Source organism: Pelophylax lessonae, assembly GCF_965119305.1.
Source record: "Pelophylax lessonae genome assembly, chromosome: 4".
Lineage (NCBI taxonomy): Eukaryota > Metazoa > Chordata > Amphibia > Anura > Ranidae > Pelophylax > Pelophylax lessonae.
The window spans coordinates 309,342,868-309,414,956 of NC_138771.1; the positions used below are offsets into that span (position 1 = coordinate 309,342,868).

At 41.5% G+C, this 72,089-nt stretch overlaps 2 protein-coding genes across 2 annotated transcripts; one reads left to right on the forward strand and one right to left on the reverse strand.

The window, feature by feature from the left end:
• Positions 1–4,448: 4,448 nt before the first annotated feature.
• LMAN2 (lectin, mannose binding 2) lies at positions 4,449–20,253 on the reverse strand. Its single transcript, XM_082254863.1, has 8 exons — positions 20,087–20,253; positions 16,176–16,294; positions 15,949–16,066; positions 15,782–15,861; positions 14,060–14,221; positions 13,496–13,610; positions 13,261–13,380; positions 4,449–5,403 (listed from the first exon to the last, which is right to left on the reverse strand). The coding sequence occupies exons 1-8, from the start codon at positions 20,223–20,225 to the stop codon at positions 5,243–5,245; spliced, it is 1,014 nt and encodes a 337-aa protein (XP_082110989.1). The 5' UTR covers positions 20,226–20,253; the 3' UTR covers positions 4,449–5,242.
• Positions 20,254–20,776: 523 nt separating this feature from the next.
• On the forward strand, positions 20,777–55,039 carry LOC309552629 (uncharacterized protein; the record flags this gene model as incomplete). The annotated part of the gene is made up of 9 exons (XM_082253569.1): positions 20,777–20,815; positions 43,970–44,071; positions 46,682–46,767; positions 47,531–47,596; positions 47,730–47,777; positions 49,646–49,696; positions 49,870–49,935; positions 51,141–51,188; positions 54,293–55,039. The coding sequence occupies exons 2-9, from the start codon at positions 44,023–44,025 to the stop codon at positions 55,037–55,039; spliced, it is 1,161 nt and encodes a 386-aa protein (XP_082109695.1). The 5' UTR covers positions 20,777–20,815; positions 43,970–44,022.
• Between the last annotated feature and the right edge of the window lie 17,050 nt (positions 55,040–72,089).

Here is a 72,089-nt window from a genome sequence, read left to right on the forward strand (position 1 = left end):
TTTCTTACCTTATTTTTATCTTGTATAGATTGTTCATTTGGCAGAGTGTGCTGGAGCTGAGGGATCGGATAACAGCCTATGTGGATCAGAGCTGTTGTATTGAAAACTGGAGAAGTATGTCATGGGTCCTGTAAAGCTCACCAGAAATCTGATTGTGCAATCTCCTTTAGGCTCCTTTCACACACTCCGTCCGTTGGACGGAGTCCGTTTTTCTCAGCGGGGGATCGAGCCGCTGATCCCCCGCTGAGCAGGAGGATGACCGCTGTCAGTCGCTAGACGATAACGAGCCACTGTGCCGCAGTAGCAGCACAGTGGCTAGTGGGAAAGTGGTTAACTGCTTCATTAACAACAGTTAATATTTTATGTACTGTTTTTCTTTTTGTGTATATATTTATGTATAGGATTTATTTTTTAGGTTATTAAATTATGATTATTCTGAATCCAATATATTATATACAAATGTTATGTGGACGAGTTGTATATTTTTACGTTTCAGTATTTATGCTCTATTCAGGGGGCATCATAATATACATTTTTGGTTTCTTATTTCCATGTATTCCATTTAGTATCAATTATCACCACTAGATGGAGCATTACGGCTGTCCATATGACCAATACTACAACATGTCATTATTAGGCCTCTGTAATGCTATACAGGTCCCTTTTAAAAAAATTAGCATATTGTGATAAAGTTCATTATTTTCTGTAATGTACTGATAAACATTAGACTTTCATATATTTTAGATTCATTACACACAACTGAAATAGTGCAAGCCTTTTATTGTTTTAATATTGATGATTTTGGCATACAGCTCATGAAAACCCAAAATTCCTATCTCAAAAAATTAGCATATTTCATCCGACCAATAAAAAAAAAAGGATTTTTAATACAAAAAAAGTCAACCTTCAAATAATGATGTTCAGTTATGCACGCAATACTTGGTCGGGAATCCTTTTGCAGAAATGACTGCTTCAATGCGGCGTGGCATGGAGGCAATCAGCCTGTGGCACTGCTGAGGTGTTATGGAGGCCCAGGATGCTTCGATAGCGGCCTTGAGCTCATCCAGAGTGTTGGGTCTTGCGTCTCTCAACTTTCTCTTCACAACATCCCACAGATTCTCTATGGGGTTCAGGTCAGGAGAGTTGGCAGGCCAATTGAGCATAGTAATACCATGGTCCGTAAACCATTTACCAGTGGTTTTGGCACTGTAAGCAGGTGCCAGGTCGTGCTGAAAAATGAAATCTTCATCTCCATAAAGCTTTTCAGCAGATGGAAGCATGAAGTGCTCCAAATTCTTCTGATAGCTAGCTGCATTAACCCTGCCCTTGATAAAACACAGTGGACCAACACCAGCAGCTGACATGGCACCCCAGACCATCACTGACTGTGGGTACTTGACACTGGACTTCAGGCATTTTGGCATTTCCCTCTCCCCAGTCTTCCTCCAGATTCTGGCACCTTGATTTCCGAATGACATGCAAAATTTGCTTTCATCCAAAAAAAGTACTTTGGACCACTGAGCAACAGTCCAGTGCTGCTTCTCTGTAGCCCAGGTCAGGTGCTTCTGCCGCTGTTTCTGGTTCAAAAGTGGCTTGACCTGGGGAATGGGGCACCTGTAGCCCATTTCCTGCACACGGTGGCTCTAGATGTTTCTACTCCAGACTCAGTCCACTGCTTCCGCAGGTCCCCCAAGGTCTGGAATCGGTCCTTCTCCACAATCTTCCTCAGGGTCCGGTCACCTCTTCTCGGTGTGCAGTGTTTTCTGCCACACTTTTTCCTTCCCACAGACTTCCCACTGAGGTGCCTTGATACAGCACTCTGGGAACAGCCTATTCGTTCAGAAATTTCTTTCTGTGTCTTACCCTCTTGGCTTGAGGGTGTCAATGATGGCCTTCTGGACAGCAGTCAGGTTGGCAGTCTTACCCATGATTGCGGTTTTGAGTAATGAACCAGGCTGGGAGTTTTTAAAAGCCTCAGGAATCTTTTGCAGGTGTTTAGAGTTAATTAGTTGATTCAAATGATTAGGTTAATAGCTCGTTTAGAGAACCTTTTCATGATATGCTAATTTTTTGAGATAGGAATTTTGGGTTTTCATGAGCTGTATGCCAAAATCATCAATATTAAAACAATAAAAGGCTTGCACTACTTCATTTGTGTGTAATGAATCTAAAATATATGAAAGTCTAATGTTTATCAGTACATTACAGAAAATAATGAACTAGCAAAGCTTCCCCTTTTGGGTGGAGCTCCGCTTTAAAGCGTAACTAAAACTTTTTTTTAATTGTTATTATTATTTTGGATAGAGTAAGGTAGGATTATAATACAACCCCCTGTCAATTTCTTTTTTTGCCATCTGTGTCCCGTGGCAAGATTTCCCTTTACTTCCTCTTTCATAGCAAAACAATTAGTGAGAGGAAATCCCTTCAAAGTGAGAGAAATACAGGGTGTCCCCATTGGAAGATTTCTCCTCTTACTGTTCTGCTGTCAACTGAAAAGTTGAGATTTTCCTCTTACTTGCTTTTTCAATGATAATGTTTTTAACAGAACAAATAGAGGTTGAATCTCCCTAACAGGGGCAAAGACAGCTGTAAAAGCTGACAGAGGTTCTAATCCCTCTCTACTCTATCCAAAACTAAAAAAAAAAGTTTTGCCTTTAGTTTTTTGGGGGTACTAAGTAGTTTTCTAGCAAAATAAAATGATTTTAACTTGTAAACAACAAGTGTCAGAAATAGGCCCGGTCCTTAGGTGGTTAAACTGAATGGGCTGTTTTACAAGATGATCATTTACAATTACTTTATTGCAAGGAATGCATTAGAGTAGTTTTAAAGGCAGAAGGTTTTTATCTTAATGCATTCTGTGCATTAGGATAAAAAGCTTTCTGTGTGAAGCAGCCACCCCAGTACCCTCTAATACTTACCTGAGCCCCATCACTGTCCAGCGATGCCCACAACTCCCTCAGCCTTCCGTGACTCTCCCTCCTGATTGGCTGAGACACAGTTTCAGCACCATTGGCTCCTGCCACTGTCAGTCAGCCAATCAGGAGAGGGCGGGCCAAACCACAGCTCCATGTCTGAATGGACACACAGAACTGCAGCTCGGCTCGGGTGCCCCTAAAGCAAACTGCTTGCTGTGGGGGCAGGAGGCAGGGGCTAGGAGCAGCGAAGAGGGACCCGAGAAGAGGACTATCTGGGCTTGCTCTGTGCAAAACCACTTCACAGGGAAGGGAAATATAAACATATGTTATTTATAAAAAAAGAAAAAAAGAAAAGAAAAAAAAAGGAAAAAAAAAAACCCACCAGACTTTACAAATCACTTTAAAGGTAAAAAATATTTAGACTTTAAAAACACTTCTGGCCTGGTACACAATGACTATTTTTTTTTTTTCATTCAACCTAATATTTGGCCCCCATGTACCAGGCTTAACTAAAATGCAAAAAAACTATAAATTTTGTATAGGGTGGAGGGGGATTAAAACACCTGCCATTTTTTTTTTTTTTTGTCGTTTGTGCCCCATTACAGGGATTAACCCTCTCTATTTTCTCCTGTTTATGGTTTATTATTTGAAGTGAAAGTAAAGGAAAATCCCAACTTTTGGGTTGACACCAGAGCAGTAATAGAGTGGAAATCCTTCAATGGAAACACCAGTCCTAGTGGCACCCCGGGATTCCCACAGTTTGGAGGGATTTCCTCTTACTTCCTGTTTTGACTATCAAACAGGAAGTGAAGAGAAATCTCCCCTTTTGGACACAAATGGAAAAAAGTGACAGGTTGTAACCCTCCATTACTTTAAATAATAATAATAATAATGATCACAGGTGCAATGCTTTACAGCAGTGGTCCTCAACTCCGGTCCTCAGGACCCACTAACAGGCCAGATTTTAAGTATTACCTTGGGGAGATGCAGACTAGAATACTGCAATCACTGAGCAGCAAATGAGATCACCTGTGATGTACTTTAGATGTCTTGCAAACCTGGCCTGTTAGTGGGTCCCGAGGACCGGAGTTGAGGACCACTGCTTTACAGGCTCCAAAAAAAAAAAAAAAAACAACATTTACAGCAAATCCTGAGCCTAATTAACAAAGGAGCGCAAGGTGCGGCTACCCCTTCTGTTTTTTGCCTAATAGAAGGCAGGCTGTTGATCATTTTGACGTTGTTAACTAAAGGGCTGCTCTGCTGTATCATCTTGGGAAGTGCAGGATGGATTGACACTGCTTAATTTTTGCAAGACTGTTCTGTGACATCTAAAGAATGTCAAAGCAGTTATAGTGAGAGGCAGAAACAAATGGTCCAGATAAAGCTCAGATACTACATGGCTTGTGATGATACATGGATTGATAAAAGGGGGTGCATTTTTAAAGAATAGGCAACCTACTCATACTAACAGCTTAACTCCCTTAAAAAAAAAAAAAACATAAAAAATAACACAAAAAGAAACTCGAGACATGACATGTTTTCTTTTCTTTAATGGGTAGCCACTTTGGACACAGCCAAATATTCTTACACTCTTACAGAAAACCCCTGAACATTCTTGTTAAAAAAAAAAAAAATGAAAAAAAAAAAAAAAAGGACTGTGGTATACAATCATACTCAAGGGATTTCTAAGATATGTAGTGCAGGCCAAGGCAAAAATTCTTCTTTCTTCTTTTTTGTAAACATCTGAGCGTCAGTAAGAAACCAACAGTAAATTGAGCAACCAAACTCAAGATCTTCGAGACCTCATGCAGTCATTGACACTGTTCTGTGCAAGCAGCCATTTCAGTCATTGACACGGTTCTGTGCAAGCAGCTATTTTAATCCACAGGATTGGGCTGCTTAAAGGCTACATCAGATTATCAGTCAGCATTGAAGAACACACTGCAGAATACATCAAAAGCAGGCTTTGCAGATGTAGCATCTACGCAAAAACTATACAGCCAGGTCTTAGCCCAAAACTCTTCCAAGCATGCTCCACTAAAGTTAGGCATTTATATTAAAAAAATAAATCAAAGGAATCTGATTTATACCCCAAAACGAAAAAAAAAAAAAAAAATAAAAAAAATAAAAAATTAGTTGCAAACCTCAAAAATGATTGTTACTCCTGTACCCACTTCCCGAGGATATTCTTGTCATTGTAAATAAAAAGTACGAAAATACCACTTTAATTATCTTCTTTTTAACCCACATAAGAAACTGCATTGTATAATCCTTTTTCTGGAAAAGAAGAGTTCACATTTCAGAATTTGTTCTCCCAGCATGCCTGGCTAGTAGAATCTCTTGTTTCTTTCTTGACGTTTTTGAAAGACTACGGCTCCGACTACAGCACAAACAATAATACCCAAGAGAGCAGCGAGAAGTAGCAAGAACACTTTCCAGCCAGTTAGAGGACTACTGCGAAAGTTGCCAGTTGGATCGTCAACATTATCTGGAAGATATGTGTACATTAAAGAACATATTTAAATGTATAACCAACTTGTATGAACATTTGTAGCAGCATGCATCAAACACTGAAATATTGAATGAAACCATTAAATCCCTTTATTTGCAATTAATTAAACCGCAGTAGCAGATTAGATAGGATAGATAGGATAGATAGGATAGATAGGATAGATAGGATAGATAAGATAGATAGAGAGAGAGAGAGAGAGAGAGAGAGAGAGAGAGAGAGATAGATATATATATATATATATATATATATATATATATATATATATATGAGATATATAGAGATACCAAATTTTTATTGTGAAAAGTTCTTTAAAGAGACTATCAGAGAGTTCTAGCACTTTGTCAGAATGGCCTGATGGTCTTTAACCCAGGGAATGATACTATATGAGGGTAAAGCTAGATAGAACATACCCATGGTGAGCCAAAACACAAGTATTATAGCCTATACATATACACACACGCATAAACACATTTTTTCCTTTCATTTCTATTTTAACCACTTTAAAGGCCAGGCTTTTTCTGCATTTTTTGCTAGAAAATTACTTATAACCCCCAAAACAGATTTTGTTGTTTTTTGTTTCTATTTAACAGAGACCCTAGGGAATAAAAATCGTGATTGTTGCAATTTTTTATGTCACATGGAATCTGCGTAGGGGTTTTGCAAATGCAATTTTTATGGAAAAATTACACTTTAATTAACTTTTTAAGAAAAAACACAATCCATACCAATTTTTTTTTTGTAAAATGTGAAAGCTGATGTCAATAGATATCTAACACGTCACGCATTAAAATTGCGCATGCTCGTGGAATGACAATCTAAGGTACTTAAAAATCTCCATAGGGTTACAGAGGTTAAAGAGCTAGAATTATTGATCTAGTTTGCGGTGATACCCCATGTGTGGTGCGAATACATATGCCCGCACGACTTGCATACGCGTTCGCTTCTGCAAACTTTTAATTTTTATAATCCCTTTAATTTTGTTTTTTGATCACTTTTATTCCTATTACAGGGAATGTAAACATCTCTTGTAATAGAAATAAGGATGACAGATCCTCTTCATGGAGGGACCAGAGATCAAAAAAGACCCTAAATTGCTCCTTTACCTTTAAAAGCAAAAGACTTAATAAAAAAAAAAAGCCTGAACGTCGCTCTGGTCCTCCAAGGCCATAGAGGCGATCAAAGAGGATCTACCCTTTGATTGCCTCCAGGACTATCTGGCTGCACTGTCAGATCGTTTCTCGGGCAAATAGGCGGAATTGGTCAGCCTAAAAAAAACACTGGTGAGCAGCAGGGGGGGCTTCTGAAAGCATTTTCATGGGCCCCTCAAAATGCTTTAATGAGAAAGCCAGCCATCACCTGTAAAAAAAAAAAAAAAAAAAAAGCACTATACCGGGGTTACGGTTGATATTTAAAGTTTCTTTAGCCATATTCCCAGTAAAAAAAAAAACTTCAAAGCCACAGCGTATATACAGGTGCATCTCAAAAAATGAGATCATCAAAAAGCTATTTTAGTAATTCAGCTCAAAAAGTAATATTCATATTATACAGATTCATTACACATAGATATAATTCAAGCATTTCTTTCTTTTAATTTAGTATCTCAGAAATAACAGTATCTCAGGTGTCGCACACTAATCAGCTAATTAATTTAAAACACCTGTAAAGATTTCCTGAGCCTTTAAATGGTCTCTTAGTCTGGTTCAGTAGGTTACATCCTCCACAAGAAGAGTAAAGGACGCACACGATACGAAAATCGAAGTAAAATTTCGTCCGAACGATCTGACGATTTTTGGATTGTTATGGTGCTTTCGACAGCCGATTACGAATTTTCGGATGACAAAATCTGGATGTGCAGGCTATAAAATTTTTATCGTACCTCAACACAACGTCCGATTTTCGTTTAACCGCTTCCATACAGAGCAGTTTGACACCCTTCCTGCCCAGACCAATTTTCAGCTTTCAGCACTCTCACACTTTGAATGACAATTGCTCAGTCATGCTACACTATAACCAAACAAAATTTTTATCATTTTTTTCACACAAATAGAGCTTTCTTTTGGTGGTATTTGATCACAACTGGGGTTTTTTTTTTTCGTGATATATGCAAAAAAAGAGCAAAAATTTTGAAAAAAAAAACACTTTTTTTTAGTTTCAATTATGAAATTTTGCAAAAAATAAATTTTTCTTCATACATTTGGGCCAAAATGTATACTGCTACATGTCTCTGGTAAAATTAACCCAAATTAGTGTATATTATTTAGTCTGTGTGAAAGTTATTGAGTCTAGAAGCTATGGTACCAATTACTGAAAATTGATCACACCAGATGTACTGACTGCCTATCTCCTTTCTTGAGGCCCTGAAATGTCAGGACAGTACAAATACCGACCAAATGACCCCTTTTTGTAAAGTAGACAGTCCAAGGTATTTAGTAAGAGGCATGGTGAGTTTTTTGAAGTTGTAATTTTTTCCCACAATTCTTGGGAAAATGAAGAAAAAATTTTTTTTTTCTTTTTTTTCCCACAAAGTTGTCAATTTATAAGCTATTTCTAACACATAGCATGTACACAGCAAAAATTACACCCAAAAATACATTCTGCTACTCCTTCCGAGTATGGCGATACCACATGTGTGAGACTTTTACACAGCCTGGCCACAAAAAGAGACTCCACGTCCAAGAAGCACATTCAGGCGTTCTAGGAGCATAAATACACATAAAACTTTCTTACTACCTATCACACTTTTCAAGGCCCTAGAGCACCAATACAATGGAAAAGTCCACAAAATGACCCCATTTTGGAAAGCAAACACTCCAACGTATATTCTATGAGGCATAATGGGTCGTTTGAACATATCATTTTTTTCCACAGGTTTTTGGAAAATGTGGGAAAAAAATGAAAACTTTTTTTTTTTACACAAAGTTGTCAATTTATAGGATATTCCTAACACATAGCATGTACACAGCAAAAATGACACCCCAAAATACATTCTGCCACTCCTCCTGAGTATGGCAATACCACATGTGTGAGACTTTTTCACAGCCTAGCCATATAGAGGGGCCGAACATCCAAGGAGCATCATCATGCATCCTAGCCACTTGCCTAGGCCTATTTTTGACATTTGGTGTTTACAAGCTAAAATCAGTTGTTTTGCTAGAAAACTGCTTAGAACCCCCAAACATTATATATTTTTTTTTAGCAGAGACCCTAGAGAATAAAATGGAGATTATTGCAATATTTTTTATCACACCGTATTTGCGTAGCGGTCTTCCAAACGCAATTTTTTTGGAAAAAATTCACTTTTTTTAATTAAAAAATAAGAAACCAGTAAAGTTAGCCCAATTTTTTTCCATAATGTGAAAGATAATGTTAAGCCGAGTAAATAGATACCCAACATGTCATGTTTCAAAATTGCGCACGCTCACGGAATGGTGACAAACTTTGGTACTTAAAAATCCCCATAGGCGACAATTTAAAAATTTCTACAGGTTGCCATCTTTGAGTTACAGAGGAGGTCTAGGGCTCAAATTATTCCCCTTGCTCTAACGATCGCGGCGATACCTCACATGTGTGGTTTGAACACCGTTTACATATGTGGGCGGGGTTTCTGTATGCGTTCGCTTCTGCGCGCGAGCTAACGGGGACAGGGCGCTTTAATTTTTTTTTTTTTTTTTTTTTACTATTTATTTTATTTATTATTTTTTATTTTTACACTGTTTAAAAAAAAAAAAAAAAATTGATCATTTTTATTTCTATTAAAAGAAATGTAAATATTCCTCGTAATAGAAATAGGCACGACAGGACCTCTTTTTTGTGAGATCTGGGGTCAAAAAGTCCTCAGATCTCACAAGTACACTAAAAGATAGAAAAAAAAAAAAAAAAAAAATAATTATAATATAAAATGAAAAAAAAAAAAAAAAGGACCTTTAAACCGGTTGCTAGGCAACAACATTTTCCGTAGCTCCGGTCCTCCAAGACCATAGAGTCAAGTGAGGGCAAGCTTGCCCTCACTCGACATCCTGTCTGTGAGGATTCGGGACCGGATCGTTTTCCCCTCTGCCGGCGGGTCCGGTAAGCGGGGAAAAGGACCGGAACGCGTCGGGAGGGGGGGGGGGCGCCTCTTCCGCCATCCCGGAAGGGTGATCCCACGGCGAATCCGCCGCTGGGACCACCCTTATCGGAAAGCCAACCGTCCACCGTTTAAAAAAATACCAGGGTTATGGCAGCTATCTGCTGCCATAACACCAGTATTTAGGTTTAAACGGAGGACGTATATAAACCTTTTTGGACTTGGACATGGTGGCTGTATGAAGGGTGACAGGTACTCGGGTACTTTGTTGGGCAGGTGACAGGTACTCTGGTACTGATGAGCAGGTGGCAGGTACTCGGGTACTCCGATAGGCAGGTGACAGGTACTCGGGTACTCTGATGGGCAGGTGACAGGCAGGTGATAGGTACTGATGAGTAGTACTCACTGACTGATAGGTGATAGGTGATACTGTACTGATGGGTACTGATGATCAGTACTGATACGTGATAGGTACTGATGAGTACTGATGAGTAGTGATGGGTACTGATGAGCAGGCGGCAAGTACTTGGGTACTTCAGGCGTCAGGTACTCTGATGAGCAGGTGGAAGGTACTCGGGTACTCTGATGGGTAGGTGACAGGTACTCAGGTACTCTGATGACGGGTACTCCGTTGACAGGTACTCAAAGTACCTGAGTACCTGTCATCAGAGTACCCGAGTACCTGTCATCAGAGTACCCGAGTACCCGTCATCAGAGTACCCGAGTACCCGTCATCAGAGTACCCGAGTACCTGTCATCAGAGTACCCGAGTACCTGTCATCAGAGTACCCGAGTACCTGTCATCAGAGTACCGGAGTACCCGTCATCAGAGTACCCGAGTACCTGTCATCAGAGTACCCGAGTACCTGTCATCAGAGTACCCGAGTACCTGTCATCAGAGTACCCGAGTACCCGTCATCAGAGTACCCGAGTACCCGTCATCAGAGTACCCGAGTACCCGTCAGAGTACCCGAGTACCTGTCATCAGAGTATCCGTCATCAGAGTACCTGAGTACCTGTCATCAGAGTACCCGAATACCTGTCACCAGCCCATCAGAGTACCCGAGTACCTGTCATCTGAGTACCTGATGACAGGTACTCGGGTACTTTGATGGGCTAGTGACAGGTACTCTTTATTGGGGGGGGGGGGGCAATCAGTGTGTTTGGGGTGCACTGTACTTGGTAACTAGCTGTTACCACAATCTCCTCCTCACACAGGATCAGTGTGTGAGGAGGAGAACACGGTGACAGCTAGTTACCGTGTTCTCTGTTGACATTTGTGACCGGCTGTGATTGGACACAGCCGGTCACGTGGTAAAGAGCCAATTTCATTGGCTCTTTACCTAGATCGGGGATCGACTCTGTCCGAGGGACGAGCCTCGTCCCCGATCGCTGCTCTGCGCGCCCCCGGGGGCGCGCATTGCAGAGAGAACGAGCGGCTCGTGCTGGAGCCGCTCATGTGATCGGCTGTGATTGACACAGCCGATCACGTGGTAAACAGCCAATTTCTATTGGCTGTTTACCTTGATCAGTGATGGGCTATGTCCGAGGGACGAGCCTCATCCCTGATCGCGCCGCTGCGCGCCGCCGGGGGCGCGCAGTAGCAGCTAGAACGGGCCGACGTCATATGACGGCGGCCCGGATCTAGACAACCACTTTGCCGACGTCATTTTACATGACTCGGTATGGAAGTGGTTAATTAGTACAGTTTTCGTCCAAAAAAAAATCGTAAGAGCAAGACTAGGCATGCTCAGAAACGAAAGAACATATACAAAACAATTCAACACATGACATCGCTTCTGGAGTTGAATTCTGTCGTATGGTCATTTTTGTATGAAAGTAACCTCTTCACTTTCGATATGAGACTAGCATGCAACAGAAAACGGACGCAAGATGGTTCAATAATCTGATCGTGTGTTACGAGGCTTAAGCCCCGTACACACACGCAGATCGTCGTCATACAAACGTCGGCGGACGAAAGATCTGCCGATTGTATGCGTGTTAGTATGGTGCCTCCGACAGATGTCTGCACACAATCTGCGGACAAGAGTCTTTCTTGCAAACATGAAAATTTTTGTCTGCAGACACCAGAACGGACGATTGTTCGCCTGTCAGTACAGAAATCAGCCGACAGACTGCAGATTTGCAAGACTGGGCATGCTCAGAAAATAAAAAACACAGGGAAAGTTAACCATTACATGACATCACTTCTGCAGTCAGCTGAAGTCTGCGGACAAAATTCTTGTGCTGTCCTTGTGCTGTCTTTGCACTTTTCAACAGACACCGACATCCCGGGGAGAAAAGACGAACATTTGTATGACGACGATCTGCGTGTGTGTACGGGGCTTTAAGTCACAAAAGATCATTGCCAAAGAAGCTGGCTGTTCACAGATTGCTGTATCCAAGCACATTAATGGAAAGTTGAGTGCAAGGAAAAAAGTGTGGTAGAAAAAGATGCACAACCAACAGGGATAACCGCAGCCTTGAGAGGATTGGAAAGCAAAAGCCATTCAAGAATTTGGGGGAAATTCAAAAGGAGTGGACTACAGCTGGTGTCAGTGCTTCAAGAGCCACCACACAAATGTGTATCCAGGCTACAACTGTCGCATTCCTTGTGGCAAGCCACTCCTGAACCAGAGACAATGTCAGAAGCGCCTTACCTGGGCTATGGAGAAAAAGTACTAGACTGTTGCTCAGTGGTCCAAAGTCCTCTTTTTGGATGAAAGTAAATTTTGCATTTTTGTTTGCAAAATCAAGGTCCCAGAGTCTGGAGAGGCACATAATCCAAATTGCATGAGGTCCAGTGTGAAGTTTCCACAGTCAGTGATGATTTAGGGAGCCATGACATCTGCTGGTGTTGGTCCACTGTGTTTTATCAAGTCCAAAGTCAGTGCAGCCCTCTACCAGGAAATTCTAGAGCACTTCATGCTTCCCTCTGCTGACCAGCTTTATGGAGATGCTGATTTCATTTTCCAGCACGACTTGACACCTGCCTACACTGCTAAAGTACCAATATCTGGTTTAAGGATCATGGTATCACTGTGCTCCATTGGCCAGCAAACTCACCTGACCTAAACCCCATAGAGAATCTGTGGGGTACTGTCAAAAGGAAGATGAGAGACACCAGACCCAACAACGCAGACAAGCTGAAGGCCGCTATCAAAGCAACCTGGGCTTCCAATAACACCTCAGCAGTGTCACAGGCTGATCGCCTCTATGCCACACTGCATTGATCCAGTAATTCATGCAAAAAGAGCCCCTACCAAGTATTGAGTGCATACTATATTGTACATGGACATTTTTCAGTAAGCCAACATTTCTGTATTTAAAATACTGTACTTTTTTTGGTCTTGTGTAATCTATTTTTCTGAGATAATACATTTTGGGTTTTCACTAGCTCTAAGCCTTTATCAAAACTAAAAGTAAAAAAATGCTTGAAATATATCACTCTGTGTGTAATAAATGTATATAATCTACAAGTTCCACTTTCTGAATGTAATAATTGAAATAAAATAACTTTTTGATAAGATTATAATTGTTTTTAGATGCACATGTAAACGTATTGCGCTCTTGAAGTGGTTAAACTGAATTGGTTTTACAAGGTAAGAGTTCCCATATACTTTACCAACCACCTGGTGTATTTTATTTTGAAGCTAGAATGGTGGGTTTTGCAACACATTAAATTACACCAAATACTAGATTTTCAGTACCGAGAAGATATATAAATACATGTCAATAAAAAAAAAAAATTCACATAGTATGCTCACCTTTTGGAGACTTTAACAGGCTAACACTGGGCTCTATTTTAGTCCAGTCAATGTTATCATCATCAGGCGAATGTTCAACCATGAGCTGGTAAACCTTCATGGAGATAATATCGTGATTATCTATAGAATATAAAATAGAAAAGAAAAAAAAAAAAAAAAAAAAAGATGCCTTCAGTACTGTATATGTTCCAAAGTAAGCAATTAACTTTCTGTGTTTAAGTACAATCTTTCTAACCTGACAAGTCTCCAGTTGCAGCAGTTGCTCCAAAATAGTATCCTGTTGGCAATCTAACGCCTGAAATGTCAACGCAATTCTTCCATTCATTTTTACCTTCGATGTCTGTCATCACCTTTATGAAATACAGAAATATTACAATTAAAAAAAACATAAGTCATTTTTTTTTATCCAGCTAAACATGATACCATTTTAGAGCTGACTTTTTTTTTTTTTTTTTTTTAATTAAACAAGAAGGAGTGCCGACATTTTTATTCATTTTTGCAGTTTTGGGGCAAAGGTTTTTAACCACTTTTCAGGTTTTTATTGCAGCCATTTGTATTGCAATCCATGTCCCCTTTGGAGAAAGTCAGAGGTTCCATACTATACTAATTGTTGGAAAAAACAAAATCGTACCAAATGACCTGTACAATTTATAGAGAACTGTCCTGTACTTGTTGAGACAGAGAAAAGCAATACGAAGATCACAAACTAGTGATAAGGTAAACTCTGACATCCAACAACCTTAATAATGCATATATCTCAACACGTACGAAAGCAAACTTTATTGAACAAATATCTCACCGTAAGACGCCCACGGGAATAGCGTATGGCTAGAAACGTGTCATGGTTGGCATTGCGAAGATCAGCTGTGCAACCCGCCAATTCAGCTGTGCGACCATCTTTGCTGTGATCATACTCTAAGGACCCGTTGTTCACCATAACCGAGATATAAGGATAGACACGCTGCAAGCAGAGAGTTTGGACAAAAATAAGGCCGACCTCATTTTTACAATACAAATGATACCAAGCTGCTTGTGAAGTAGCTTTAACTAGTTCAATTTATATAATAGCAAGTTCTAATAATACACTGCTCAAATAAAAATGACAGCAACACTTTTTAATAAGAGTACAGCATCAAATTAATTAAACTCCTGGGATATTGTTCTGTCAGTTAAGAAGCGGAAGGGGTTGTTATTCCGTTTCAGCTGCTTTGGTGTTAATGAAATTGACAGTTGCACTAGATGGGCAACAATGAGGCAACCCCCAAAGCAGGAATTGTTTTACAGGTGGAGGCCACTGAATTTTCTTTTCCTTACTCGCTTTTTTCTGACTGTTTTTCTCTAGTTTTGCATTTGGCTAGGGTCAATGTTACTACCGATAGCATAAGGTGATACCTGAACCCTATAGGAGGATTCACAGGCAGTCCAGTATCATGCCATTTCAGCACAGGATTGCACCTGGATACTTTTCCAGTGCCCTGCCTGTGCTTTGTGCCTGGAAAATTTTGAACAACCATGGCGTCCAAAAAAGCGTTTTTTTTTTTGTGCAAAATCGCTTTTAGAAGAACTGGAAAACAGCGACAGAGAAACGGAGTTACTTAAAATTCGTCATCAGGTACGGAAAGTGGCAACAGCGACGATTCTGATGTCTCTTTCTGGCACATAGCTTGTGGAATTTGGGAAGTATATCAAATGATTCTTCAGAATTTCCAACGGAGCCATGTGCCAGAAAAAGACATCAGAATCGTCGCTGTCGCCACTTTCCGTACCTGATGACGAATTTTCCCACGAATCGCTATCGCTCAGTTCTTCAAGTAACTCAGTTTCGCCGACGCTGTTTTCCAGTTCGTCTAAAAGCACTTTTGCGCAAAAAGAATGCTTTTTGGACGCCATGGTCGTTCTCAATTTTCCAGGCACAAAGAACTGGAAAAGCACAGGCAGGGCACTGGAAAAGTCACCATGTGCAATCCTGTGGTGAAATGGCATGATACAGTGTAATCTGCTAGGATCACAGCTTTGTATAATGTCATTTAGTGTTTTTACACTTGAATTCGCCGCCAGTTCCACCCCCCTGCGTCGCAACGCTCGCAGGAAAGGGAACCGGAAGACAGGTGCCGGCATCGACCGAGCACACAGCGGAAGGACGGCCGGGGATCGCAGGGGAAGGGGAGTTTTAAAATGTAAAAACAGATTTCTATGCAAAACAATGTACCGCTTTTAGCACAGAAATCTGGACATAATCAGACCGCCAGGGAGGTTAATGAGAAAGGACCTTATTTAAAAAGGTTTTTTTTCCCCCCAACAGAACCTTCAGCCCTGTACTAGTGAGGCCAAAAAAGGGAAGAAAAATGTAAGTTTACCGAGTCCTTTCTCCTTTTGGTGAAGTTTACATGCATACACTTCTCAAAAAGCATTGCCTAAAGTGAACTTGGTAATCCACTGAAAGCAGTGTGAAGCATTGTGGAAGGAAGTAAATGCATAAAAGATTAGAAAAGATTAAGCAGTATACAGTAATATTACTGACCTCTGTTGTTTCATCGTTGGGATAGGTGTCAACAAAGACTGCCAGACCATGAAATTTATCATGGTTTCCAAACACAGGACCTTAAAGAGGTTATGGAAAGTTATTAGTGACCGTCAACAAAGCAGGTAAGAGAAAAAGAAAAACAGATAAAGACAATAATGATCTACCTCGCTCCAACCTATCCTTTGCATACCAAAGTGCAAAGCCATCTCCATGAAGGTTCTTCTTTCCTGCTCCATGTATCCGGAAATGGACATGTAGCTCCCAGTCCTTCAAGAAGCAAGGCTGAAAAGAAAAGACCAAAACAATTATTGCAACATATGTTTTTTTTTTTTTTTTTTTTTTTTTTTTTTTAGATACAGCGACTCAGGCGTTCTGTAACACTTAAACTTACTATTCTATTCCAGATAGAACCCTCTTTACTCCGCTCATCAGGAGTTAAACGGACGTATTGACTTGTCAGCATTGTACTACCCATAAAATCCCATAATGGCATTGAACTAGAACCCACACCTAGAGAAAAAAAAATAAAGAAACATGTTAAAACAGAAAACAAAAATAAAGTCAGTGCACTGCCTATATGCATGTGGGTAGGGGCACAAAAGTGAAGATATTTTATAACAGTGGAAAAAACGTAATCCTTAAAGTCCACAGGTAACATTTTCACTTGCCACCTAACCTGAAACAAGTGCATGCAAGCTGCAATAACTTACCATATAGTTAAATTAGGGATGCACATTTGACCTACTAGAGCACAGAAGAGGTGTGGGGTTGGGAGAATGGGTTGCAAAAATATTCTTAACCACTTGCCAACCAAGCATTTTCTGGCACTAACATAATAGTTACCCCATTGCTGAGTAAATAGATACCTAACATGCAACGCTTAAAAAAAATTGTGCCCCCTTGTGGAATGGGGACAAACTAAGATAATTAAAAATCTTCATAGACAGTGCTTTAAACACGTTTACAGGTTACCTGTTTAGAGTTACAAAGGAGGTCCAGCGCTTGAATTATTGCTCTTGTTCAAACGTTCGTGACATTCCTTGTAGTAGAAATAACCATGACCAGTTCTCTTAATGGAAAGATCTGGGGTCAAAATTTTTTTTTTTGATCTTTCGCTTAAAAAAAAAAAATAATGTTTCTTCCAGCCTGGACCGGAAGTGACGTAATGACATTTCTCCGGTCTCGCAAGGCCATAAAGTCAAAGGGTGTTAACTCTTTGGGAGCATCGGGCCACACCATCTGATTGTTTCTCATGCGAACCAGCGGAAACGGTAAGCGGCGAGAGGGGGACATCCCCTCCCACCGCTTTAAAAATTGTTCCAGTGGCTCGTAAACCGCTCGGACCGGTTTCATGAAAAAAAAAAAAACAGTACTGGGTTTATAGCTGGTATCTTTGGTTAAAGTCCAACTCCAGGCACATAGCTTTTTGTCATTTCTGGTGTCTAAACTTACGAATAGTTCACTTGTAAAGGGGCCTGTACAATTTCACTGTACCTTGCATTTTAATGCAAGTTCCACTTTCAACCTAAAGCTTTACAATAAAAATATTACTTTAAAACTAGTTATACATTGGATGGTGTAAAAAATGATATTCTTAGGACAGACAGGACACAATATACAACCACACAGGCACCCGAATCTACTGGGAGTGGCTGTGCTATTCTTTTGTTCTACAATAGCCCAAGTGTTACAGCTCCTCAAGGCAGGGTGTCACCGAGAAAGCTCTACAAATGGAGATTTGCATGCACAATCCATAAGTGCAGACAACCTAACAAAGCCAGATAAACCAGGCTAGAATAGGAAACCCTTACAAAATTGCAATGACCTAAATCTCTGGAATTTTACAATTTTCTTTTTTTTTTTTTTTTTTTTTTTACATTTTTTCAGTTACTTTTTAGTTTCTTGCATTGGCAAAAAATGTCAAACATCCCAAGCATCTTCAGAAGGGGAGGAGGGGTTTTCTGAGCCAAGCACACTCTCTTGCATGCATTCTTGAGCTGTAAATGCTACATAAATGATTTGCCCTTACTCAAGATGGCCTTGGCCAGTAGTAGGGAGGTGTTTTTAAAGTGATTTCTAAACAAAATAAAGCCTGGAGACAGGGATCGATGGAGAAGTTTGCCTTGAATATTAAAAATGAATTAAATAATGTTCTTGGCTTGTAGTGCTCAGATGCACTGAATATCCCCTTTAACCACTTTAGGACTGCAATATATATATATATATATATATATATATATATACACACACACTGCGGCTTTGAAGTGGTTTACTGGGATTATGGCTTAAGATATCAAACATAACCCCAGGTATCATTTGTTACAGCCAGCGGCTGGCTTTTTCATAAAAGCATTCTGAGCGCCCAGGAGCCACTGAAACGCTTTCAGAAGTCCCCTCCCGCCTGTGTTTCTTGGCTTACAGTTTCTGCCAGTACACCCGATAAACGATCCGACGGTGTGGCTGGCTGATCACAGAGGCGATCAAAGAGTGAATAATTAACTCCAGAGGGGGATCGGAGGACTAAGTGAGTAGGCTCTCCAATCCCCTAGATAAAAACAAGTAGTAAACCCATGCAATGCAGGCACAGTCCCACTGCAGAGTTCAGCTTTAAATCAGTATTAAAGAAGAACTATAGGCAAAACTTTTTTTTTTTTTCCATTTTGACTAGAGTAAAGGAGGATATTAACCCTATTTTTTTTTTTTTTTTTCGTCATCTGTGTCCAATTGCAAAGATTCCCCTTCACTTCTTGTCCCATAGCCAAAAAGTGGGAGGAAATCCCTGCAAATTAAGGGAATCCCTTATTGTGACACCTCTTACTCTCCTGAACAGTGTACACCAGTGTAAGGTAGGAGACTGCTACCTACTGTGCGTGTGCGGTGTGGGGGGCGGGGGGAGGTGACAGATGACATGGGTTTGGGGGGGGGCACAGGACACTGCTATTGGGGGAAGGGGTGATGTGAAGGGAGGCAGAGGGCACTACTATTTGGGCAGTGGTGGGAGTGGGCACAGGACACTACAGTTGGGGGGTGATGTGAAGGGGGACAGATGACACTGCTTTTGCGGGCACAGGACACTACAGAAAAGAGTATGTGAAGGGGGGCAGAGAACTGTACATGAGCAGGGTTTAAAAAAAGGGGGCAGAGGACACTACAGGGGAGGGGGCTGATGTGAAGGGGGGCAGAGGACACTGCTGGGGTGGGTGGATGTGAAGGGAGCAGAAGACACTGCTATGAGAAGGGGGAGCAGAAGACACTACAGTGGGGGGGGGGGGCTGTGAAGGGGGGGCAGGACACTGGTATGTGGAGAAAGAAAGAAGGCATTACTGTACAGGAGGGGCAGGACACTATGCTGTGTTTGGGGGATGATTTTTTTTTTTTTAAGGCATTTCCCTCCCCCCCACCCAGGATCTTTGATTTCCTCCATGTTGTGAAGGCAGATCTCAACCTCTGGAAGGTTGCCTACCCCTGGGCTACAATCACACATCACATTACGCAATAAAATTGCGAGCGGTAACGCTTGTTCCCGCTATGCAAAAGTGTGAATGGAGCCTCAGTTCCCAGGATCCTCGCATTGCTACCCTGAACCTCCAGACAGGTGGTGTGCACTGCTCATATCATGTAACAGTCAGGAAATCTAAGGAATTGAAACTACATTTCCCATGATTCCCTGCACTGCGCATACCTATATGCATGCGCCCAAACATTTAGCTTGTGCCAGTTATTTATATAGCGCTGTCAATTTATGCAGTGCTTTAAATAGACATTGTACATTCACATCAGTTCCTACTCAAGGAGCTTACAATCTAAGGACCCTAACTCACATTCTTACATACACATAGGACCAATATAGACAGGATCCAATTAATCTACTAGCATGTCTTTGGAATGTGGGAGGAAACCCAAGCAGGCACAGGGAGAACAAGCAAACTCCAGGCAGGTAGTGCCGTGGCTGGGATTCAAACCAGCGATCCTTTTGCTGCTATGGAAAAGTGCTAACCACTTCAGCCATGAGCAAGTAAAAGTAAGGGTGGCTCCTGGGCAAGGGGACGGAGCCACTGTCTAGGTGGAAAGTAATTGGGCTTCATTTGGGATGAGGTAAATAAAGAAAAAGGGAACAGCAGAAACACAAGTACCAAAGGAATATAAAATAGATGAATATTTACATGGAGAGTTTCAGTGACAATGGTAAAGCCTCTTTATTGCCCCTGACTCCATACAAGTGCCCCCAGGATCCTGAATTCCACATGAATATGTCCACCCCCTTTATAAGCAGAGCCCTGAACCGTCCCATGTCTTTCTCACCTTGGTAAGGTTTGATGAGAGAATGCTCCCTCTTCACATGCTCACTGTTCCCATCGGTCAGGTCTCCGACGGCCCCAATAATGGACAGACTAAAGAGAGACTGGAGAAACAGCAAGCTACAGATGTAAAGAGCCGCCATCACTACCCACTACTAGCGAGAGTCTACTTCCGCTTACATCACATCCGCCTCTCGTTCGCCCTCACATACCGTTCACTTTGTATTCTGGAAAGAAAAATGAGAACTGCAATTCACAGCCAAAAGCAATTAGGGTGTATAAAAAATAACCACCCAGAACGAAAGTGTACGATTTTATTCACAGAATTTGACATAAACCATGCTACAGGAAAATCTTGCCAGGGTCAAACATGGCCGCGGGATACTCTACGATGCTTTAAACAACGATACTACTCTGAAATTGCAAGAGAATAAAGTTTTCCCGATCCCGCTGTTTCGCAACCGGTGCCATTTTGTCGGAGAATATGCCTTAGCTTTCAACGGGGATTGCGCTCATGGAAAATGGCGACAGCTGTAGAACTTACTCTCCGACTAGGACCCATTTTTGTTAAGGCGTTTTTGCTCTCTTGCAAATCGGACGCTCTGCAAACAAATCAGTGGTCAGGTATCGAAGCCTCATAACCAATGAGTGAGCAGCAAGTAATCACTTTGAGCCAATTAAAACGAGAGCTGCTTGACGTTTCGAGTGACCAGTACAGTACATTCCAGAAAGGGTGTGCTTTGTTTTATGAGTTGTGTCATAAGTAGAGATGTCTTCTTATTTGTCCTCTTCCTGCAGGTGCTCAGTGCTGGAGGAGCTTCTTCAACCACTTCAATACCAGCTACATTTACCCCCTCCTGCCCAAGACAATTTTTAGCTTTCAGCGCTGTCCCACATTGAATTACAATTGCGCAGTTGTTCAACACTGTACCCGATCTACATTTTTATCATTTTGTTCACACAAATGGAACTTTATTTTGGTGGTATTTAATCACCACTGGGGTTTTTTTTGTTTTTGGATAAATAAAACAAAAAAAGACTAAACATTTTGAAAAAAAAAAAACGCATTTTTGTTCGTCTCTTTTTTAATTTTGCAAATAAATAATATTTCTTTAAAAAAATGAAGGCCAGAATGTATTCTGCTACATTTCTTTGGTCAAAATAAACCTGTCAGTGTATAATATTTAGTCTGAAGAAAAGTATAGAGCCCACAAATTATGGTATATATCAGAAAATTGATCAATTCTGATGTACTGATAGCCTCATTTCTTTAGGCCCTAAAATACCAGGACAGTACAAATATCCCCCAAATGATCCCTTTTTGAAAAGTAGACAGTCCAAGGTATTTAGTAAGAGGCATGGTGTTGTTTTTTACAAAGTTGTAATTTTTTGTCATAATATTGTGAAAATGTTTTTTTAACATACTGTCACCAGTGCAATACAGCGTCATCCTATAACTGGTGTGGCAGTGATCAGGGACACTGATTGGTGACAGTTCAACAAAAAAAAAGCTATCATTTTTTTTTTAACCACTTCCCGACCGTTATATAGTAAAATGACGGCCGCAAAGTGGTTGTCCCATCCCGGCTGGGTGTCATATGACGTCCAGCAGGATAGGCTGCTCTGCGTGCCCCCAGGGAGTGGGGGCACTCTGACACACCGCATCTCCAATCCCCGTAAAAAGCCTATGATGTGGTCTCTTTGCCATGTGATCAGCTGGTCACATAGTAAATAAGAAGTGCCGTTGATTGGCTTTCCTCAGTTCACACCTGACAGGTGCGAGTAGAGGAGAGCCGATCGGCAGCTCTCCTGATGGGGGGGGGGGGGGGTTTGTGCTGGTAATCAGAGCATTGATTACCAGTGTAGACCCTTGGGGGTTGCCACTAGAGCCACCAGGGATTGCCCACCCATGGCCACCAGGGATGCTCACCCATGCCACTAGGGATGCCAATCAGTGCTCAGGGAGCCTGTTAGTGCCCTCATCATCAGTGCTGCCCATCATTGCCATCTATTAGTGCCACCCACCAGTGCCCATCATTGCCATCTGTCAGTGCCACCCACAAGTGCCCATCAGTGCCACCTATCAGTGTCACCGATCAGTGCCTCCTATTAGTGCCCATCAGTGCCACCTATCAGCTCCCATCAGTGCCGCCTATCAGTGCCCATCAGTGCTGCCTATCAGTGCCCATCAATGCTGCATTTCAGTGCTACCTATCAGTGCCACATATCAGTGCTGCATATCAGTGCCACCTATCGGTGCCCATCAGTGCTGCATATTAGTGTGTCATCATCAGTGCCACCCCATCAGCGCGTCCTCATCAGTGCCTGCCAGTACGGCCTCAACAGTGATCATCAGTGCAGGAAAAAAACTATTTATTTACAAAATTTTATTACATAAACAAAAAAACTTTTTTTTTTTTTTCAAACTTTTCAGTCTAGCGGTCCTAGCGGTGATCAAATACCACCAAAAGAAAGCTCTATTTGTGGGGAAAAAAATGACATAAATTTGGTTTATGTACAGGGTTGCATGACCGCGCAATTATCATTCAAAATGCAACAGCGCTAAAAGCTGAAAATTGGCCTGGGCAGGAAGGGGGTGAAACTGTCCTGCATGGAAGTGGTTAATTTACATTTTCTTTTGCAATTTTTGTTTAACACACCATGACCAGAGCAATATAATTTTAACATAATGTTAACATAGTAACAGTGTTTTCTTTTTTTTTTACATATTATGATTGCTTATAGCAGCTTACTGAATGAAACTGATTCATTCAGTTTGTTATGTTGTGATTAGCTGCGATTGGTCAAAGCTAATTACATGGTACAGATGGGCTGTGATTGGCCTTGTCTGTACCTTGTGATCAAATTGAACAATCACAGCTAGCCACACAATTGTACACCATAGATGGCATTAAAGGAAGGCATTGATTGTGTACAACTGATCACAGCAGTCACATGGTACCGGCAGCGAGGTGGTACAGGGATCAGTCATCTGCTGTGTCCCGTGGACACAGCCAGTGACAGATCGCTCTGCTGCGCAGCCCTCCTGACAGGACGTCATATGATGCCCAGTCAGGATGGGAAAGCCACCGTCCAGCTGTCATCCTGCTACAGGCTGGGGCGGGGGGGGGGGGGAGGTGTTAATTTAAATAATCACCTCTTATATGTATAACATAGCTTTAAAATCTATTCAGTGAGCCAACGAGGAGAGAGTGGAGGCGGGGCAAAGCCATGCTCCGTTTGTGAATGAACACACAGAGCATGGCTCAGGTGGCCCCCATAGTAAGCTGGGGGGCACTCAGCAGGAGGTAGGGCCTAGAAACGCCGTTGATGGACCCGAGAAGAGGATGATCGGGCTACTCTTTTCAAAACCACTGCACAGAGCAGGTAAGTATAACATGTTTATTATAAAAAAAATATGCCTTTAATTTACCTTTAATTGTTTCCCAAACTCAGATACCTTTTTTCCTGACATATTAGATACTAATAGAAACTGTCATAAACGGGATGTCCCACAAGGAAATTTTTTCCACAGGCACAAAGGCTTAACATCTAAAATCAGAGGTAAGTCCCACTACAGAAATATATTTCTCTTTGGAGGCCACAGTTTCAGGACTGCCTGCAGGAATTTCTTCAATAACAGTGTGTTTGTTGTTTGTTTGTTTACTTCCTCTTTGTAGCTGCCAAAGTGGCTGAAAGCTGGACTTTGAGAAAATAGAAGAGTTCCAAATCTAGCCCATCTGTAGAAAAGATGGTAATATAGGATCGCAAGGGTCATGCTCATGGTCTTCTGCAAACAGGGCCGGTGCTAGACTATTTTGCACCCTAGACGAGACCAGCTACTTGCATCCCCCCCACCATGAAAAAAAAATCAAACTTCTACATTTTTTAAAACAGTAAAACATATTAAAACATCTAAGCACGAAACTGCTAAATTTCCTTTAATGTACAAAAATAAGTGCTATAAGATGCCAAAGAGACAGCCCAATCCAGCAAATAGACATCCCCATTTAGCAAAGAGACAGCCCAATCTAGCAAAGAGACATTGTTCCCCCTTACATCAGAGTACCCAGTGTTTTTCCCTACATAAGAGCCCCTGATGTTCCCCATTACATCAGAGTCTGCAGCATTTCTCTTAACATCAGAGTCCCCAGAGTTTACCCCTTACATCAGAGTCCCAAGAGGTCCCTGGTACATCAGAGTCCACAGAGTTTCCCTTTACATCAGAGTCTGCAGGGTTCCCCTTTACATTGAAAGGGGGGACTGCACTAAATGGAAACTCTGCAGATCCTGATGTTAAAGCAAACTCTACAGACTCTGATGTAAGGGGGGAATGCTTTGGACTGTGATGTAAAGGGGAACTCTGATGTAAGGGGGACACTGGACACCAGAGTCCCCCCTTACACAAGAGTCCCCAGAGTTCCCCTTACATCAGAGTTCACCTGTACATCAGAACCTTACAATGCAAAGGGGAACCCTGTGGACCTGGATGTAAAGGGGAATTCTGCAGACCCGGATGAAAGGGGAACCCTGCAGACCATAATGTAAGGGGGAATTCCGCAGACCTTGGTGTAAAGGAGAACTTTGATGTAAGGTGGTCTCTGGTCACCAGAACCCCCACCCCCCTTACATAAGAGTCGACAGAGTCCCACCTTACATCACAGTCTGAAGCATTCCCCTTTACATCATGATCTTCAGAGTACCCCTTTACATCAGAGCTACCATTTACATTATGGTCCACAGTATTGCTCTTTACATCAGAGTTCCCCTTTACATGAGGGTCCCCAGAGTTCCCCCTAGCACTTTAAGGGGGAACCCTGCAGATACTGATGTAAATAGGAACTCTGAGTTAAGGGGGAATTCTAGGTACTTTGATGTGGGGTGAGGGGGGGGGACTCTGGTGATTACATCTCTGTAGAGTATGTTGCAGTCAGTGACTTGTACAGTGTGATCTCTGTCCCTTCCCCCTTTTGTGTGCAGAACAGGTTAGGAATTGATGTGTGAGAACACTCCTGCACTCCTCACTTACAGCTCACACTTACCAGATGGAGTTGATTCCTGTTAGCATACGCCAGCAGTAATCAGTAACGGCTTGGGTATTTATTCACAGTGGTTCCGGTCTCCTAAAGATACGTGGGTGTCCGCTGTTTTCGCCTATTTGCACTCAAGTGTATGAAATAGAAAAGAGGCTCCTCATAGTGCAGACGGTTTAAAAGATTCCATCTTTATTAAATTATATCCTCAAAAATTCCACGCAATCACAAATCAACTGGATAAAAAAGCTTGTGCCCTTAGTTAAGCTCCCACGCAGGCTAAGGGCCTTGCGGCTGTCCGTAGTGTCTACTGTGGGATTTGGGCCGTATCCGGAAGTGGGGGAAGTGGCGTACGGTTCAGCTATGGGCCCAGAATGAGGCAGCATGCGTTACAACTTGACGCGTTTTGTCATAGAAATGACGTCATCGGAAGCTGAGCTTCCGATGACGTTGCACAAATTTTATTAAAAGGACTCTTTACACCTTTTGCACCATTTATAGTATTTGCAATATTTTTCAGTATAAGTACAGACTTTTTTTATTCACCTATGTGATTATTTGTAAGCACTTTAATTCTGCTGCTTCACATTGCACTTTATATATGAGATATTTAGCAATATTATTTATTTATTTATTTATTTTTCCTATGTTATTGATGTTATTTATCTGCACTTTATTTACTGACTGACTGCAACATTAAGCACTTTAATGGCACAAGGTAGTAATACCTCAGCACCAAATATATATTGATTTTTGCATTTTAGTATTGTCACATAGATACACATCACTGGTAGGACGTCAATGCCCTCCACCATTGGGTTTAGCGCAGTTTTTACACTCTTGCAACATCCATATTTATTATTTGAACTAGCGGCTTACCCTCTCTAAATTAACCATTTCACATCCCAGTGGCGCGAGTGATAAAACAACAATACTAATGAGCACTGAAAGGCGGCACTGGTGGGCAATACTGGGCACTGGTGGGTGGCACTTATAGATGACAATGATGGGCACTGGTGGGCAGCACTGATGGGGAGGGCACTGGCTGGCAGCACTGATGGGGAGGGCACTGGCAGGCTCCCTGAGCCCTGATTGCCATTCCTGGTGGTCATGGTGGGCATCCCTGGGTCATGGGTGGGCATCCCTGGGGTCATGGGCGGCAATCCCTGGTGGTTCTAGTGGCACCCCCCCAAGGGTCTGCACTGGTAATCAATGCTCTGATTACCAGTGCAGACCCCCCCCCCTGTTAGGAGAGCCACAGATTGGCTCTCCTCTACTCGAGCCTGTCAGTGCACGAACTAAGGAAAGCTAATCAACGGCTCTTCCTGTGTACTATGTGACCAGATCTGATTTGACACAGCTGGTCACATAGTAAAGAGCCTACGTCAGTAGGCTCTTTACCGAGATCGGAGATGTGGTGTGTCAGAGTGACACGCCGCATCACCGATCGCCGCTCTCATGCCGCCGTCATATGACGTCCAGTCAGGATAATACAACCACCTTCCCGCTGTCATTTGCCTATAGGGCGGGCGGGAAGTGGTTCAAAGAGAAGTATGGGATTTTTTTTTAATCATACTTACCTAGGTGGATGCAGCATTTGTTCGATGCTGAATCTTTCCTCCGCCGGCTCTAACACTGAGAACCGATCAATCACCACTGATCACTTGGTTCTCATAGCTCCCTGAGTAAAGAGCTGGTGACAGTCACCAGCTCTTTGCTCTGCCCCCCAGCGCTCACTGGAGTTCTGGGCTGTGGAGGGGGTGGGAGCCTTGCTGAGAGGCTGAGCTGGGTGCCGGTCCAGGCATGTGGGTGGATCCTGATCATTGGGTCGCGATCTTTCTTGAGCCTGGACCGACTCTGTGACGTCAGTCAAGAGCAGACTTCAGCCCACTGTCTGCTGAAAATGGGTCACAGCAGTGCAGAATGAACAGCACCCCTGTGATTCACAGAAGAATTACAGCCAAACAAGCTTTGGCTGTACTTCTCATTTAAAGAATCCTTTAATTATTCACTGACTTTTATGTTTTGTCCAGGTATTTAAAAAGGTAAAAATTTAACTCCACCAGTTAAATTTAAAAATACACTTTATCGCCAAAGACCATAAAGATATGGTTTTATGAGAAGGAACTTGAGTGGCCTGCACAGATTCCTGATCTCCGATCAAGTGAACACCTTTGGAATGAATTAGAATGCCAGATGCGAGCCAAGTCTTCTTATCCAACATCAGTACCTGACTTTACAAATGCTATTTTGGCTAAATAGGCAAAATTTCCTATAGATGCATTCAGGGGCGTAACTACAGGGGTTGCAGGGGTTGCAATCGCAACTGGGCCCCATGCTCCAGGGGGCCTGTGTGGCTGCCCTGTACACCTGGATAGGAGGGGCGGTGGGGGCAGCATGTAGAGAAATCACTGTCCTCCTTTTTCCTCCTGTAGCTGCAGGAAGAAAATGGAGGAGATTGGTTCCTCTGTATGCTGCCCCCGCCGCTCCTCCTATCCTATCCTAGTTAACTTGTGTGCTGCTGTCTCTGGGCCCCTGTGAGCTCCCCTGGTCCCCCCCTTCCACTGTGCTGCTCCTCCCCTACTGTGCTCCCTACCCTCTCCTGCCCGGCTGCTGCAGGGGATGTGTCACAATAGAGAACCAGGAAGGGGTCGGTAAATATGTAATTTACCAGCTCCTTCATTTTGTGAATGGACAGAGTCATAGTCAGTGACGTTGTAAAAAAATAAAATAAAATGATAAAATATAATACAATTAAAATACCAAAAAAATAAAAACTACTGACACCAGTGGGTGAACTTCACACTTGTGACCGGGCCCTGGCATTCCACCACCGTGGGGAGGCCCCAAGATGGCAGGAAGGGGGCCCACTGCAGAACTTGTGAAAGGGTCCTGCTGTGGGACCGTAATAAAGGGCCCCGCAATGAGAGTAAAGGGCCCCAGGATCAGTGGGAAGAGCCCCAGGCTTGAAGGGCCCCGGCCAGGGGTCCAGGGGGCCCTTCATGGTTTCCTGCACCGGGGCCCTGAAGGTTCTAGTTACGCCTCTGGATGCATTATAAAAATGTTAAGCCTTCCCAAAAACTGGAGGCTGTTATAAGCCCAAGGGGTAGGGCAACTCCATATTAAAGTGATTCTTAAGAAAATTTGTATCTTTTTAAAAAACAAACAAACACATTATACTCATCTGCTCTGTGCACTGGTTGTGAACAGAGCAGCCCCGATCCTTTTTTTTTTTTTTTGGGTCCCCCTCCAGCGGTCCTGGCTCCTCCCCTCTGCCAAGTGCCCCCAATAGCAAGCCTCTTGCTTTGGGGGCATTCGAGCAGGCTCGCTCTGAGCCACGTTCTGTGTATCCATTCAGCTCCATACTGAAGGTGAGTATTGCATTTAGAGCTGAATTTTTTTCTTACCTCTGCTAGGAGACCCTTTTAAGAAAAAAGAAATAAATAGAGAAATATGTAACAATGGGGGTCTATAATTTATTAGCTGTGGACCCCAAATATGAATTAGTAAACCAAAGATTACACCAGGGCTAAATAGGAAAATCTCTAGTTTCACAATTACATGAAAAATGCAATAAATCCCAAATACAAACACAAACTGGATAAATCTTAGTAGATGCCCAAAATAGATTTACAATCTAAGCTTCTGGTACATTTGTAAATAGTAGCTTAAATCATCCATCTGATGCGATTTCTCAGGTCATTTGAGATATTCAGTAGTGTAAGTAATAATGTTCTAATGGATATAGTAAAATAAACAAAAAGTAAATTATTTTGGGAATGTTTGTTTGTCCTCTCCATCATCACAGTATAGGTTTGTAGCTTAAGAGGGACGATTTTAGTGAGTAAAAAAGGCATTTCTATGTTTCAGCCTGCCAAATATTTGGTATTTCCCTGTTTATATTACAGAGAGAATAAAAGGCCAGAAATCAGTTTCTATTAGCAGGGAACTTTAGTCATAGAGTAAATATGACAGCAGGATTGAGTTACTTTGTATGAAAAGAATTAAGGTAATCTTACACCTAAAGTGATGTACTAGGATGTGATAACTGGTACGTTAATGTCAACACGCTTTACATTCAGTGGCATTGTAACTAAGCTTTGATTTTTGATATGTTTCAATATTTGATCTGTCCTGTTTTATTATATGTTCTATTTGACCTATTTAACAGCAAATAAAAAGCAGTCTCTGTATTGTGCTACTGTTTTTTTGTTATGAAATTGATATATGGCTTAAACAGAATGTTGGGTTGATGGCTACATGGGTTGATGCAGCTCTTGTTCTACCACGCATATAGCTTAAACCAGGGGTCTCCAAACTTTCCCAACAAAGGGCCAGATTACTGTTTTTCAGACTTTAGGGGGGCTGAACTGTGGTCAGTGGGAGCAGAAAAGGTCCTCAAGTCAGTGGGAAAAAATAATGCTCCATCGTTTGTTTCAGTGAGAGTAACTGTGCCTCATTATTGGTGTAAGTGGGAGGAATTGTGTTCAATCATTGATGTCATTGGGCCCCAACGTTGACGTCATTGAGAGGAATTGTGCCCTATCATTAATGTCATTGGGCCCCATTGTTGGTGTCATTGGGAGGAATTGTGCCCCATTGTTGGTGTGTGGTTGGGAGTAATTGTGCCCCCTTCATTGGTGTCAGTGGTGGAGTACTGTGCCTTATTGTTGATATCAGTGGATGAAATAGTGCTCCAAGGGCCGAATAAAAGCAAGCAAAGGGCCGCATCTGGCCCCCAGGTTGCAGTTTGGAGACCACTAGCCTAACCAGACATTTAGGATGTCCAAAGACAGAGGGGGACAGACATGTATGCAACATCCGACTGTCCCCCAGCACCTAAGAAGGCAGAGTGCTCCTTCAGAAGGAACATGGAGCTCAGCAGAATTGGTGAGAATAGGGAACAGCCTATCTCAGGGTGTTAACAAGCCAGGTTTTCTTTGGTGTCTGGTCAATGATCTCCCTGATTGGCTAGCAGGAAAGCAGCATCTGTTTTCCTATAGACCTGAGGTTGTTGACTAGTCTTTTATCATAAAAATTGTCAAACGCTGTCATCTCATGCCTTTTCTTTTCCAATAATTTTTTTTGGCTATATTTCACAAAAAAGGGTACAAAAGTTGACATATTATGTTAGGTTGCTCAGTACAAAGCTTTGTCAGCACATTTGTGAACAATTAGAAATAACAATGAGAAAATACATTCATTATGCTCCCAAAGGTTAACAATAAAATAGTAGACTTTGGGGGTAACTCCTGAGTTGCAGTATCGTATTGTGCTATCCATCTCATGCCTTTTGACCACCCAGTTTTTCTTTTTTTTGGAATTGAGTAATATTTATTGAGTTTTTACATTTAGTATTACAAGAAAAAAAGAACAGTTGTACGCAGTCCGTTTCTCATACAAAATATTGATATACACATCAGATAACAGCATGATGCATCATTATAGCTCAGATTTACAAGCACTATGTAATCAAGGACATAGCATGGGAGTCAGAATTCAAATATGGTTTAAAAAAACAAAAAACGGATGGACAGATGTTTTCTCTTCAAATTACATTAGTAGAACATAACTGCCACAGTAAACTTTTATCACCGTTATGGCCCGTACACACAATCTGGAAATCAGATGAAAAATGCCGCTTTCGAATCAATCGATATCGATAACGATAATCTGATCGTTAGTACACAGCTTTTGAGAGCCAATCACAACAGTTCATGCGAAATTATCCAAAGGGACAAACACAAAAAATGTTCTTGTGTGATACCAGAACAAACGATTTTCAATAATCTGTACAGTATTCGTCTGAAAAAAATTGAAAGACCCAGACCACGCATGCTCGGAAATGAAAGAATACATTAAAATACAACACATTACGTCACTCCCGAAGTTGTATTCTGTTTTGCTTTAGTAACTTATTGGTTTTCGTTATGAGACTAGCATGCAAAAAAAAAAATGGACGATCATTCGTCCGATATTCTCCATGTGGGTACGAGGCTTAAGAACCTCAGGGTATGATATGACGAGCCTCTTGCGCAATAGTCAATTTTTTACATTTATGGTAGTAAACAATCATTTCCCAAAGCCAAATAAATCCTAGATAAGGCCATGTGTTTCCAGGAGAAACAAGAGCATTGGTGCTCAGTAGAATGATTGGCTGGCTTCTGTCAGACCAGAAAACCAGCAGCCGACCGACTCCCGATCAGCGCTATCAGCCAATAACTGATAGAGCTTATCGGAGTGTTCTGGTGGAGAACGGAAAAAAACTAATAGTGTGTACCAGTTTTAAGATAGGGACCTCAGGCTTATCAAATATAAATTACAATACGTCACGGAGGACTTGGAAAAATAGGGTGGTGGTATATACTTAATATTAGACAAAAACAAAGAAAAATTCCCAGCTCGACATACTAGCCAGCCTGCAACAAACCAAATTGTCCTGTCTAACAGTCCACAGTAAAAACAGGGGTTAAGTTTGCACACATTTGGAAGTACATGTGTAAGATGCAGAGGCCAGGTCACATCACCCCAGTATTATCTGCAGTCCTAACTCTAACAATTTTGAGAGCCTCCATAATAATGAATAGATTGAGGACAAGTATGCCTGGAGGGAGCCCATCTCACCTTAAAGGCACAGTGACACCCAGAAAATAGCACAATGGTAGCAAATGTGTCCAGTGCGCCTCCCCACCAAATAACCAACGGTACAAACAAACGGCAACTGCCCCAACCTATAACTGGCCATAACAGCAAGGAGCACAAGGAAGGGCAAAGTATGTAAAACAACAACAAAGAAAAATTCCCAGCTCAACTTAACAGCCAGCCTGCAACAAACCAAATTGTCCTGTCTAACAGTTCATAATAATGTAGCCCTGCCCCCTTGGGGGTGGCTTGTTGCATGGGCGTACCTTGTCACCTCTTACACCCTGAGCCTGCTCCAACCCATCTGACACTATCAGTTCTGTCATGGTAAATGATTAAGACCACAAAGGTTGCAGTGAATAAACAATTTACTGCTCTTTTAGTTTTGAAGTAAAATCAAAGTAATCAAACAAAAATCAGAAATAACACAATGGTTGCAAAGAAGAAAGGATACTGAGTTCCCAGCCAAGGATTTATGCCTTTTTGCTCAGCACTCAGGATCCAGAACACAAGCCCCACATACATCCACAAAAAAATGCAGGTTGACTGGTATGTTGAGTTAGGAATTTTTCATTGTTGTTGTTCGACATGCGTTGCCCTGCATTCTGCTCCTTGCTGTTAAGGCCAGTAATAGGTTGGGGCAGTTGCCGTTTGTACATACCGCGTATACATATTTTTTAGCAAGAACATATGCAGCTTTGTTTATAACACAGTCTAAAAATATGAATCTTCCACTTTTGTCCACTTTGGTCTGCCTGCAGGTATATTTCTCTCTTTGCAAAAAGAGTAAACACACAATGGGAATATGAGGTATATGTAGAGTGGAACTCCACACAATACTGATAGCATTTTAAATTATGTATAGTGTCTACATGTAGATGTGTCTCCTGCAGACAAACCAGGGATGGTAAGAATTGTTTGAGAGTGGTGAACATAGCCTACCTTTTATTGGCATCACCTAACCCTTTGGCATTCCATGATATAATAGTGTTGTTATTTGCCATAATTCACAACCATATAAGAGAACTAAGATTACAAGAGTAGGTAAGTGACTAGTAAAGACCCCAATAACCAAAGGAGGGGCTTGTTGGAGAAACCAAGGAGTTAAGTTACCCAGTCCCTGAGTCCAGAGAGTAGAAACCAGAATAGTGCAATAGTCCTGAGGTGTACCGATGACCGAAACAAATGCTATAAAGAAATCAATAGAGAAACCAACATAAAGCGCAACAGAGCAAAACAAGCAGTCAGACGAAGAACCATTCAAACTGGCTTCTCATAGAAGCTACTACAGAGGGGCAGTCTCTTAGTTGAACACAATTGGAGCTCACAGTAAGTGTCACATTTTGTGACATATAAGTGAGACGTTAGCCCGACTTTAGAACAAGAAGATCTCCTTTTTCATCTTCAAAGGAAGAATTTTAACTTTTGAAATATAAACAATACGTAATTCAAAGTAGTGCAGTAGAGCTTAGATGTTGCTCATGTGTATCCAACCATTTAGTTGCTATTGCAGGAGAATCAAAGAAATAGATATTGCCTTACACAACAGTAAACAACTTAGTAGGACAAAGGGTGGCATACGAAATGTCGTGTTGATGGAGACGCTTCTTGATATCAACATTTTTTGCTCACTGCCATTGGACCTCAGTGGAAAAATCTGGGTAAAATGATAGCTTGGATCACAAATTCCAAATCTGAATGTTGCCTATCTTTTTGGAGGATAACGTGCTGATTTTGTAGTCAAGCATTTTTAAGAAGAAAGGTCTGATGGGCACTCCAGGAGGCAATGTTCTAGAGGGGACTATGTGTGCCCTCTCTACAGAAAATTTTAAGGGGTAAAGCTGTTCGCCCCAATTGTATCCTTCAACCAACCCTCACTAAAGTCCACAGACGATGTTCCCTCCAGGCTCTGCAGAGCCTGCTTTCTAAATCTTTGATTCTATACTGTATAAAGGAAGATTGTCTAGGTGGTTTCTTTGAAAGACTAATGTAGTGGATAAATAATGTCCTCAATGGTACTGACTCTGGTGTCAACCACTGCAACCCTCTCTCTAAATTATTTTTTTATGTCTTGCCAAATAAGCAGTACATCTTCTTTAATGCTCTTAAGGCCATGAGTTAACAGAGGTGTTCCATGTGGTCACAGCAGCTAGAATATCTGTTAATATGGGCTCACTGACCATCTCTGTGTCTATAGAAGGTGTAGACACAGTGTTATGGCTTCCAGGATTAATCACAGCATCTGCCTTCTGCTCCCACATGGCTTACTCCTCAGTAGGAACCTGAGGGGTAGCTGCCTGGCAATCATTCTTCAGAATATGTTGTTTAGACACTGTTAAGGGAGGTTTAGATGGGTGTTCCTTAGCGGAAATTTGTGCAAATCTCTCAAGGTGGGCTGCAGTGTCCCTGAATTCTCCTTTTGCCCTCCTCTGTGGCAGTGCTCCAGCTCCATCTTGAGCGGGGAACTCCGCTGCTGCATCCTACTTGTTCTTCTTACTCATGGTGAGAATGACCAGGGGACACAGAAGGTTCTTCCAGAGTAAGGTAGGAGTGTAACCACTCCACAGGATGGTGTGTCCAGACTTGTTTGTGCTTTGTACAGAATGCTGAAATCAGGATGGGATCAGAGAACTTCTGCAGAAGCGTCCTCCCATATCTCCATCCAGGCCACACCCCCTTTGACCACCTAAGGTTTATTTAAAACTAAAACTTTTTTTTGTCATTTTAGATGGAATAGGTGAATAGGTAAAAGCCCTGTCGGTTTTTTTGTAATATGTATCCCATTGGAGAGCATTATCTCTTCATCCTGTCCCATAGACACAACAGGAAGTAAGAAAGGTCTCTCTATAAAAAAAAGGAAATCCTCAGTTTTTACAGAAACAAGTTTCCCAAATCAAAGATTTCACCTCTAGTCTTGTTTAGGTGACAACTCAAACTTTTGGATTTTTCTTTGCTTTTAAAGAATATGTAAACTCAACATTTCATATTCTTGATATGTGTTTGCTGTACCAGGAACTTGTATGAAAATGTATCCTGTTCCTCTTGTATTGCTTCCTTTTTGTGACATCCCTGGTGTTCCTGCCAGTCCCTCTGCTTTCTTGTTTAAAACTGACCGCACTAGGCAGGAGAACACACCGTGATTAGGTCTCTAGCTATGCTGCGAACTCAATGTACTCTCCTCCAATGATCACATTTGTGCTGACCCCCCCCCCCCCTGCACAGCCTATCACTGGGAAGATCAGTGTGCTGCTGCTTCTCCTTCCCCCAGTTTTTATGCAGCTAAAAACAGAGGGAAAGTGATCACTTATAAAAAGGGAAAAAAGGTATTTATAATGTTTTTTTATATCTATACACAAATGATTTGCCTTTCATTTCTATTTTAAACTGAATGTGTTGTTTTACAAGCTGGTCATTTACAATCACTTTCATTTAAGGGACAGTGATCACCATAGCGCATACAGTAATAAAGGTAATTCTACCTAACAGATATAACTTTTCCATATTTTGTCCTAAACAAAATCTTTTACTTTAGATACACTTAAAGTAGTTGTAAATTCCCTATTCTAACTTTAGCTCAGTTAAATCCAAACTACTAAAGCTACTGATCTCTGCCTGTGTAATTCTCCTAACTTGTTTCTTCTTCTTGTATTTCGTCCCGCAATGTTTCATGACGTAACCGGCGCATGCGCTTCCCGTCCCTCAATTTACAGCACGTTTTGTGTGCCGTTTCCCCTTCAACATCATCCCATTACCGAGAGTTCCGCTCTCTGCGGCACAGCTGAGGAAATACACAAGACTTGGCAGATGATCATTCGCAGCTTCCTTGTTCTCCCCTTGGTAAGCACACGATCACGCATCTGCGAAATTTTGGCAAGGGAACCCAAGGAAGGGCAGAAATTACGTCCACAGAGGACTCACCAAACAATACCTAAGAAGGAGTTGCCGATTCCTGGAAGAAGCATTAATAAAAAAAGATTAAAAAAAACAGCATGTGACAAGTGCTTTTACATCATACCATGTACCATATTATATAGCATGAAAAAAGCGATTTAAATGCAGAGTTTACTTCCTCCTTAATAGAGGTTTTCAATGTAAACAAAAGCTTGCTTGGTGAAGGATGTCTACCATGTGATGCTTGTGCAAAAAAAAAAAAGTTTTATCTCCTGAGTTATGTGAATTGAGGCTAAGCTCATCTCATGACTATTGTTCCAAAATGAGAAGCAAATCCAGAAAGTTACATGATTTATATAACCTGTTGGAAGTTATGATAAACACTGTGGGGATTTATTGTCTTAAAGAGGTTGTAAACCCATATTACTTTTTTTTTTTTTTTGCAACCTGTAAGAGAAAGACATAATGAGCTAGTACTAGCTCATTATGAAATACTTACCTTAGAACGAGCCCCCGCCGTGCCGCCCGCTCACCTGTATGACGGGCGACATGTCCAGTCGCCCGTCTTCCGGGATCGCGGCATCCGGCCATCTGATTGGCCGGAGCCGCGGTGACATCACTCCCGCGCACGCGCGCGGGAGCCGACAGTCACGGCACGGGGCTCTGAAGAAACGGCACCAGCGGCCGTTCCTTCAGAGCGCATGCGCCAGTGACGTCACTGGCTGCATGTAAGGTAAATATCTCCTAAACAGTGCATGTTTAGGAGATATTTACAGTACCTATAGGTAAGCCTTATCATAGACTTACCTATAGGTAAAAGTGTCAGAGGAGGGTTTACTTCCTCTTTAACAGAAGATTCACACAACTTTCACCCAAGAGTCACACATTTTGCTAATTTAATTCAATTGGAAAAATATGTGAATTTTGAGTATTGTGTTAAGCTTGTGAAAACGTGTACACATAGACCCCTATGAGTCGCATATGACTGAATACCTGAGTTAAGAGACATTCTTTCCATTATCTATGGAGAATCTTTCATCACACTGATAGCACATCTTTGTATCTTCTATGTCAGGTAAAATATTCTGACACAATATGTTAGTATAGCAAGTTAGAGACAGAGCTCTTACAACCCATCTCTTTTAGTGAGACATCTGGCTGTCTATGACACATATCTCCCAACTTGTTGAAACGAGAAAGAGGTACACCTCTTATGTAAGTTGTATGTACTATATATATATATATATATATTAAGCATGTAAGCAAAAACACACCCCTACCATGCGTCTAGTTGCATGTAAAGCACAAAAAACTAATAGGTAAAAAAAAAAATAAAAAAAAAGATTAATTAAAAATAATTTTTTTGTGTTTGTTAGTGGTACATAGTTAGACTGCTGTTAGACGTCAACCAGCTATATACAGACTAAAATGATGTATTGCAAATTACATACATTATGTGTCGTGTAAGCTTACAGTTGAGTTAAAACTTTTAGCAGTTAATAATCTTTCTTGTTTGTTTAGCTTGTAGCACCCTCCCAGGTAGGTGCCAGGCGAACTATGGGGGGGCCTTGTCTGCTTAACAGATGGGCCTAATTGTTTAGCTAGGCTGTCATGTGCTCTTAGGTGTGACTATTGAGTCTGGGGAGTCTCCCCACTGTGTCCAATGAGGGCTCTTATTGGACAGTGGAGGAAACCTGGCCAATAGCACACCAGGGCTTGTATCTATCCCAGAGGGCAGAATCTGCCGCAATGCATCCTGGGAGGGGGTATAAGTCTGAGGGGAGCACAAGACAGGATGTCTTTCGTGGGAAGCAGAGTCCCAGGAGGGAGGTGACGCTGTCTCTCCTCCTGTCAGTGTGAGGCAAGTGTCCCAGGCAGTCGGCCTAAGAGGACAGAAGGTTGAGCTGGGCACAGAGAGGGATCCAGAGTGCTGTGGACCAAGTGGAGCTGCTGGGGCAGAAGTTTCCAGGAAAGCAGTGTCGTGAGTACTGTAAACTGCCCAGGGGCCTGCCTAGGATAGGGGACCACTCTGGAAGGTCAGAGGGATCCAGGAGCCAGCTATCTGAGAAGGCTTAGAAAGGGGGTGCTAGAGTCTAAGCCCTGAAGAGAAGTCTGTGAGAGAGGGTGCCAGTGTGGGCCCTGAAGTGTTAAGAGTTGCAGCAGTATTTACAAGTAGCTACCTCTGCCTGGAGGGCTAAAGGAAGCAGTACAAAGGACTTGCCACCGGGGATTGTCAAAGTCAGTTTGGTGTTAACAGACAGCAAGTCAGCGTTAACAAGCGCCAACCAGCGTTGACCGGCATTCAGCCAGCGTCAAGTCAGCGTCAATAGGCATTTTTCACAGTTGTCCCATTTACATTGTGCATAGTTGAGCCAGAGGAGTATCCCACTCATTCCCTTCTCCCATCCAAGTTCCTAAATAAATACAAAACCTAAGATGCTGGACTGTTTCTTGTCTCAGTGCTCACACTTGGAGAACATGCTTAAATGTGCTGTTGTTGCTAGCGGTAACCCTGGCGGATCCATATCCAGCAAAACGGCTTGGAATCCTTCTACAAGTTCAATAAGACACAGCCAGACCTATAGCTCTGCAATCAACATAGTTCATGCCCCCAGTGATTGGAGAGCTCTAGCTTTGACTTATCAAGGCAAATGGCCATCCTTCTCTGGTGGTGGACAGTCCTCAATGATGCAGAAAGCTTTGCTGACATGATGACATTAGGGTTGCCACATCATCCCTTTAAACCAGGACACATATTAATTACATTGGTTCTGAGTCTAATATAATGCACATAAGGCACTCCTGTGAGTTTAATTATCACCTTAATCAGCCACAGAACCTGTGCAATTAATATGTGTCCTGGTTTCAAGGGATGAGGTGGTGACCCTAGATGACATCAGTGCTGCTTTCTGCATTACTGCACGTTAAACTTAGAGCACTGTGGTAAAGCCACCACGGGGGGAGGTTCTATGGCAGGGGTAATGAATTAAAATTCAAGGAGGTCCGGTTGCTAAAACTTTCTTTGGGCCGAGGTCCGAATCTGAAGTCTGTGCTATGACTCAGAAAGATGGGCAAAACAAAACGTGTCCATCAGCGTTGCTCTTAACATAAAATATGCCCATTAGAGTGCCCCTTAACATAAAATGTTGCCATCAGTGTGACCCTTAGCATAAAATTTGCCCATCAGCGTGACCCTTAACATAAAATAAGGGGCAAGCTGATGGGCACATTTTATGTTAGGGGGCACTCAGATGGGCATATTTTATGTTAGGGGGCACTCTGATGGGCATATTTTATGTTAGGGGGCACTCTGATGGGCACATTTTATGTTAGGGGAACTCTGATGGGCAGAACAAAATGTGACCACCAGCGTGACCCCTAACATAAAATATGCCCATCAGCGTGCCCCACAGCATAACATTTGCCCATCAGCGTGACCCTTAACATAAAATAAGGATCACGCTGATGGGCACATTTTATGTTAGGGGGCACTCTGATGGACAAAACAAAACGTGTAAATCAGCGTTGCTCTTAACATAAAATATGCCCATTAGAGTGCCCTGTAACATAAAATATGCCCATCAGCGTGCCCCTTAGCATAAAATATGCCCATCAGAGTGCCCCCTAACACAAAATATGCCCATCAGAGTGCCCCTTAGCATAAAATATGCCCATCAGCGTGACCCTTAACATAAAAAAGGGGCACGCTGATGGGCACATTTTATGTTAGGGGGCACTCTGATGGGCACATTTTTTTTTTTTATTGGGCACTGTAATGACCACTACAAAATATGCCCATCAATCTGCACACTTTAAAAACCTCCCATCAGCTTTAAGTGTGGCTTTGAATTTGGGGACCACATTGCTTTCGCCCCTTGTGCTCCACATACCTGGAGCCAGGAGCCGAGCCAGAAGCCATGAGCAGGGGGGCGGGCGTGCACATAATGTCACGCCCCAACTCGCTGCCTGGCTGAATGAGAGCCACAGTCAGGAGGGGGGGGCGCGTGCGTGACGTCACGCCCCTACTCGCAGCCCGACAGGACACCGGCCGGGAGCCACAGTAAGGAGGGGGTGTGGCGCACACACAGCACGTCACTGGTTGCTGGGACACCCGCGGTCCCAGCAAACCAATGACTGAATACAGGAAGCCGCCCCGCAGTCCGGGCGAAAGCATCGTGCGGTCCGACAAAGGACCGCGGGCAGCCATTTAGTGATGGGCACTAATAGTCTCCTGCACTTACAGTATGTCCTTTGTCTTCTGGGTTCAGTGATGCTATGCATTATTCAGCCTTAAAGACTGAAAACTAAATAGAATGCGGCAGAGCTGCTTTTTTGGTTTTCTATCATTGCTGAAAGACTATTTAAATAACTGCTTGGAGTTGGGGTTTAAAAGCGTTCAAGCTGCATTTTAACCTATTATTTGGTTTCAGAGCCAACAAACTGAATAATTATTTTAAGTGACTGTTATTATTACTGTGCATACATGTTCATTCCACTGTTTCTATGGAATTTTTTAAAAACCCATATACACCTTATCCATCTAGATAAACTCAGAGGGATGATTTACTAAAGGCAAGTACACTGTTCACTTTGGGGGAAAATGTAGAATGTACAGAATGTATACTGACCACACCCCAGAAACATAATTTCCTGCTTGTGTGATTTGCTCACTGATTTTCCCAGAAGTCTATACTAAGATACAAGTCAGATTTCTGGCATCCCCTGCAACAAAAATGTAATTTTTGGTGAGATACTCCCAATAAGAACACATCTAAAGGGATGCAGGCCCAGCAGCTTTCCTCATTAGTGTTTTGCAGCTGCACAGCTGATTGTTATTTATGAAACCACTCCCATTAAACTAATTTTCCCACATGGACACAGAGGAATAAACAGGAATTTCTTCAGAATAACAAAAGATAGGAATTTACAACAAAGTTTGTTTAAATCTTTGTAATGTACATAGACCACCCAGAGGGAAATGTTTTTTTCCCAACAAAAGTGTAGTTAATCCTTAACTTTGCAAAGAATACCCAATCAAATGAAAAAAAAAAAAAAAAACAGCATTTTTGCTTGCACATGATTTGTTGATGAAAGTGAGCAGAGCTGCACCTCATTGCTTAACCACTTTCAGACCGGAGGATTTGGCTGATCAATGACCAGGCCCTATTTTGCGATTTGGCACTGCATGACTGTAATGGAACAATTGCATGGTCGTGCGACGCTGTACCCAAACGAAATTGATGTCCTTTTTTTTCCCACAAATAGAGCTTTCTTGTGATGGTATTTTATCACCTGTGCGATTTTTATTTTTTGCGTTATAAACAAAAAAAGAGCGACAATTTTGAAATAATAACAATATTTTTCACATGAAATTCTCAAAAAAAAATGTAAAAATCAAAATTTAACATTTTAGGCCAATTTGTATTCTGCTACATATTTTTGGTAAAAAAAAATCGCAATAAGCGTATTTTGATTGGTTTGCGCAAAAGTTATTGAGTTTACTAACTACGGCAAAGATTTACGTAATTTTTATTGTTTTTTTTTTTTACTAGTAATGGTGGCGATCTGCGATTTTTTTGTGGGACAGATCGGACCCCTAACTGACATTTTTGACACTTTTGGGGGTACCAGTGACATTACTACACTAATCAGTGCTTAAAATATGCACTGTTACTGTAAAAATTACACTGGCAGGGTTAACAGTATGGGTGATCAAGGGGTTAAATGTAACCCTAGGGGCGTGATTCTAACTGTGGGGGGCGTGGCTTGTGAAGTCATCACAGAGACATGCGATCCTATATAGCAGGATCAAATGACATCTGTGATAACTTCAGGGAGAAGTACAGACGGCTGTGTTTACATCAGCCGTCCGTCCTTCTCTGTCAGCGGCGGGAGATCGCGAGTGGCTGGTGGCCATCGGAGCCGCCTGTCACGCGCACTAGCTTCCCCGCTGACGAGCGGGGGCAAGAGCGCGCCTCCGTCGGCGCGCAATCGCCCCCTAGCTCCTCCCAGGCGAGCGCCGTACATGTCCAGTCTGCCACCATACATCTGCGGCGTGCGGTCGACAAGTGGTTAAAGCATAACTCCACTTTTGTTGAGAAAAGATAATTCCCCTCTGAGTGATCTCTGTACATTGCAGGGATTTTAGCAAACGTTGTTGCAGATTCCTACCTTTTGTTATTCTGAAGAAATGATTGTCTGTTCCTTTGTATCTTAGGCAAACTTCTGGGAAAATTGGTGAGCCAATCACACAAGCAGGAAATTATATTTCTGGGGTGTGGTCAGTACACATTCTTTGTACAGAACACCTCCAGGTAGCCATATTCAATTGCATTTTCAGAAAATCACAACATCTGCAGATTGAAAAGGAAAGGTAATTTTTAATAACTTTCAGCTCATACAAGGAGAAGACTGATCAGAGATGCAGCCAAGAGGCCCATGATCACTCTGGATGAACTGCAGAGATCTACAGCTGAGGTGGGAGACTCTGTCCATAGGACAACAATCAGTCGTATACTGCACAAATCTGGCCTTTATGGAAGAGTGGCAAGAAGAAAGCCATTTCTTAAAGATATCCATAAAAAGTGTCGTTTAAAGTTTGCCACAAGCCACCTGGGAGACACACCAAACATGTGGAAGAAGGTGCTCTGGTCAGATGAAACCAAAATCGAACTTTTTGGCAACAACGCAAAACCTTATGTTTGGCGTAAAAGCAACACAGCTCATCACCCTGAACACACCATCCCCACTGTCAAACATGGTGGTGGCAGCATCATGGTTTGGGCCTGCTTTTCTTCAGCAGGGACAGGGAAGATGGTTAAAATTGATGGGAAGATGGATGGAGCCAAATACAGGACCATTCTGGAAGAAAACCTGATGGAGTCTGCAAAAGACCTGAGACTGGGACGGAGATTTGTCTTCCAACAAGACAATGATCCAAAACATAAAGTTAAATCTACAATGGAATGGTTCACAAATAAACATATCCAGGTGTTAGAATGGCCAAGTCAAAGTCCAGACCTGAATCCAATCGAGAATCTGTGGAAAGAACTGAAAACTGCTGTTCACAAACGCTCTCCATCCAACCTCACTGAGCTCGAGCTGTTTTGCAAGGAGGAATGGGCAAAAATTTCAGTCTCTCGATGTGCAAAACTGATAGAGACATACCCCAAGCGACTTACAGCTGTAATCGCAGCAAAAGGTGGCGCTACAAAGTATTAACTTAAGGGGGCTGAATAATTTTGCACGCCCAATTTTTCAGTTTTTTATTTGTTAAAAAAGTTTGAAATATCCAATAAATTTCGTTCCACTTCATGATTGTGTCCCACTTGTTGTTGATTCTTCACAAAAAATTACAGTTTTATATCTTTATGTTTGAAGCCTGAAATGTGGCAAAAGGTCGAAAAGTTCAAGGGGGCCGAATACTTTCGCAATGCACTGTAGGTGCCAAGTCTTGCTGGAAAATGAAATCAGCATCTCCATAAAGCTGGTCAGCAGAGGGAAGCATGAAGTGCTCTAGAATTTCCTGGTAGAGGGCTGCACTGACTTTGGACTTGATAAAACACAGTAGACCAACATCAGCAAATGACATGGCTTCCCAAATCACCATGGACTGTGCAAAATTGTGCATTTTATTTGGAAATTAAGGTCCCAGAGTCTGGATGAAGAGTGGAGAGGCACAGAATCCAAGTTGCATGGGGTCCGGTCCAGTGTGAAGTTTCCACAGTCCGTGAGGATTTGGGGAGCTGTTTTTATGAAAACAGTACCTTATGACTTTTCTAGACCCACGGCTGACTAATTGCAAGGAAAAAAATCAGACAGATTAGGATTTTCCAACTAATCACTATTAATGTCCCAAGTTATGGAAGGATCTTTCTACAGTCATCATATCATACCTTCACTTCTTAGTACCATATGATGTCTTTGGGCATCTTTTTTGTATTTTTCCTAACCTGTCCTAATTTGGTATGGCTATGCATTACAAAAGTGCACTTTGATTAGGTTTTTCCCCAAAATGACTTGCCATTTACCAATTTCAACACCCTGGAAGTAAAGTAAATTTTCACTGGCTTTAATCTGCTAGGTAAACTTTAAAGATAATATCTGATTTGTTCTACTTGATAGAAACAGTAAACATGACAGCGTTATCTTGTGATCATCATGGCACACTGTGGAAAGTTAGCTTTATGATTAACAATACAACTTCTTATATTTCCAAATGACTGTCACACTATCTTACCACATGTTAGGTATGTTTATTTAGTATTATATGAACTAAAGGCTGAAATTCATATAAATTGATTAAAGCTTTACCACTGTAGCTCAGATCATTGACTGGTTTCTACTGAAGACTCATACTACAGGTTAACCAGAAATGAAGATGATTTTGGCAGCCCTGTTGGTAGCTGCAACCTGCTGTTTCGGTAAGTACCAACTGGGTAACTTTATTCGTATGTTTTAAATGCAATTTACAAACAATCTAATTAAAATGGCCAAGTGTCATGGTAAGTACACTCTTGCTTTGCAGGGCTGGTGGTCTGCAGCCTATCTTCATGGCGTTTGAATGTTTACCCATGTTTCTGTCATCTTCCTTTGGGTGCTTCAATTTCCATCCATACGCCAAAAATACATTGGCAGGTTAACTACGTTTAACCGAATTTGGGTCAAATATGTGTGTCTATGACCTCAGAAAGATTCTTGAGGGGCAGTGGCTCGCTGTAATGAACTATTTACTAGAATATTCAAGTGCTATAATAAAACCAATAGTAGAACTCTGTTTCTTAAATTTTTATTGTAAGCAATTTACAAAAGACAGAAGTTTACATGACATGAATATCTTACCTGATAATTGGCAGTTATCTGCTATTTTACAATGCTGCTAAAAGTTGCATCAGGCCATCCTAAATCATGTGAAAAATTGTTACTTCCATCCAAGCAGTGAGTTTCTTATATAGGCAAATATAATGACTTGTTTGAAAATCGCTTGAGCTAGATCAACTTTGTCTTTATTTGCAGTGATTATATATTCTAAAACACAGAGAGACTTAAAACTCGTAGCCAATCAAAATGTCATATTAAATAGAACACTTTTTGTTTCTTTGAAATAGGTAATCTGAGTCCTTTTTTAGCAAAGCTTAAAACATTGAGTATCACCAATATTTTCATTTACTCAGTATTATTATAACTTAGTAGCAAGAAGGAAAACCCCCTAATTGGGACTATGATGGGCAACTTCTTCCTTTGTAAAAAAAAAAATTGATAATTTATTGATACAAATATTGAAAAGTACAAAACATCACATATAGGTTCTCATATAAAACATGAGAAAAACATTTTATATGAGAACCTATATGTGATGTTTTGTACTTTTCAATATTTGTATCAATAAATTATTAATTTTTTACAAAGGAAGCAGTTGCCCGTCATAGTCCCAATTAGGGGGTTTTTCTTCTTGCTACTATGTCCAATGTAGGGATGAGGGCAAACTGACTTGTGGACTCTCTTTGAGACTCAATCATTTGTTTCTTTCCAGTATTATTATAAAGAAGCGTACAGTAAACCCCCCTCCATTGCGGGGGTTACGTTCCAGACCCAGCCGCGAAAAGTGAAAATCCGCGAAATAGAAAAACCCTATTAAAATGCATTGTAGGCATGTTTTTTTTACTGTCACTGTACGTGTAAAAGCATTTTAAGGTCTTTAAACACACTTTTAAAACAATAGAAACTAATTTAAACACATAAAAGATACTGAGAGACAGAGCAAGAGCTATGGAAAACACAAAAATATTTCATTTTTAATGATTTATATAGTAAAATAACATTACAAAAAAAAACGCAAATTACCGGGACCGCAAAAACTGAACCGCGATGGAGCGGGGGATTACTGTACAATTGAAATGTGACATATGGGATCATGACTGTGGTTAGTTCAGCTGGGCTGATGCCTATAATAATCTAAAGGCATGCTTAAATTACATGTATTAATATTGAGAAGCCACCTTGGTAAGCATTAGGTGCACTTTTGTGGTCTTTAGGTTTCATTGCTGCTAAAAGAATCACAATCTATATTTGGGAAAGTTAGACAGCATATGGTTGGGCAGTAAAAATACAGTAGGAAATGAACAGAGTCTCATAATGATATGAGTTACTTTCTTTTCATTTATAAAACTCCTGAGCTGTGGAAAAGATGGGCTGTAAATTGTGCCATTGTAAAAGAAAAAAAAAAAAACTGGTTTATTTTACTTTTCCTTCTAAGGACAGCCTGAGTTAATACTAAAAAGCCTTTTTTTTTGCAGGGCAGTATTAATGAAATGTATGTCAATGCTAGCCTAGACCAGCCTTTTTCAACCAGGATACCCATGCCGGTTTCTTCAGGGGTGCCTTGGCAAAATGCCTAAAAATTGTTCAAAAATTGTATAAAAGCCAGCAGATGGATCAAGCCTGTCCTTTAGTTACACAAAACCACGGGTTTTCATTATGCACCATTACAACTTTCTAGAAACTGGCATCCTAACAACCAACAATGTCATCAGTTAATAAGGAGAATGTCTGTTGCCTCCACAGCATCCTTGTTTGACTCTCCTCTGACTCTCTCCCTCAGCACTGGGGTGACGTTAGCTGGCGGATGGAGAGAAAGAGAGGGAGAAAAGAAATATTGTAATAATAATAATAATAATAATAATAATAATAATAGTAGTACTAATAATAGTCAGTACCAGTGTGCAAAATTTTATTTGCTTTGGAAGAATAAATTACCTCGAATGTGGGTGTCCTATGTTTGGATGTTGCTGCATTATGTAAAGCTATTAGAAAAGTTTACATTTTAGAATGGAGTGCCTCGAGACTGTACATCATTTTAAAGTTTGACTTGAGATTGTTTATAATTTTAAAGGGTGCCTTGACTGAAAAAAGGTTGAGAAACGCTGGCCTACACCCTCAATTGTAGCCTACAGGAATATGAACTATAACTAGAAGTAGCACAACATCAAGCTGAATTTATCACCCACGTTATAACCATATTTATTGTATTCCAGCCCCTGGCACCTCACTTTACATTCCTGATACTAACAGCCATGAGGATGACTCTGAAGGAAAGTTTAGTTGCCTGGCAAAGCTAGAGGTAAGTTATAGATGGAAACTAATTACATATAAACTTTGTGTGCATTAGGCCTAGGGTCCTGATTTACTTAAGGCAAAGAGATTTGCGCTTTGCAAGATAATTTTTACTTAGCTTGTTGAATGAGCTGAAGCTCTGCTGACTTGTACATTATTGGGCATTTATTTGTAAAGTCCAATATATGTTTTTTGAGTGCAAGCAGAGCGTTAGATTAAAAGCATCCACATTGTGGCACTTTCCCAAAAAGCAATAGATCAAAGAGAAAATGGAGAACAGAGGGGAAGGCTGTGCCTTAAAAAGGAAACAGCAGACCCTCTCCATTCACAGAGAGAGGGAGGGACTTTAATTGTGACAGAAATTGGGAAGAGAAATAAAAAGCTTTAACTCCATATTTATTTGCAAAGTGAATTTTCTCCACATTCACTAAGCTAAGAGAAAATTTCCCTACAATGTGAAAATTCCCTTGTAAAGTCAACAATATTTGATGTATCAATTCCTAGACATTTCTCTGTCGCTCTTTTCTGTAAATTGTTGCAGTGCCCAATTTTCTCCAGTCAACAGAAATGTTACCAGCAGAGATGGGTTGTTGGGATAAGGACGCTTTTATAATCCTCTAGTATGTACAGAATAAAGAGATCAATTGTATTATGGGCATCATATTTGCTAAACTACTTCTTATATCATTCAAATATTATTCCTTTGCATAAAATTAAGGTGTTAAATGTTGTAATCAACTGCTCATTGTTACTATCCTATTATGTTTTAGGAAGGGAAGAAGGAAGATGCTAAACTGGTACTGATTGACTTCCTGTGTACTTGGCCCAAATATACGGTAAAAACAATATTCATGTCACTGATTATTTTGGCCAATGGTGGTGTACAGGTGGGGGGGGGGGGGGTAGTCATACCGTTATTCATTATTATTTACTGAACATATTTTAACTAATTAAAACATGTTTTTTTAGGATCTGAAAAACAAAGAAGAATTAATAGAATTCATCCAAGAAATTGTGGTAAGGAACAATACTTATATTCCTTAACAGAAGCTTAGTGATGGCAGCCTACACTAGTTACTGTTCAAATACACTATATACTGTATATACTGTCCATGTTTTTCAATTGGCCGGAAAAAAAAAAAAGCATATTTTGAAAAGCTATGTGTGGCAATGTTTCCAACTGTCATCAGATATTATGACAAATATAAATTATTTGCCAAAAAGTTTGAAAATGTGTCTGGAAGGAACACCGCTGTAAAACCCTTCAGCAAGATGCAGAAGTTGCAAACTAGAAATATAAAATATACTGTATGATCATTATGAGCATCTAACATCTAATATTGTCATGAAGTTATGTCCATACATCTTTAAATACATTTAATATATTGTAAGCACCTGATATAAACCTCCTGTAGTTCCCAGAATAAGAGAAGAGGGGATCCCATTAGAGATAAATCAGGGTTATTTTTTTCTAAGAACATGCCTACATGTTGCGAAAACACATTAATGGCCTTACCAGTATGCTTCTGTTTCTTCATTGTCCGATCTCAGGTTGTGGTGTCTTGCCTATTAGCCCAGAGAAAGTACAGTATTAAAATTCTGACCTTACTATGAATTTTGTGAGCTGCATATGTGTTTTTAAACTGTAACTTGACTAGCACTGCACTCAGAGAGTCAGCAATACAGCTAAGCAACTAACATTTCCAGAAGAAAGGTAACAATAGCATCTTAAATATATTTCTTAGAAACTTTAACTTTAGCCCAGGTCCAGGACCTGTGCATGCAGCTGTCTGGCCTAAGGTACCTGTTTCACTTAGAAAAAGGTTTACATTAACCCAGGTCCAGGACCTGTCTACGCTATCAAGCTACACATGTTTCATCTTACATGTTACATGTTTACATGTACCTGTTTCGCTTAGAAAAAGGTTTACCTCAAACCAGGTCCAGAACCCGTCTACGCTATCTAGCTACACGTTTCATCTTACATGTTTACATGTACCTGTGTTCCTTAGAAAAAGGTTTACCTCAACCCAACCCAGGTCCAGGACCTGTCTACGCTATCTAGCTACACATGTTTCATCTTACAGGTTACATGTTTACATGTACCTGTGTCCCTTAGAAAAAGGTTTACCTCAACCCAACTCAGGTCCAGGACCTGTCTACGCTATCTAGCTACACATGTTTCATCTTACATGTTACATGTTTACATGTACCTGTTTCTCTTAGAAAAAGGTTTACCTCAACCCAGGTCCAGGACCTGTCTACTCTATCTAGCTACACATGTTTCATCTTACATGTTACATGTTTACATGCACATGTTTCCCTTAGAAAAAGGTTTACATCAACCCAGGTCCAGGACCTGTCTTCGCTATCTAGCTACACATGTTTCATCTTACATGTTACATGTTTACATGCACACGTTTCTCTTAGAAAAAGGTTTACATAAACCCAAGTCCAGGACCTGTCTACGCTATCTAGCTACAAATGTTTCATCTTACATGTTACATGTTTACATGCACACGTTTCTCTTAGAAAAGGGTTTACATCAACCCAGGTCCAGGACCTGTCTACGCTATCTAGCTACACATGTTTCATCTTACATGTTACAGGTTTACATGTACACGTTTCTCTTAGGAAAGTTTTACTTTAACCCAGGTCCAGGAAATACCTGACAAGTGTGGCTGCTCATAGTTAAAAGTCCTTTGGCAGGTAAAGCAGTTTACATATGTAGTATGTATTTCAACTAGGCTTTTACCTGCATGCTTTAAAACTGGTTCCTTGTTTATATATAATACTATAAGTAGTTTTAAGATATTTAGTTGTGTTTTACCATGTTGACGTTTTGAACAACTCTGACTTTGATTATTCTTCACTTCCTAAATTAGGATGTCACAGGTTGCACCCAACGTGAATTTTTGGGATCGGATGCAAATATAGTAAGAAAATCAATTTATAATTTACGTCACTTCTTGACCTCACTTTTCAAGCTTTCTGCCATATATATGCAGTATATATATATATATATATATATATATATATATATATATATATATATATAATACTGAATAGACATCTTATTATTAATTGGTGTTTTGTTTGCTTTTGGCAGGAGGAGCTAGTCATGGACATCGAAGGAGTATTACAAAAGCTGACACTGAATGCAAAGCAGCTTCTGGTAAAACCAACTTGCAATTTTGCAAATGGCCAAATTTCTCAGGCCTATTTACAGTGGTAATAACTATTGTAAAGTGTATTATGGAATAGGAAAATAAATACAAATACCGTGAAATAAGTTTAGAAGGTTAACTCCAGGACTCCTTGTAGCCTTACTGCATGGACTAACTGCTAATTTAGGTGTAGAGGGCATGGAAAAGTGAATTTACTTACCCGATCCTCCATTCCTCCACATTGCTGGACTGGTCCCCGCAGTGTCTTCTTCCCCATGCTCCAGCTGTTTAAGGCCCTGACATTATCAAGACCTGTTCAGGGTCCAAAGCCTTGCATTGGATGTGTTGGCACTGAGGGACAGTCCACTATCGGAGCATGAGAGAGCAGAGGATCAAGTAAGTAAAAATGTTTGTGAAACCCTAAACTAAATAGGCAGTTACCCCTTGCAGTGCAGGTATAGCTGCAAGGAAGTTGGGCTTTAAAGTGGTTGTAATTGATCACCTTGTAAAACAACCCATTCAGTTTGACATAGAAATGAAAGGCAAAACATTTGTGTATAGAAAAAAAAAAAACATTTTAAATACCTTTTTTTCCCCTTTTTTAAGTGATCACATTCCCTCTGTTCCCTCTTTTCTCAGCTGCATAACAGCTAGAGAACTGACCAGGCTGTGCTCTCCTGCTTAGTTTGGTCAGTTTTTAATAGGGAATCAGAGGTACTGGCAGGAACAGCAGGGATTTCACATGAAAGAAGCAATACAAAGAGAACAGGATATTTTCTCATATAAGCACATGGTATAGCAGGCACATATCAGGAATATTAAATGTTGGGGTAACAAAACGCTTTAACGCCAGTCAAAGCCCTTTCCAGTTTGGATAGACTGGGAAAGGGTAAAAACCTTTGTCAGCTTTCTATTGTTGTCTAGTTCTTTAGATAAAATCAAGCTGATTCTGAAGCTCCAATTCCACTGGCTCAGTTCTTCAGTTCACAACTTTTAAAGTAATGGACCCCTTTTCACTGAAAGTGGATGACCCCTGATAAATGTTTTCCTTACAGCCTGCTGAATCCATATACTGTAATATAGCACACTGTATATCCATATACTATAGCATAGTTTACTGAAAATTTCAAAGCAATGCAAGTTACAAATATATTGGTATTATTCCTGTATAAAGTGTCACCCTTATGCTTACCTTTGTGTATTCTTTTTGCAGAAACATCTACATAAAACTGACGTACCCATATCTTTCTGTACACTTCTGGTAAGCTTTCCTTGTAGCAACACTTTCCTATAACTGTGCAATCATACATTACGCTATGGTTGATGAATTTTATTAAGTTAGTATATCTTGATGACAAATAGGTCTAGAACATATGTAACTGTTTATGAAATGCCTTGGAAATTTTGTTAAAACCTAAAGATAAGATTGGGATTTTTACATTTTCATTCTCATTTTGTTTTATTTGTCCATACACATGAATATAACCTCAGACATGAAATATGAACAAAAGCATATCCGTCTATAGTATGTACTTGGCCCTTTTTTGCGATTCGGCACTGCGTTAATTTAACGGACAATTGCGCAGGCGTGCGATGCTGTAGCCAAATAAAATTGATGTCCTTTTTTTTCCCACAATTAGAGCTTTCTTTTGGTGGTATTTGATCACCTGTGCGATATTTTTTTTTTTTGCGCTATAAACAAAAAAAAAAAAGAGCGAAATTTTGGAAAAAAAAAAAACAATATTTTTCACATTCTGCTATATGACATTCTCAAAAAAAAAATAACATTTTTTTTTTTTTTTAACATCTTAGGCCATTTTGTTTTCTGCTACATATTTTTGGTAAAAAAAAATGCAATAAGCGTATTTTGATTGGTTTGCGCAAAAGTTAACTACGGGAAAGATTTATGCCATTTTTATAGTTTTTTTTACTAGTAATGGCGGCAATGTGCGGTTGTTCTGCGGGACTGCGACATTGCGGCGGACAGATCGGAGCCCTGACTGACATTTTTGACACTTTTGGGGGGACCAGTGACATTACTACAGTAATCAGTGCTACAAAATATGCACTGTTACTGTAATGATGACACTGGCAGGGAAGGGGTTAACATTGTGGGTGATCAAGGGGATAAATGTGAGCTTAGGGGAGTGATTGTAACTGTGGGGGGGGGGGCGTGGCTTCTGAAATGACCATAGAGCCCATGTGATCATATATAAAAGGATCACATGGGCTCTATGATCATTCCAGGGAGAAAGGTCAGCTGTGTTTACAACAGCTGACCGTTCTTCTCTCTCAGTGGTGAAGGATCGCGGGGTCAGGCAGCAATCGGAGCCGCCTGCCCGCTGCATCGGCTGCCCCGCTGACGAGCATATTGACCAATCAATATTGGTTGGTCAATATGGATTACAGTGCAGTAACTTTTTTTCACTTAAAAAAAATTGGCTGATTTGAGAGTTATAAAATAAGATAGTTTATGATTCCCAGCCCTCCAGTTTCCCGTCATTTCCCCTCCAGTTGACATAACAATCAGAAGAATAAAGAGCTCTCCGGTATGTCCTGTGAATGAAAGTAGATTTCAGCTTCCTGGAGTCATCTAACTGGTGATTTTGGGTGTTATAGGCTACTGCACTTTGTACATCATCATTACTCTATGCTGTCTCATTGCTTTTCATTTCTTCATCCTCTTTTCAGAGGGAAACAGAATTCCAAGAATTACCTGTTCAAGGACTGACATACAGTATCTCACAAAAGTGAGTACACCCCTCACATTTTTGTAAATATTTTATTATATCTTTTCATGTGACAACACTGAAGAAATGACACTTTGCTACAATATAAAGTAGTGAGTGTACAGCTTCTATAACAGTGTAAATTTGCTGTCCCCTCAAAATAACCCAACACACAGCCATTAATGTCTAAACCCCTGGCAACAAAAGTGAGTACACCCCTAAGTGAAAATGTCCAAATTGGGCCCAATAGCCATTTTCCCTCCCCGATGTCATGTGACTCGTTAGTGTTACAAGGTCTCAGGTGTGAATGGGGAGCAGGTGTGTTAAATTTGGTGTTATCGCTCTCACTCTCTCATATTGGTCACTGGAAGTTCAACATGGTACCGCATGGCAAAAAACTCTCTGAGGATCAGAAAAAAAGAATTGTTGCTCTAAATAAAGATGGCCTAGGCTATAAGGAGATTGCCAAGACCCTGAAACTGAGCTGCAGCACGGTGGCCAAGACCATAGTTTAACTGGACAGGTTCTACTCAGAACAGGCCTCGCCATGGTCGACCAAAGAAGTTGAGTGCAATGTGCTCAGCGTCATATCCAGAGGTTGTCTTTGGGAAATAGACGTATGAATGCTGCCAGCATTGCTGCAGAGGTTGAAGGGGTGGGGGGTCAGACTGTCAGTGCTCAGACCATTGGACATTTTTTACTTAGGGGTGTACTCACTTTTGTTGCCAGCGGTTTAGACATTAATGACTGTGTGTTGAGTAATTTTGAGGGGACAGCAAATTTACACTGTTATACAAACTGTACACTCACTACTTTACATTGTAGCAAAGTGTCATTTATTCAGTGTTGTCACATGAAAAGATATAATAAAATATTTACATAAATGTGAGGGGTATACTCACTTTTGTGAGACACTGTACATATCCTAGTAAAACTTGCATCTAGTACTCTAGATTAGTATAACAACTGTGTGTTAACTCACTTGTGAATGCTTAACAATTCCTTTGTAATCAAGAAAGGACTTCCATATTAATGTACCTTTTACACTGCTAGTTTCTGCTTCAGCAATAGCCATGCTATGCTTGAAAAGAAAAACATACATCTTTCATGGACTTTCTTGTTGCAAGCATCCTGAATTTAGGCCTCTTTCACCCGGATGGTAAGGGGATGGTAAAAACAGGCAGCTGAGCTGCGGTATTACCTCCCCCTGACCACCTACCTAAAGGCTAAATAACAGCCGTAGGAGGCTGTCCACATGCAGCAGACGAGATGCTTTACATCACAGCTGCTTCAAATTTAATGCAACATGTCTAGTTGACAGACAGCACCACCTGTCAAACCATCAAATCTGCTGATGCTGTGCTGGGCTTGCAGTTGTGGTGCATTAGCCCCATTATAAATTACTCTTCAGCAGAAAAAAAAAACAGACATTCAGGTGGTAGGATCGCCTCCTGAAAACCTGAAAGCAGCTGCTTAGCCATGCTCTAACAAGAGAGTCACTGCAGATCACTTTTCAGAGCTTTGGCTAGTGTCTTTGGTTTTAGCCTTAGGCCATTTTTTTACTTGTTCTGAATTGTTGTGATGTATAGGTAAAAAAATAAAAACAGTATAACAATGTTGATTTTGTTTCATACAGGAAATAATGAGAAATAATGCAGCTGCTACCTTAGGAGAAGCATCCGTTCCAAGTGGGCACAGACGACCTACTCGTTCCCTTGGAGGATCACTTGGGGGGCTTACCAGTCTGTTATCTTTCGTAAATGACCTTTCTCCTTTGCTAAGTGTAGTAGGGGGGTTAGGAGGAACAGTTGGAAATGTACTATCTCCTGTTGCTAACATAGTGAATGGTTTGTTAGGAGGAGGTGGTGGGTTGTTGGGAGGATTGCTAGGAGGGAATCAAGGTGGCTTGTTGTCCGGTGTGCTGAGTGGTGGGTTGCTGAATGGACTACTAGGTGGAGGTCAAGGTGGCTTACTAGGTGGCACTCTGGGGGGTTTGTTAGGGGGAGGTCAAGGATGTGGAGCAGGAGGTGGTGGAGGAAATGGACTGCTAGGAGGTTTACTTGGAGGAGGTAATGGACAAGGCTCGGGTGGATTGCTTAGTAGTGTAGGTAACTTGGCTGGAGGTCTTACTGAAGGGGCTTTAGGAGGTTTACTTGGAGGAGGTAATGGACAAGGCTCGGGTGGATTGCTTAGTAGTGTAGGTAACTTGGCTGGAGGTCTTACTGGAGGGAACAGTGGACTGCTAGGAGGTTTGCTTGGAGGAGGTGCAGGAAAAGGCTCAGGAGGAGCACTGGGCGGTGCAACAAATTTGGTCGGTGGTCTCACTGGAGGCCTCTTGAGTGGACAATCTGGAGGAATTCTTGGAGGACTTCTTGGCGGATAGTAGAAGGTAAACAGTCACAATACTTGACAGATGGATCAGAATATGTAATAATTATTGTGTTTCAGCATTTGAATACAGATTGCAGCCATCATACTTAGCCCATCAAATACAAAGTCTATGTAAATTCAATCACTAAAAGTTCATATAAGTTTAGCATGGGAAATCTAAAAAAAGTTGAATTTTTTTCTAATTTTCAGATTTTATTGAAATAATATTTGGCGATCCTTCCATGAAAGTGTTTTTTTAGGCACTTTCTGTTATACAGTAACAGTCTCTGTCACTGTCTCCCCATTGTTCACCTGTGTTGTACCCCTGGCACACCCTCTCCCAATACTGATGCACTTCACACACACACCTTCAAGAAACACGGCTTTGTGGTTAAATACAGTCCCTGAAATTCATTGAGACTGGCGCAGACAGATTTTGCGAAAGTGTCTCTCAAAAAGTGGAGAAGAATGTGCCTTATTCATGTACCTGTCTAGAACTTGTACTTGAATTTGACGCATGCTGTGCCACATTTAGAATACATGGGAGACACTTTGACAAAATCTCTGTTGCAGTTTCTCTCTCTGTATGCCAAATGAGAGTTGGTCCTAATTAGCTCCATGTTTGTAATATACAATTCATCTGTATTTTATTTTGAATTTATTCATTTCAGGTACTTATATAGCACTGTCAATTTCCACAGTGCTTTACTTATACATTGTACATTCACATCAGTCCCTGCCCTCAAGGAGCTTACAATCTAAGGCCCCTAACTACTACATACACATACTAGAGCCAATTTTTTAGAGAGAGGAATCAATTAACCTACCAGCATGTCTTTGGAGTGTGGGAGAAAACCCCATGCAAACTCCAGGCAGGTAGTGTCGTGGTTGGGATTTAAGCCAGCAACCCTTTTGCTGCTAGGTGAAAGTGCTAACCACTACGCCACACCGCTGTGCTGCCCCATGAATTTGGTGTATTCATTGTGCCACAATGCAAAAGTGGCACATTTTAGAACTACCTGAATTTGGTGCACGAGTCGCTGTCAGAATCAAAAGTGTCACAAATCCTTTATGAATTTGGCACAATACATTATCAAGAGGGATTAATGTCAGGAAAGTGGCACAGCAGCTTTACTGAATTCCCCCCATTATGTCCTATAGACCAGTGTTAATTTTGGCAGCAAATTTCAATTTAGTTTTAGTCTTAGTCTTAGGACTTAAATGGCATTTTAGTTTTAGTCCTATTTTAGTCTTCTGCAAGTGTTTTAGTTTTAGTCGTATTTAGTCGACTAAAACTCCAGTATATTTTAGTCGACTAAAACGCCCTACATTTTAGTCGACTAAAACTCATTTTAGTCATCTATAATCAAATGGGTGTAGTTCAATTGTAATTTGTAATGCATTATTTAAGCATTTCTCTACAATTTCCAAACTCATTATATACTACTGCTGGTCCTGGAGTGAAAAATCTAATATGTTATTATTTATGCTTTGAGCATGCACCAGTGTTAATTTTTGGCAGCAAATTTCAATTTAGTTTTAGTTATAGTCTTTTGACTAAAATGCCATTTTAGTTTTAGTCGTATTTTAGTCTTAAGACTAAAATGCCATTTTAGTTTTAGTCGTATTTTAGTCATCTGAATTGTGTTAGTCGACGAAAACATTTTAGTCGGTTTTAGTCGACGAAATTAAAACTGCTATAGACTTATGTGAGTCTAAAACCTAGAGGTGAGACAGGCAAGTGCAAGGTGACAGGTCTTGGTATGGTATATGGCAGAACATTTTAGCCAGCTGATTGGCAGATTTGGGTATTTTAAATGGGGGGATTTTTAACATTATTACTTAACTACCCCACCCAACCAGACATAATGGAGTTGCCCTATGAGCACGGGGCAATGCAAGAGGCCAGAGATACTCAACCTGCCACTCCAGCTTCCCCATGCGAGTTGCATATACTCAACTTTCATTAGCTCCCCCTTCCCCCTATTTGGGTGCCTGGTGTGAAATTGAAATACTTATTTCCAGGAAGGGAGGAGCAATTAAAGGGGGTAGTAGTATTCAACTCTAAAACACAAATTTAATTTTTGCAGTTTACTAATCCTTATATGTGGTGGTCACATTAGTTTCCTTTTTATGCTTTTTTTCCCCTTTATTTCACCTGGTGATCCAGCCAGTATCACACTTCCTGCCTTAGGGTGTCTGCATTTTGTAAAGTAGTAAAGTAGACACCTTTGGACAGCAGCCTTTTTTGTCTGGGGGGTAGAGTAAAGCCCCGTACACACGAGTCGAAATTCGGCCGGGAATTTTCGTCCGACGACCGATCTGCCGATTTTCGGCTTGTTAGTATGATGCTTCCGACAACCGACTCCGACTTTTCGGCCGAAAAAATCCTGGTGTGCAGGCTATAAAATTTTTGTCGACCGTCAAATCACGTCCGATTTTCGTCTCATTAGTACAGATTTCGATGGGGAAAAATCTTATAATCAAGACTAGGCATGCTCAGAGATGAAAGAACACAAAGAAAGCAAACCAACACATGACATCACTTCTGAAGTAGAATTCTGTCATGCGGGAAAATGTGTGTGCCGTCTAGAGCACATTCCAACCAACAGACACCACTCTGGACAAAAGACGGACGACCGGTCGGCGGAAATTCGTTGCGTGTGTACAAGGCTTTAGGTTGGCCCTACATTATACAACTTTCTTGTTCAGTTTTCCTTTAGAGTTACCAAAACCATATAATATGAGGTAAAACCTGAACACCTAGACTAAAAGTCACGCAATTTTGATGCAACTTTGACTGGACTTGAAGCAATGTCTGTGTAAACTTGAGGTCTATGGACCTCAAGTTGCATCAAAGTCAGACCAAACTAGTGCAGGGACTACTTTGAAGTCGCTGCGACTTGAAGTCACACAGATATGAACTGTACTCATTGGAAATCATGTGGTAGAACTTGTCATGCGGATTTGCAGTCCCAAGTCGCAGGACAAGTGTGAAAAGGGCTTTAAAGAAAATGAACAAGAATATTGTATAATGTATGGCCAGCCTTAGACTAGCAGATTTAAAATGATTTGACTAACAAATTGAAGCTGAACTCCAGCTAACACTTTGTTGTAAGAATATACGTAGGCTCCTTTCACACTTGTGCAGTCTGAAAGTCGCGCGACTTTGATGCAACTTTTATTCGACTTTGACGTGACTTTGACACAACTTCCATGTGACTTGAAGCAATGCCTGTGTAACCTCGAGGTCTATGGACCTCAAATCACATCAAAGTCGGACCAAAATAGTGCAGGGACTACTTTAAAGTCGCTGCAACTTAAAGTCACACAGATATGAACGGTACTTGGAAATCATGGGGACCCAAGTCACAGGACAAATCGCACAAGTGTGAAAGGGGCCTAACAGAAACAGTTTTTTTTCCTTTTGTGATAATGGTTTTTCATAAATGAATAAGTGGTGACCATTGTAAGCACCCCTGTCAGTGTTAAATGGTTCGTCACAACCCTCTAACTGCTACTTTATCTGAACAGCTTAGCCTGTTAGAGCTTGTTCACATTGCTCCTTTGAAAAGCGATCCAAACTCAGAGGTGTTTGATAGGCGGTGAGGAGGCAATTTGTTCAAAAATACCACTTATTGGCTGAATTACCAGGTGAAAATAAAGGGGAACAAAGCCTAACAAAAGAAAAGTAATACAGCCATCGCAATAAATTACTACAATGTACTACATTTTTATTTTTGGGTTTAATACTGCTTTAACTTATTCCCTTTACTCTCACATTACTGTGCTGGATACCTTGATGCAGGGCCGGGACAAGGGGTGGGCAAGAGTAGAGGCTGCCCTGGGCGCAATGGTTTATTTCAGGGATTTGGGCGCCCTGAACCTAACTCTAAAGGGAAGGGGGGGGGGCAATGTTTGGCATCTTTGCCCTGGGAGCTGGATGGCCTTCTCCTGGCACTGCCTGGATGACCAAGACAGGCACCAGCACTGTCAGCCTGGACAATGAGAGAGTCCCTAGCCCTAGTGTAAGCTCTGACCAGAGCAATATGGAGCTTGGACCAGACAACTCCTCTTCATGCCCATTGGTGAAACTAGCAACAGGGTAGACAAAGAGAGTATTAGTAGCTGGGGAAAGAATAGCTGAGTGAACCTATTGCTTTACCCAACATGGAAAAAGCACAACTTGTATTTTTTAAAGTCATGTAGTAGAGCTAAACTGAATAATGTTAGTTGAATGGTCAACACTTGAACAAATCTTACTGAATAAAACTGTCAATTTGAAATCAGATCCATTAGAAATATTTTATTGACATGTACCTTTTTTTTTTAATTTCAGAGCAAGAACAGTGAAATTCCACTCTGACTGCAAATAATCAACATTGTCTGTTAAAGTAGTGGTGTAGAGCAAAGCTAATCACAACCTGAATAAATTAAATATAAAGCAGTACATGACTCATTTGTCCTCTTTTTGTTCAAAGCGGTTCCCATGCCATGTATTTCCATGCTCTTCTTGCCATTTTACGCTTTATGTATGTTTACCCATCTCATGCCATGTATGGGGGGGGGGGGGGGGGACGTCATGCTTTAGGTAGTAGTGACATCAGTAAGATACAAGTCAAAGTGCCTAACTTGTTTTACAAATAATTTAATCATTTGCACAGAGGTGCATTTTTTACTATATGAAAAGATTTGGTGAATGCAGAAAATCCTCTAGCACCGCACCAGTGCAACATTCTGTCCATTATCCTGTACAGGGGACCTGCTGGGGAAGTAAAATAAATCAATGTTCAGATGTAGCCTAAATATCATATGCTATGTTTAGGTCAGAACAATGTAAAGTCACACCTGCCAAAACACAGATGTATAGCTAAGAACACACTCTTAAGCTAGATACACACTATCCAACTTTTGTGGTTAGATTTCCTTCAGATTTACCTTTTCTATGTAGTGCAAGAGCCTGCCAGATTGCATACAAATTGAAAGTGTTTAGATTTGACCTCATATTATATGGTTTTGGTAAGTCTAAAGGAAAAAGTCTTCAGAAAATCTTATAGTGTGTATGGCCCATAAGACCTGGCAATTTTTGATATGTAAGCACTGACCCCTGCTAATACGTAGACGTTTAATCCTGTACCCTACTGGGCATAACTAGTAACCCATCAATATGATATATAAAAGAAAGTGCAGCGCTAGAAACAATTACTAAAAAACAGTACTGAAACAGAAAAAAAGGTCCATGAAGTAATATGTGCAAGAAGCAAGTCCCAGGCAGATGATCCACGTGAATAAAGAAATAAGCACCACCCAGAAAACCGTGCTAGGTAAAAATAGGGCGACTACAAATGTATCAGCTTCACACCCTAGGTGAGTAATAAAATCTGCTTACCAGAACCAGTAGACTACTATCGAAGAAAAATTGGAACACCAAAAACCCGGAAGGGGATTAGTTACTGTGGGCTATATGGGGACTTTAATGGTATCGTACTCATAACATATACCACCACATACTTTTTTTAAAAATCATACAAAATTTATTTATTTACTGTTACAAATAAAATAATTCCACACACATTTAAGACATACATGTTTTAAAAGAACAACAAGGCAATTGATAAAAATTGACAAAGATTTGGAACCTCTCATATGTATAGCGTGCTAGGTGGGCCACTTGGGCTAACACCTACATCCCTGTTTCTTGAATATTTTGGGATGTAGGTATCAGGTATAACCCATATTATTTAACACAATTCTTCAATCTAACACAGTAGACTACTATGTTATAGGTGGTCACTCTCAAAACCATGCAGCCTGGAACCACTCAGAAAAGCTCGCTAGGCTCCAAGATATCTCTGAGAGAAAAGAGCGCTAACAGTGTAGAACTTGGTATCGTTTTATTGATAAAAGTAATAGATTGCACTTACAACATCCGATAATAAAAGGCATCCATAAGTAAAAACATGTTAGTGAAGTCCTGTAATGTTCTGGTACCTTTGGTACCCTAATTCCACTTTTCCTAAGTGTATGCGCCCCACCATTCTCTTTTGGTAAGGTGCGCATACACCTTTAAGACCGATGCTGTCATCACTGAGCGCCGCTGGAGCGGCTATTTCAACCTCCGGCGGTCTCACTCACATGTTCGTTCAACGCCGCATAATCTGCCTTGAAGCTCTCATGCTTGCAAGCATACCTCGCTATCGGAACCACGCTGCTGATCCCTTTATCCCGCTACCGGATCATCCGCTCTTGCCGAACCTCTCCTCTACTACATTGCTACTAGTGATAAGTACCCCACAGGTGAAACCTCTATAACCTTCATACTAAAGCTTACACTATCTAGCTCTGCATACTAAGGACTATTACTACATCTGCATTAACTAAGATTGCTAGCTCTTGAGCCTAATACCATCTGCTCTTGCACTGGGTTGGTCTATCCTGTATGTTCACCTGCTACTCTATCATCTGCTACCATACATGATTGCTAAACCTATCTGCATCCCATCTGCTACTATCTTACTTTCAAGAACATTCCTTTCAAGTGTCTGTCATCTACCATCTCTACCCAACCTGTCTCTTCAGCCTATCATCACTATATTACTATACATATAAGTCACTCTAGGAACATCTTATTGAGTGTGTGTATCTACTTGCTGAATTGAGACTATCCACACATGATGAGTCTTGGGAGTTGGGATTGGTGTCTCAGCGTTTCTCTACATGACTACTGAAGTGGAATATTTCTGCAGCTGTAAATCCACATTATACATAAAACGCAGGAGCGTTACAAGTCCTCGGCATTCCTACGAGCCCACTGGAAGGAACCTCAGTGTACAGAACGGTAACAGAACGGTAACAGAATGGTGAACATTGGGAACATCTGAGGATCAGTTGCTCGAGTCTGTTGTCGGACCCCCAACCAATTAATATCATACAAGCGTGGTTGATCTAAAGATCTGGTAAGAGGTGACCCCTACTGGTTCCTTTTCGGTACTGAATCTTGGTGTCTTATTGGAATCTGATTTTACACATTTTTGATTTCGTTCACATGGTAAGAGGCTCATCTAGCTGGTGATGGTTCTACACCTATCTTTCATCATTGTTTTTTTCACTTTGGCACATCCATTATTGTCGTCTGGTAAGAGGCAACTTCAGCTGGAATTATTTATTGGTTTATATACACCTACCCTTATTTATATTTGGTAAGGGGTATTTAACACACACCAATTTCTTTAATATACACTTGTCCACTGATAATAAGAATCTTTGGTGGTGGTCTAATTTTTACACACGTTATTCTCAAGTCACATTGGTGATATTTACCTAGTTGTTGGGTTTTACGCTATTGCGTATTTTACATTTTTTTTCATGATCCAATGACCATTGAGTCTACCGCTCACGTGGGCCTGGATCTTCTATCAAGGTGACAAGATTCATTGAGCATCTGCTTTTCTCTTACCTGAATCTGGTAAGCCTATACCCTTAAGGGAGTCTGGTCCAGGATTACATCTAGGATTTTGTCATCATCATTTACTATTGGGACTTTATGGACTTTACATCTCCATTTATCACACTTAGCGCAACTTAATTTACAAAAATTCCTACGAGGCTTTCCTCTGTGCTTCGGGCTTCGAAACAGTAGCCCATCAATCAGAGAGCGATAGCGTAGTGACATCACAGTCGCAGGCCCCATCCTACGCGTTTCATCATATGCAACGTCGTCTGGGGATAGGTTGTTTTATATTAATCCATCAATATGATAGGCAGCTTCACTGACCAATTATGAAGCATTGGAAGGTAGTGGGGCTAAATGAAGACTTCTTAACTGAAGTTGGTATGTGCATATTTGTGCATTTGAGGATTTGGGGCTCCAAAGGCACAGTGGCTTAAAGTTCTGTGGTCCATGGACCTCTATAAACTGAGTTACAAATGCAGTGGGCCACCAAAGTATATGTTAACTTCCTAATTTGTAAACATCACCTAAAAGCTCTTTTTTATTACCCAATCTACTCTCATTGATGTCAAACCTTTTTTATAACAAAAGCACTAAAACACACATAAGCACGTTTAAAAAAAAAACTCTTATAATATACTTAAAGTCAAAAGTATGATTTTTTTTTTTTTTATTTCATTTTAAATAGAGTAGGGATTTTCCGCTTTAAAAAATTGTTAAAACTTTTGTCAATATTGCTCATCGACATCCCATTCAACAAGAGATTTCCCTTCACTTCCTGTCCTTTAGACTCAACAGTACATGAGAGGAAATCTCTCCAAAGTGGTTTAATACACCCTCAGACAGCTATCATTAGGATAAATGTTATCAGTGAAAGATTTCTCTTTTATTTCTATTACAACTAAAAATGTGGGATTTTCTTTCACTTCCAGTGACAATGTTTATCAGGATAAACAAAGAGTAAATCTCCCCAGCAGGAACACAAACAGCTATAAAACATGCCAGGGGGGTTCTTACTTCCCACCACCCTATCCAAAACTGCCATAGTGCCAATTGTTGCTGTTAGTAGTATATGAAAATAAGTGCCAATTGATGTCAACTGAATTAAATAGGCCACTTCTTTCATGTAGGTAAAAACTAATACCAATTGATGGTGTCAGTAGGAAACAATAAATGTCAACCCCTGGTGTCAATTGGATATTAAGATAGGTGCCAGCCATTGACAATGCCCTAACTTTGCTGTTAGTGGGAAAAATAAGTGTCAATAATTGGTCCCAGTGGAATAATAAATATGTGTCAATCTTTGTTATCAGTGGGAAAAAAACTGACAATTGCTGGTGTCAGTGACATATTAAAATAGGTGCCCGTCCTCAGGGTCAGTGGGATATCAAGATAAACGCCAATCATTGACAAAACCTTAACATTGATATCAGTGTAAAAAAAAAATAAATGCCAATAACTGGTGTTAGTGGAATATTAAAAATGAGTCAATCTTTGGTGCCGGTGGGATAAATTGTAAGTGCCATCTGTTGGTGTCAGTTGGACAAAATAAAGTGCCTTGAAAATGTATTCATACCCCTTGACATTTTCCACATTTTTTCATGTTACAATCAAAAACATAAATGTATTTTATCATGATTTTATATGATAGACCAACACAAAGTGGCACATAATTGTGAAGTGGAAGGAAAATGATAAATGGTTTTCAAAATGTTTTACAAATAAATATGTGGAAGGTGTGGCGTGCATTTGTATTCAGCCCTCTTTACTCTGATACCCCTAACTAAAATCCAGTGGAACTAACTGCCTTCATAAGTCACCTAATTAGTAAATAGAGTCCACCTGTGTGTAATTTATTCTCAGTATAAATACAGCTGTTCTTTGAAGCCCTTGGAGGTTTGTTAGAGAACCTTAGTGAACAAACAGCATCATGGAGGCCAAGGAACACACCAGACAGGTCAGGAATAAAGTTGTGGAGAAGTTTAACCACTTGCCTTCTGTGCACTTAAACACCCTTCCCATCCAGGCCAATTTTCAGCTTTCAGCGCTCTCACACTTTGAATGACAATTGCGCGGTCATGCTACACTGTACCCATATGAAATTTTTATCATTTTTTTCACACAAATAGAGCTTTCTTTTGGTGGTATTTAATCATCTCTGGGTTTTTTATTTTTTACAAAAAAAAAGAAAAAAGACAGAAAATTTTGAAAAAAAAAAAAAGTTTTTCTTATTTTCTGCGAGTAAATTTTGAAAATAAATTTTTCTCCCTCACTGATGTGCGCTGATGAGGCGGCACTGATGGGCACTGATAGGCTGCACTTATGGGCCCTGATAGGCTGCACTTATGGGCACTGATAGGCTGCACTTATGGGCACTGATGAGGTGGCACTTATGGGCACTGATGAGGTGGCACTTATGGGCACTGATGAGGAGGTACTAATATGCCGCACTGATGAGCACTGATAGGTGGCACTGATAGGCGGCACTGATAGGCGGCACTGATAGGCACTGAGAGGTGACACTGCTGGGTACTGAGAGGTGGCACTGCTGGGCACTGAGAGGTGGCACTGACGGGTGGCACTGATGGGCACTGATAGGCGGCACTGATGGACACTAACGGGTGGCACTGATGGACACTGACAGGTGGCACTGATGAGCACTGATGGGCGGCACTGATGAGCACTGATGGGCAGCACCATCAGTGCCCACACTCAGTGCCCATAGTGCTGCCAGTCAGTGCTCATCAGTGCCTAGATGAGCAGGCACTGATGGGCACTGACTGGCAGCACTATGGGCACTGATTGTGGGCATTGATGGGGGCACTGATGGCGGGCACTGTGGGCACTGATGGGGGGGGCAATGTGTGTGTTTTTTTTACCTTCAGTAATCAGGGCACTGGTGATCAGTGCCCTGATTACATGTCTCTGTGTCCCCAGCGGCTGTCGGCTCCCCCTCCTTCCTCACACTGCAGGCTCCCTGTGAGGAAGGAGCGCCGGCGATGAGAGATGATCTCATATGTTTACATATGAGATCATCTCTCATTGGACGGCTTGATCACGTGGTGAATGGCCGCTGTGATTGGCCATTCACCACGATCTGTGATCGGCCATGTCCCTTGGACACGGCCGACACAGATTCTCCCCGCTGCGCGCTCGCAGGAGCGCGCGGGGGGGGCGTGTCACTGGAGGCCGTTTAAAAACGGCCTCCCGAAAATTCGAGTCCGCGCTGCAGCCGTATATAGGCTGTAGCGCGGATGTGAGGAGGTTAAAGCAGGGTTAGGTTATAAAAAAATGTCCCAATCCTTGAACATCTCATGGTGCACTGTTTAATCCATCATCTGAAAATGGAAAGAGTATGACACAACTGCAAACCTACCAAGACATGGCCGTCTACCTAAACTGACAGGCCGGGCAATGAGAGCATTAATCAGAGAAGCAGCCAAGAGGCCCATGGTAACTCTGGGGGAGCTGCAGAGATCCATAGCACAGGAGGGAGCATCTGTCCACAGGACAACTATTAGTTGTGCACTCCACAAATCTGGCCTTTATAGAAGAGTGGCAAGAAGAAAGCCATTGTTGAAAGAAAGCCATAAGAAGTCCAATTTGCAGTTTGCGAGAAGCCATGTGGGGGACACAGCAAACATGTGGCAGAAGGTGCTCTGGTCAGATGAGACCAAAATTTAACTTTTTGGCAGAAAACTAACACTGCACAAACATGGTGGTGGCAGAATTATGTTGCAGGAATGCTTTTCTACAGCAGGAACAGTAAAGTTGGTCAGAGTTGATGGGAAGATGGATGGAGCCAAATACGGGGCAATCTTAGGAGTAAACCTGTTAGAGTCTGCAAAAGATTTGAGAATGGGGCGGAGGTTCACCTTCCAGGAGGATAACAACCCTAAACATACAGCCAGAGCTACAATGGAATGGTTTACATCAAAAGCATATTCATGTCTGTGTTAGAATGGCCCAGTCAAAGTCCAGACCTAAATCAAATTGAGAATCTGTGGCAAGACTTGAAAATTGCTGTTCACAGACACTCTCCATCCAATCTGACAGAGCTTGAACTATTTTGCAAGGAAGAATGGGCAAAGATGTCACTCTTTAGATGTGCAAAGCTGGTAGAGACATCCCCCCAAAAAATGTGCAGCTGTAACTGCAGTAAAAGGTGGTTCTACAAAGTATTGACAAATGCACACCACACTTTTCTCATATTTATTTGTAAAACATTTTAAAAACCATTTATCATTTTCCTTCCACTTCACAATTATGTGTCATTTTGTGTTGGTCTATCACATAAAATCCCAATGAACTACTTTTACGATTTTGGTTGTAACATGACAAAATTTGGAAAATGTCAAGGGGTGTGAATACTTTTTCAAGGCTCTGTAGATGCCAATTTAATGATGTCACTGGGATTACAAAAATACCAGTTCACTGGTGTAATTGGGAGCATTGCCTCTGCTGACTGGAACTGTTGTGACTATTGGGCAGAAAATCACTCCACCCGATACACACTTGCACAACACTGCTACTCTGCCAAATGCCAAGTGTTCTGGATGCTGTAGGACTGCCTACGGGTTCAGGATGTGTTGGAATTAAAGTGAAATTCCAGTCATATATAAAAACCTCCCTGTGCTTTGTACCTAATAACTTTTTCATTTTAATATTAGGCATTCGTTGTAAAGGTTTATGTATGCTTTTAATGTATCTGTTGATCCAGCCAGTTCACAGTTCTCACCATAAAAATCTGAATTAGGACGGACTATGCTGTATTGCCACTTCTGAATTAAAGTTTCTGTCGGCATTGTTGGCCCTCTCCTTCTTCCCCATCTAATTCTATATGTACGATCACGTTGTGCGCAGAGACTTCCTGCTACACATCAGAAGGATTGAAGTGATTTTTTTTTTCCAGCACCTCTTGGAAAAAAATTGATTAAGGCTCAATTTAGGTTGGATTTGATCAAACTGAGTTGATCAATCAGGGCAGAATAATACTGATTGATTTGCATCGATTTGTATTATGGCAATATTTTGTTTGGGAATACAGTTTTATTTTGAATGATCAGATTATGAGATTACATGGTAAAAACAAGAGATGTGATTAATAACGTATGATCATCGATCAAAATCCACTTTTCCGTATGTGGCAGAATGATCAAATGGGTTATTGACTTTACACCAATCTTTCCTAGTGAAATAGATCGATCATTTATCAAACTGTGTATGGCCACTATTTCTGTTAGGCCCCTTTCATACGGGCTTTGCGATCCAGTCCACCTGTCAGTTTTTCAGGCGGACCTGATCAGATGCTCCATGCACCCCTATGGAGCAGCAGATGTCAGCGGTGACATGTCTGCTGACACCCGCTTCTATCCGATCCGATCCTGTCCCTGAAATCAGGATGGATGAAAACCCTATTTTCCATCCATCTGCAGGATCGGATCAGATAAGATCGGATAGATGAAAACAAACAGGCAGTCCGTTCTCATCTGATCTCCCCTATAGGAGAGAGGGGTTCTGACAGCTCCGCCTCTGCAAAGTAAGCGGAGACAGAGCTCTCATCCGCCTTCTCAGCGGGGATTAGTGGATCAATCCCTGTTAAGCAAAACGGAGTCCGTCGGGCGCACCGCCAATGTGAAAGGGGCCTTAGTATACTACTGTTGCTGTGTCCTGTGTAATACCGCACTGCACCGCTAGGTGGCAGGATGTAGCAGTACAGTACTGTATTTATATTTAGAAGACTACACTTAGCACATTTATATTGTTCTGTGTAATACCGCACTGCACCGCTGGGTGGCAGGATGTATCAGAACAGCATTTATATTTAGAAGACTACGCTTAGCACATTTATGTTGTTCTGTGTATTACCATGCTGTACTGCTGGCTGGCAGGATGTAGCAGTCTAGTGTTTATGTTAAAGCGGAGTTCCACCCAGTGAACGTTTTTTTTAATAAAAATACCCCCGGGACAGTCAAGGCTAGTGCATTCCACAATGGCTAGCCTCTGATCTGTCCCGGGCTGCACTTACCTGCAAGAAGAAATACTTACCTTGAAAATGTATTCTCCAGCGCTGCCATCTCAGGTGTGGGCAGCTTGAAGCCAGCACGATCCTCTTCTGTGTCCTCTTCTGTCTTCTTCGGTCCCACGATGCACTGTGCCGGCCCCACCGTCACTTCCGGTACCTCAGCGTCATCCCTGCACAGCTTCTGGGCATGCCCAGAAGCTGTTTTGCAAGGTATGACGGCGACTGCACCGGAACTGACATCGGGGCCAGTGCAGGCACATTGATTCCTGGGAACGATGACGTTCAGCTCCCAGGAATCATTGCATTCCAGGAAGTGACGAATCGCCGTGGCTGCTGAGGGGAGGAAGAGGAAGTAAGGTAAGTATATTTTCTTCTAAACGAGGTAAGTAAAAAATAAATAAAAAAAATTGCGATTATCCATTTGTTTTTCAGGTGACCCGGAGCGAGAAGATGGAGGCAAGTATAATTTTAGGGTGGAACTCCACTTTAAGGAGTCTTTTGTTAAGCCTCATGCACACGGGCAGAAAAAAGGCCACTATTAGAGGCATCTGGCATTTTTGTGTATGCCCCTGAAAGCAACTCTAGCTTATCTAATGTGATTGTGCCCAATGTGTCATTTACAGGCGTATTTTAAAGCAGTGTTCAGGGGCAAAAAAAATTTCAAATCTGCCTTCAGAGAGGTGTTTTGCAGCCTAATTTACACTGATGCGTGCGTAAATATGTCTGTATGTGCGTAAACATACCTAAATGTGAGCATATTCTTATAAATTTATTCTAATAGCTAGAATAAATGAATATTCAAGGGAGTAGAATGAGTTTACGCTCATACATGTTTACACATGCTCGGAAATTCACATAAAAATGCAACACTAAAGGCATTTTTTTCTGTCAAGTTCTGGCAGAAAAAATGCAGCATATATTTTAATATGCTCGTGTGCATGAGGTCTTAGCATGAGATTGCTTGGATTGCTATGTAATACCACTCCGCACCTCTTGGTGGCAGGATGTAGCAGTCCAGTGTTTATGTTAAAGTGGAGTTCCACCCTATTTTTATACTTACCTCCATCTTCTCGCTCCGGGTCACCTGAAAAAGAAATGGATAATCGCATATTTTTTTTTTTTTTACTTACCTCGTAGCGAAGAAAATATACTTACCTTACTTCCTTCTTCCTCCTTCCTCGGCCGCGGCCCGTCGTCACTTCCTGGCTCTGCAATGATTCCTGGGAGCTGGACGTCATAGCTCCCAGGAATCATTGCGCCTGCACCGGCCCCGACGTCAGTTCCGGGTCGCGCGCGTCATCCCCTTCTAAACAGCTTCTGGGCATGCCCAGAAGCTGTGGAGGGGTGACGCGCGCGACCCGGAAGTGACGTCGGGGCCGGCGCAGAGCATCGTGGGACCACAGAAGGCGGAAGAAGACGCCGAAGAGGACGCGCTGGCTTCAAGCTGCCCACATCTGAGATGGCAGCGCTGGACAAGACGTTTGCAAGGTAAGTATTTCGTCTTGCAGGTAAGTGCAACCCGGGACAGATCAGAGGCTAGCCATTGTGGAATGCACTAGCCCTGACTGTCCCGGGGGTATTAAAAAAACAAAAAACAAATCCAGGGTGGAACTCCGCTTTAAAGAGTATTTGTGTTAGCCAGCTATTGATTGGACTGCTATGTAATACCGCGCCGTACCACTTGGTGGCAGGATGTAGCAGTCTAGTGTTTATGTTGAGAAGTGTTTGTGTTAGTCGGCTATTGATTGGAGTGCTATGGCAGGATGTAGCAGTCCAGTGTTTATGTTGAGGGGTGTTTGTGTTAGACTGCTGTTGATTGGGGTGCTATGTAATACCGCGTCACACCTCTTGGTGGCAGGATGTAGCAGTCCAGTGTTTATGTTGAGGAGTGTTTGTGTTAGCCAGCTATTGATTAGGGTGCTATGTAATACTGCGCCGCACCTCTTGGTGGCAGGATGTAGCAGTCCAGTGTTTATGTTGAGGAGTATTTATGTTAGCCAGCTATTGATTGGACTGCTATGTAATACCGCAATGTACCACTTGGTCGCAGGATGTAGCAGTCTAGTGTTTATGTTGAGAAGTGTTTGTGTTAGACCGCTATTAATTGGACTGCTATGTAATACAATGCGGATTGGGGTGCTATGTAATACAATGCGGATTGGGGTGCTATGTAATACAATGTAATACAAAGCTTAACCGCTTGGTGGCAGAATGTAGCAGTCCATGGTTTATTTTGAAGGGTGTTTGTGTTAGTCAGCTATTGATTAGAGTGCTTTGGCAGGATGTAGCAGTCCAGTGTTTATGTTTAGGGGTGTTTGTGTTAGACTGCAATTGATTGGGGTGCTATGTAATACCACGCCGTACCGCTTGGTGGCAGGATGTAGCAGTCCAGTGTTTACGTTGAGGAGTGTTTGTGTTAGCCAGCTATTGATTTGGGTGCTATGTAATACTGCACCGCACCACTTGGTGGCAGGATGTAGCAGTGCAGAGTTTATGTTAAGGAGTATTTGTGTTAGACCGCTATTGATTGGACTGCTATGTAATACAATGCGGATTGGGGTGCTATGTAATACAATGCGGATTGGGGTGCTATGTAATACAATGTAATACAATTCTGAACTGCTTGGTGGCAGGATGTAGCAGTCCAATGGTTTAGAGAGGCTGGATTCATCCTTCTTTTAATGGATAGTGTAGGACCCACTGACAATGGGGTACTTTGACGTAGTGGTGGGCTTGAGCACGATATGGCCATATGGTGGGACTAAATCCCCATTTTTATTTATTGATTGCCTTTATATTTGATAGTCATTTCTTTTGCATGTGTGCGCTATTTTTTGTAAATATGCATGTTGCTTGGTTTATAGCTGCACCAGCTTTAGAAATGCATGTTCAGGGTGTACCCCCCCCCCCCCCAGCTCTTAGTTTGTTTGCAGTGTTTATGTTAGGGAGTATTTGTGTTAGACCGCTATTGATTGGAGTGCTATGTAATACAGTGTTCTGTCAGAATAGCAAACCTGTCAGATCAGCTAACGGAAATGAAATCCCATCAGCTGACTGACCGAAAATTCTTACTTTGCATGCATTTCCACCGCTTGCAGGTTTGTTAATCTGACAGAACACAAGCAGTCAGAAGGTAACTTTGGCGCGGAGCAGTGCGGGGTGTACCGAGATGGCCGTTGCCACCTTCTGACTGCAGGTTTTCAAAATTCAAAACTTGGCTGATTGTAAAAAGATGTCCACTGCTGCCTTCTGAGTGCAGTTGTTCTGTCAGCTAAGCAAACCTGTAAGCGGCGGAACGCATGCGCAGTAAGTATTTTTGGTCAGTCAGCTGACGGGACGTCATGTCCGTTCGCTGATCTGATGGGTTTGCTAATCTTACAGAACAACGGTGCTGTACTGCTTGGTGGCAGGATGTAGCAGTCCAGTGTTTATGTTGAGAGGTATTTTAACCACTTGCCAACTGCCTGCCACATATTTACTGCGGCAGGCTGGCTTGGGTGCACGATTCAAAGTATGGGTATGACGGTTCGCAGGAGTGGTGCTGGGGGGGTTGTGCTGCCGGTGGCGCGCTACTGCCCCCACTAGGCA

What these genes read in the sequence shown, in the direction of transcription:
- LMAN2 (XM_082254863.1), bottom strand. Translation starts at nt 20,225, where the DNA reads ATGGCGGCTCTTTACATCTGTAGCTTGCTGTTTCTCCAGTCTCTCTTT. An exon ending in AAAGGATAGGTTGGAGCGAG is followed by an intron (nt 15,862 to 15,948) that starts GTAGATCATTAT and finishes AACCTCTTTAAG; the next exon opens with GTCCTGTGTTTGGAAACCAT. An exon ending in ATTCCCGTGGGCGTCTTACG is followed by an intron (nt 13,611 to 14,059) that starts GTGAGATATTTG and finishes TATTTCATAAAG; the next exon opens with GTGATGACAGACATCGAAGG.